This window comes from Engraulis encrasicolus, chromosome 7 (assembly GCF_034702125.1).
Source record: "Engraulis encrasicolus isolate BLACKSEA-1 chromosome 7, IST_EnEncr_1.0, whole genome shotgun sequence".
In the NCBI taxonomy this organism is placed as follows: Eukaryota; Metazoa; Chordata; class Actinopteri; order Clupeiformes; family Engraulidae; genus Engraulis; species Engraulis encrasicolus.
This window is the reverse complement of record NC_085863.1, coordinates 4,461,902-4,533,990: the sequence shown is the minus strand read 5'-3', so window position 1 is coordinate 4,533,990 and position 72,089 is coordinate 4,461,902. Positions and strand designations below refer to the sequence as shown.

The following is a 72,089-nucleotide window of genomic DNA, read 5'->3' as shown; positions in this document are numbered from 1 at the left end:
TGTATGCACCTATCGCTAACTCATCCGCAGATTGATTTACAGAGAAGGCCTACATGCACGCCAGGCCTTCAGAGAGGTAGTTTCATAATGTGCCTGATAAAGGGTCTGAGGGAGTGCCGTTGTTAGCCCCATTTTAGGGAGGCTTTAGACCCCCTTACATTAGTATTAGCCCCCCCCCCCCCCCCTTAACAATTTTGCAAAAACAAAAACATTTTTTTTTTTATTATTATTTTATTACATTTTTTTCCAAAAGCAAACGCAGTAATGCACTGAATAAGTTCCTGTTTGCTTATTTATTGTTTAATGACACTTATATCCTACTGCACAGCAATGAAAGCAGGGTGCACAGCAATATGGTATGCGGGGGGGAAACATATACTCATAACAAAGCATAGTAATATTTATCAGCTGAAACATTTTGAAATGTTTTGTTTAGCTTACATATCAGGAATGTTCATTAAAATGTGAATTTAAAAAAGTAACTAGTGTTTAAAAATCGGTATGGTGCTCTTAAAATAATTGTTCAAGAAGACGCTTTTGCACACCTCTGTAGGTGGGCAGGTGCGTAGGATATTATCCCAGTGGGGTTGTCATTCAAGTGTAAAGAAATCCTGCACACTCTCCATTCCACCAACAAACTTTAATACAACATGAAGAAGGTCGGATGACCGAAACAATGTATTAAAGTTTGTTGGTGGAATGGACAGTGTGCGGTATTTCTTTGCTCTTAAAATAACAAATTCATAGACAAAACCTTAGCAGGTGCGCTGAAAAAATGTAGCGCACATTTTCTTCCTCTAGGGCTAAGCCACCCCTGTCTCTCAAACCTAGTGACGGGCCTGTCTGACAGGGGAACGTCTTACCATTCATTGGAAATACTCAGCCCAGCTCAAGAGTTCTATTTTAACCCCAAATTAGTACCATAGTACTACCATAGTACTACACTACTACAGCATTACAACTGTACTGCTAAAACATAATTCTTTAGTAATACATTATGACTACATTATGACTAATGACGGTCATTACCACTCTGGTAAGAAAGTCATTACAGGCGTCGTCACAATAAATGATTGCACTTTATCTGATTGTAGGTCTATTACCATTATTTTGCTGGGGTATTGATCAAGTTAGATCACCAGTTTCAACTACCACCTGAGTTCACTTCAAGAGTCTTGTTTTCACAAGTAATGTCTAAGCAACTCCAAGAGTGTCTTTCGACTTACCTCAAGATAGGGGAGAATGACCTTGAGACTTTTAATTCAGAATTGACTCAATTTCATTCTGCATATCCACCTTGAAAACATCATGTAAACACTTCACAATTCAGAATTAAATTGAATATGTTAAGAAATATTAATTATTTAATTCTTAGTTATTAATTCGGAATAATAAATGTCATGTAAACGTAGCCACTGACCTCTTTATATGAGACATTTAATTCAGAATTCATTCAATTGAATTCTGAATAAAGCTTAATTCCGCTTTGAAAACATAATGTAAACACTTCAGAGTTCAAAATGAAATAAAATGCAATGTAAACTCTGTGGAACTATTCTGAATGATTAATTCTGAATTACAAACATGAACAAGTGCCAGCAGGAAGTATCATAGTGGTATGCAAACTGAACTTGAACTTTAGGCTTGAGATGGAACTCTGAATTGAGCCTGAACTTTGAATAGCCTACATACACATTTACATTACATTTACAAACATTTACATACAGAGAGAGAGAGAGAGAGAGAGAGAGAGAGAGAGAGAGAGAGAGAGAGAGAGAGAGAGAGAGAGAGAGAGAGAGAGAGAGAGAGAGAGAGAGCTCCTTCCTTACCTCTCTGCATGTGGGTCAGGCCTTTGTGGACTAGGTGAAAATCCTCCACCCTCTTTATAGCGTACCTCTCTCATGTCTGCTTTGACTGTCACCTGTATGACCCAGTAGGCCTATGGTTCTCTCCTAAAACCCCTCTCTCTTATCCCCTCTCTTTCCTTCCTTCTCTCTCTTTCTCTCTCTCTCTCTGTCACTCTGTCATTCCATTTCCCTCCCTCCCTCTTACGTTACTTAGCTTTCTGCTACTTTTACCTTCTCTCTATCCCCTCGTCTTGCTCTCTCTCTCTCTCTCTCTCTCTCTCTCTCTCTCTCTCTCTCTCTCTCTCTCTCTCTCTCTCTCGTTCTACTGCGTGCTCCATATGCTTCAACACCGCTTGTACTCACTCTGTTATATCAAAGGTGTTAAATATTAACCACGCAGGTGAGATGTCGCCCCTTTTTCAACTCCTTCTCCTTCGCCGTGTAAAAGCCTTCGGCCTCAACCCCAACCACCGCCCCCTCGCCTCCCCTAACCCAAACCAAACCCTGACCCAATTTCACTTCATTTCCATACCTCTGTCACCATTATCTGTCTGTTGGCACCTACCGCTTCAGTCATATATGACCATACGTATACATTGACATATTACATATTTCTTTTTTTTAAAAAGATTTGTCTTTTACGACTTTATTGATGACAGGACAGTTTGAGAGGTGGACAGGAAGCGTGTGGGGAGGGGTCAGCAGATGATCTAAGCCGGGAATCGAACCCGGGTCGGCCCGCATGGTAGACGAGTGCCCTACCAGTTGGCAGCAGCAGGGCCGACATATTACATATTTCATACATCTTATTACGTATATAACACGACTGCAACATTGATGTATATTAATGTGTCCAAATACGTGAGGGAACATGTCAGACGATATGAGAGATCTGTGCATATGGGAAAATACATGTTACTTGCATGAAGACAGAGAACATTTTTTCCTGTGTTTTCAAATATACTGTACTATACTGTTCAATATACAGCATGTGTGCATTTTACATAGCATATGGTATATAGAATTTGCATTAATATTCATATGTAGGAGACATATTCTACATGGGCACTGATATTATAGCCTAGGCTAATGCAATATGCAATACGCAGGTATGCTCATGCATGTATTACATTTCTGCATGTACAGTGTGTATGTGTGCGTGTGTATGTGTGTGTTTGTGCGTGCGTGTGTGTGTGCATGTTATATACAGTTATAACAGGGGCAGGCCCGTAGCCAGGGGAACCCCTCGAACCCCTGTTATAACTGTATTGTTACCAGAATGACAATGTAATGTATTATAAAGACTCTTCATTGTAATGTCATAATAGTGTACTAGTGTGGAAGTAATGGTTTAGCAACAGAAAAGTAAAGGTTTAGCAGTAAAAGAGAAGCCTCCATCATGTGTGTGTGCGTGTGTGTGTGTGCGTGCGTGCGTGCGTGCGCGCGCGCGTGTGTGTGTGTGTGTGTGTGTGTGTGTGTGTGTGTGTGTGTGTGTGTGTGTGTGTGTGTGTGTGTGTGTGTGTGTGTGCATATACGGCCTTTCACGTGTGTGTGTGTGTGTGTGTGTGTGTGTTTGTGAGTGTGTCGTGCGTGCATGTGTGTGTGAGGGTGTGTGTGTGTGTGTGTGCGTGTGTGTGTGTGCGCGCGCGTTGTGCGTGCATGCCCTGTGTGTGTGTGTGTGTGTGTGTGTGTGTGTGTGTGTGTGTGTGTGTGTGTGTGTGTGTGTGTGTGTGTGTGTGTGTGTGTGTGTGTGTGTGTGTGTGTGTGTCTGGCCTTGCCCTCATTCTTGCCCTATCAGGAGTGTGTGAAGTAGCCAGCTGCTGCTGCCTGCTGACCTTGCTGCACTTTAACAACAACACTGCAGACACACGGCCACTGCACACACGCTGTAGGCCACACTGCCACCACACACGCGTTAGGCCACACTGCCACACTGCCACCACACACGCTGTAGGCCACACTGCCACCACACTGCCACCACACACTCTGTAGGCCACACCACCACACTGCCACCACACACGCTGTAGGCCACACTGCCACTGCACACACGCTGTAGGCCACACTGCCACCACACACGCGTTAGGCCACACTGCCACCACACACGCTGTAGGCCACACAGACACCACACGCTTTAAGCCACACTGACACCACACGCTGTAGGCCACACTGCCACTGCACACACGCTGTAGGCCACACTGCCACCACACACGCTGTAGGCCACACTGCCACCACACACGCTGTAGGCCACACTGCCACACTGCCACCACACACGCTGTAGGCCACACTGCCACTGCACACACGCTGTAGGCCACACTGCCACCACACACGCTGTAGGCCACACTGCCACCACACGGTTTAAGCCACACTGACACCACACGGTTTAAGCCACACTGGCACCACACGGTTTAAGCCACACTGCCACCACACACGCGTTAGGCTGGGGGTCCGTATCTCGAAAGCGTCTTTAGGCCAGGTTCAGACTATTGCGTCGCTTTAGGCCAGGTTCAGACTATTGCGTGGCTTTAGGCCAGGTTCAGACTATTGCGTCGCTTTAGGCCAGGTTCAGACTATTGCGTGGCTTAGTTTCGGCCGGTGTGTTCTACTTGGCCTTTCACACCGACAGTGTCCACTTGCGCGGCCAGCCAGTCCTGATCAAAATCCCCCCACAGACAAAGCTAGTGTGCTACTTTGCCATTCATTTGAATAGGATGCCGCCGGTCACTGACGTCCAAAATCCGCTCGAGTTCTATTTTCCAAATTCAGTGCTCCCGCACCGCTACGGCCCGACTACCTCCGGGATGCTGTGGAGAGAGTGAGCAGCACCAAGTTCCTTGGAGTGCACATCAGCGACGACCTCTCTTGGACCACCAACACTACATCACTGGCGAAGAAGGCCCATCAGCGTCTCTACTTCCTGCGCAAACTAAAGAAGGCAAGTGCTACACCCTCCATCATGACAACATTCTACAGAGGAACCATAGAGAGCGTCGTGTCCAACTGCATCACAGTGTGGGGAGGAAGCTGCACGGAGAAAAACAGGAAGACACTCCAGCGTGTTGTGAACACAGCGAAGAAGATCATTGGAGTACCACTCCCCTCCCTGCAGGACATTTACACCACACGCCTCACCCGGAAAGCACTGATGATCATCAAAGACACAAGCCACCCTGCACACAAACTGTTCAGCCTCCTGCCCTCTGGAAAGAGGTACAGGCGCCTCCGTTCCCGTACCACCAGGCTGGCGAGCAGCACAATGCACCAAGCGATCAAGATGCTGAACACTCAACCCACTCTCCCTCCACTGTCAGCCTCTAGCCAGCAAGGCCACTGACAACCCCCCCCCCATCCCCCACCACCATATCTGCGACTGAACATTCCACCTGCACTACTATACTTGTGACTGAACTTTCAACCTGCACTAACTCAAAACATGCACACACACACACACACACACACACACACACACACACACACACACACACACACACACACACACACACACACACACACACACACACACACACACACACACACACACACACACACACACACACACAAGCACACTGCACTTTCTGCACTAAACCCAAACATACACACACTGACACACACACACACACACACACAGACACACGAACACACACACACAGACGCACACCGCACCTTCTACCTGCACTAAACACATACACACACATACACACACACACACACACACACACACACTGCTGCTGGTGTACTTGACAGACCTTTTTAATATTTATTTTTCCTCAAAATGCTACTATTACCATGTCAGAACGCTATAAAGGACTTTTTTTAGGAAAAGCACAAAAGCACAACAATACCTCTTAATGTATGTCCTCTACAAGTCTTCTGTTGTCCAGTCTTGCACTTTAAATGTCTGTATGAGCACTGTCTATGTCCATACTGTCTTAAGTCCATGTATAAGTACTGTCTATGTCTATACTGTCTATGTCCTTACCTAGATTAGTCTGTCTGTATGGGAAAGCAAGAAATGTAATTTCAAATTCTTTGTATGACCAGTGCATGTAAAGAAATTGACAATAAAACCTACTTGACTTGACTTTTGTTTCCATGTATTTTCGCCACCACCGGTAAAAATCGCTTCCGTCCCTCGACGCTTCACCGCTCTGGTGTGAACTGCAGTGGTGTAGTCTATGTAGAACGCAGGTATACGGAGTATACCCACTTCTAAATTTTAGGGGCTTCAGTATACCCACTTAAAATTGATTGATCAATTTTAGCATAAATATATACAGTATATATATATATACTTCATAAAATGCTCGAATATACAGTATACCCACTTCAAAAAAATAGACTACACTGCTGGTGAACTGGGCCTTATGCTCAAAACACAGGGGTGAAAAAAACTTCTCTGTGGGGCAGTGCTGCACCTCTACAGTAGCTCAAAATGTCAGAAGTATTTGGATCAGAAGAATTTCAACATTTTATTACATCAGAAGCAAATTGAAAACCGGGCTTTGATTACTGACACTGTACAATCATATTCCTAACCCTATGCTACACACTTTGTTAGGCCCTTTTTGTTAGGCACTCTGTAATGTGTATAGCTTGGCCCCATATTTATTATGCTTATGGTGAATGAATAGAGTAGAGATACGGTAGTAAAAATGCTTTATTGATACTGAGGGAAGAATTGAAGGAAGGGGTTTTTGGCGTGTCACAACAGGTTTCAAAATCCAGATGGTGTTTGGAAGTGATCATGTTTGAGATGGTGTTTGGAAGTGATCATGTCTGAGAGATCATGTTTGGAAGTGATCGTGTTTGAGATGGTGTTTGGAAGTGATCGTGTTTGAGATGGTGTTTGGAAGTGATCGTGTTTGAGATCGTGTTTGGAAGTGATCGTGTTTGAGATCGTGTTTGGAAGTGATCATGTTTGGAAGTGATCATGTTTGAGAGATCATGTTTGGAAGTGATCATACATGAGTTTTATATAGCGCTTTTCATGGCATTCAAAGACGCTTTACATATAACATAAAACAAAAAACAACATTACAAAGACATACTGAGACTCAACAGAGCAAAACAGACGGTAGTGGAAGGTTATGTCCATGGAAGTGGGAGCTGTACGTTGTGGTGAAGTTGGCAAATCCATGATGGGGGCGGCGGAAGTGATCATGTTTGAGATGGTGTTTGGAAGTGATCATGTTTGGAAGTGATCATGTTTGAGATGATGTTTGGAAGTGATCGTGTTCGAGATCGTGTTTGGGAGAAACCATGTTTGAGACTATGACCATGAACTGCCGGTCAGGGTTGTTTTGCACATTCAAAACACATCTACCTTCATACATACAGTTCTACAGGATAGTAAAAATAACACAAATCACAGTGGAGGAGCGGTAAGCAGTTACTGATTCAGAAATGACTGTACGTGTACATATTCAAAACTATGATTGTGGAAGCTTATGACATTTCCCTTGCTGTATAACAAAATTAAACATGCTATACATATGCCATGTAAAATGAAAACTGGAAGGTTAAAAAGTTATGCTGTGACTGTATAGTTAGGAGTGATCCTGAACTAGGCCAATGTATTTCAAAGCTACGTAGATCAGGATTGATACTCAGCATGACCTTTCAAAAATGTTGAAAAATGTCTTATTTTACACTGAAATGTGCCTGTAGCCCTTCCATACATATGGGATTGCCAGCGATCCCACTCACTGTTTGGTGAAAAAAGCCATAACATCATTACTATGGCATCAAAATCTCAGTACTATGGCATTACCAAGAGCCTTGGTAATTAACAGATTAAAGGGACACTGTGCAAGAAATGGTCAATAAAGGTACTGCAACTATGATGCTCATTGAAACTGGGCTGCTTATTGCAAAATTTTATCCTTACATGAAAGTTTACTAAGTAATAAACAAATATTTTCTAGTATGGTCCAAGTGCAGTCATTTTTGCAGCTAAAAATGGCTATTTCTGGAAATTCAAAATGGCGGCCCATGGAGAAGATCCCCCTTTTCATGTATGAAAAGTGCATTTTTTTCAGTCGTAATGAATACTTAGAATATGATGGTGGTGGTAAGTATTCATGAAAAAGGTAACATTAGTGAATGGGCAGCATGAATTCTGTAAATAAACAATTAAAAGTCTCACACAGTGTCCCTTTAAGACATGGTCATTACCATTTTTGTTGACAGTAAATTTATAACAGAGGCTCTGCGTCAGTAGAACATGAAGGATGTCCACATTCCAAAGGATTGCTTTTTATCAGTTTTGGGTAGAAAAACACTTGCAGGTGCCAGACAAAAAAGTCAGACAGTTGAAAAAGGTAGGTCTGCACACTGCCGATCAAAAATAAACTTTATTATTTAAAAAACAATGTTTCGATCACGCTGGATCTTCATCAGGCATGCCTTTTTAAATAATAAAGTTTATTTTTGGAGCTGATCGGCCCTACCTTTTTCAACTGCTTTTCTTATCAGCCAATAGTGTGAGCTGGACTGGACAGGAATAGCGAACATTTCACGGTGGGCCCCTCGTGGGCCCCTATTTTCAGAAATGTAAATTAAAATAAAAAATGTTTTTCTTTGAGTCAGTTCTGCGCCACTAATTATGAGGAGGGGGGGCTTTAAGCCAAGAGTGCCTGCCTGGGCCCTAGTTCTCCCCCAGTGCAGCTCTGGCCAATAGTGTGAGTGTGAGTGCGTTGCAATATGCGACCTTGCCTCCTCCACTTGCGCTTGTCTCCTCGTCCCGCCTCCTGGCCCCTCCTCCGTGGAGAAAACGATAAAGTTTCCCAGCTGTCAGCCTAGCCACAACAACTTTTGAGGGACTGTTTTTCATTCACCATCCCAATTGCAAATGAGAAAAAGACTCTACAATTGAGCTTTTGCAAGATATTGAAATATAATGCTGTTGTCAGTGATGTCATCGTGACATATTACTTCCTGGTACGAGGAGAGAAGCAAGTGGAGGAGGCAAGTGGAGGAGGCAAGTGGAAGAGGCAAGGTCGCATATTGCAACGCACTCTTTGTGTTCTGAATTCAGCTTCCTTTCCTGCAGATCCAGCCGTTTCCTTTGCCGCTCTTGGAGCCAGAGGGATACAGAGCACACGCCACATCTGCAGACCCACCAGTCTGTTCAAACCACACAGCAAAACACACACATTACACACATTACATTACATTACATTACATTACATTACATTTGGCAGACATTTTTTTTTAACCAAAGCAACTTACAATCGAGGACATAATCATAGCCAACAACACTAGCCGACACAAAGTGCACAGGAAATATACAGTGCAGACGGACACACACACACACACAATGCATGTCCTTTAGACAATACTAATTAATAAAACGACTTAATTGATGTCATGTAGGCCCATTTTGACAAATGTTCATAATATGTTTGTGGACATTTTTCATGTTATACACTTTCTTTTTCTAAACAGAGTAGGATTTATAGAGTTAATTCAACACAGACAGAGTTGAATCAGCACTTTGAGTGTTGAAGTCAACTCTCTCGCCATTATTACTGTACCTGCTCGTCAGATCCTGATCCTTCCAGGTCTTTAAGGATCCACAGCCGCTTGACTTTCGATGTTTTTTGTATCCATTGCTTTAAATACACGCACACAAGGGTGAAAGGTTAACGATAGACCTTTATAGTACTACATACTGTTTCTAGGTTTGTTTTTGATTGTACCATACAGTGGAATTGAAACAGAAAGGGCCGTACCACATTATTTTGATCTACCATGGCGAGCGTGGCGTGGCGTTTGGTACAGAACTTCTTAGCGGTCTCGCAGTCTGCCCCCTCGCTTTGCCAGAAGAGGTAGAAGTCATTATCAAACAGCTGCCAACTCTCCTGCTGATTACTCTTCATCTCTACAAAACACAATAGAATAGAATAGAATAGAATAGAATAGAATAGAATAGAACAGAATAGAATAGAATAGAATAGAATAGAATAGAATAGAATAGAATAGAATAGAATAGAGTAGAATAGAGTTGAATATAATAAAATAGAATAGAATAGAATAGAATAGAATAGAGTAGAATATAATAGAACAGAATAGAAAATAGAAATAAAATTGAATAGAAAGCCAAGGCGCACACACCACAGAGTATAAAAGTGTTGATACTTGAATTTGTCAAAGGTGATTATCATTCATGAACATGGACAGGTTAATGAATGGACAACAAAACTTTTTACTTTTATAGTAGGCACCTAAACATTTTAAGCAAGGGACCTTTAAATACAGTAAACAGCACCAGACGGAGGCCTGAATAAACTCACAGAGGAAATACATGAATTGTCTGCTTTACTCACTTGGTGTTGAGGGGGCTTTGGGAGCAGACCGTTCAACTTTACGCTGTGAGTCTGCAAGAGTGGCAAAATTCAAACAGAAAAAAATGAGTTGACAGATTCAAGTAAGCCACATGAAATGTACCAGTTTTTAAGACGACCTCTAATAGAGAGGTCATGCCAAAGAAGACTGAAGACAGTGAACTATGGTGTTGCTACCCGGATCATATGAGGACACCTCCCGTACTTACTGTGGTTATGGGTAACATTTTGAAGTGTCATGTATCAGTTTGCAACACAGCCCCGCCAATATATAACGTGATTACATTGTCTTATAGGATTGCTATTTGTGTCAGCTACGCACATTACATGTAAATGTGATACTACGTTAAGTGTTTGTGCTTCATTTTTTTTTATTAACGGCTTAAATTTCAGACTTCAAAATTTGCTGGCTTATTTTACTTAAAGACCCCTAGGTATAGACCCCTATATTAGGTCACTGCTTCATTTCGTCTTTAAACTATGCAAAATCTGTTCACTTGCAAACTGCCATTTTTGTAGAAACGTACATCATCCGATTGCACCTAATCCAGTGTCCTAAGTGCATCTGTTACTGTCATACACACAGGAGTGTAGTGGGCGCGGTACACGGATGTACGCAGTCCACCCACTTCTCCTGAAGTGAGATTTAAAAAAATCTTCTGCCCATGTAAGAATACAAAAAGGAATGATCACGTAGCAGTATTGCAGGTGATTGACCAAACAGATGAAAACGGAGAAGCAATGACGGTAGATTAAGGACAGTTGGGGGGCTTGACATGATAAGTTGCCTAATTATTTGATGACTTTAAAAATAGCGTAACCCTTCTTTAAAAATCCCCACTACACCACTGCATACACACCATCAACAACAACAACCACATGATGTCACTTTTCACCCAGAATGCATTGGGGGCTTACAAGCCCTGTAAATGGAGGTCATTTCTAAATAGGCTAGTTTTTCTGCTTTTGTAAAACAGCAGGCAATTCTGTTATAGCAAACTGCTGATGACAGCCTGCCTATGTCAGCCATGAAGCCAACGGGTGTCACCAGGGACGCTTTAAAACCTGTTAAAACACGTCCCCTGTTATAAATTTGCTAATAAAGTCGTAATGTCTCACTTAACGCCCTGTGTTATAACATAATAGTGTAGTACTATGGTAGTCTTTTCAAAAACTATTCCAGCGTTCCTCTGGTGGAACGGCATATGTTATGGGGCTACAAAATACTGCTATTTACTATTGCTAAACATCGCTTTTGACTTACGGATGCTGATGTTTCTTCAATCTCTAACTCACATCTTTGTAGCCTAAGGCCTGTGATTGATGTATGTGTGTCCCATACTCACAGTGCATGACCAAAGTCGTTACAGTGACAGCCAGCAGGACAGCTATGCCGAGGCCGACCGCTAGAACCCATCTGCTCCTCAGCCCTATGGAGATGGAGAGAGAGGGAGAGAGAGAGAGAGAGAGAGAGAGACAGACCGAGAGAGAGAGAGAGAGAGAGAGAGAGAGAGAGAGAGAGAGAGAGAGAGAGAGAGAGAGAGAGAGAGAGAGAGAGAGAGAGAGAGAGAGAGAGAGACAGAGAGACAAACAAATTAATGAAGGCATGTTCATTATATCTTCTTTTTGCACTTTGGCAATGGGTTGATGGGAAATGCAAAAGTAGGTCCCAAGAGACAACTGCCATTCATGTAGGATTTTATGGAAGTACACTAATGGCATTTGTCATATGGACGTAGGCCTACACTAATGGCATTTGTCATTAGTGTACTAATACTACCAATGTAAAAACAGGTTGATAGAATCATTCGATCAATAACAACACAGCAAAATGTGTCTGTGCTGTAATGGTTTCTAAATTCACGCATTGGGGCAACCTTTTTCTCTTATTTTTCGATTATATTTTTGGTCAGACAGCACCCTAAAGAAGAGAGGGGGGGGGGGGGTGAATCAATTTTGGGTGAAGCCTGCTCCAAGCCTTTATGAATCACCCGATCGATAACTCATCAAAATGCATGCGATACACCAATCCCACCAATCCTCTCAGTAGATAATTCCCCACAAAGTGGAAAACAAGTTTCTAGCGACTTCTTGTGGGTGCTGACTCTTGAAGCATGAGTAATGTAGGAGGTGTCGCCCCCTTGTGGGAGGACAATGAAAGTAAATGGAGAAAAATGTGAAGTGAAGTGAAAACCCAGCTGGGAAACTCCAACTCCCATTCTCATTGTGACACAGCACTCCACAGCACATAAGTGTTCACTGCACACTGCACACAAAGAAATTGCATTTATGCCTAAGCCGTGCAAGGGGGTAGCCCCCAATGGCGCCCCAAGGGAGAAGTGCGGTGGGACGGTACCATGCTCAGGGTACCTCAGTCATGGAGGAGGATGAGGGAGAGCACTGGTTAATTACTCCCCCCATCAACCTGGCGGGTCGGGAGTCGAACTGGCAACCTTTGAGCTACAAGTCTGACACCCTAACTGCTTAGCCCATATAGAGTACAGGGGTCATCTACGGGGGCTGCTCTGACAACCTTCCCATTGACAGGAAGTTGTGCATGATGGGACATCCTCACATTCTCCTGCGTCTGCCTCTGGGGACTGTGTGCCAGATGACCAGGCCGGCCGCGTACAGGGGACAATTTGGAATGGGGGTGGGGATGACACAGGGGACAATTTGGAATGGGGATGGGGATGGGAGGGTAGAGTGGGACAATTTGGAATGGGGGTGGGGGTGGGGGTGAGAGAGGGTAAAGGATACAATTTGGAATAGGGGTGTGGGGGTAAAGGATACAATTTGGAATGGGGGTGGGGGGGACACAGGGGACAATTTGGAATGGGGATGGGAGGGGTACAGGGGACAATTTGGAATGGGGATGGGAGGGGTACAGGGGACAATTTGGAATGGGGGTGGGGGAGGGTACAGGGGACAATTTGGAATGGGGGTGAGGATGGGGGTGGGGATGGGGGTGGGAGGGTACAATTTGGAATGGGGATGGGGATGGGAGGGTACAGGGTACAATTTAGAATGGGGGTGTGGATGAGGATGGGAGAGGGCACAAGGGCCACTTCAGAAGGGGGTGTGTCTTAGAGGGTACAGTTGGTCCTGGCCCCTTGAGACCTGTATCCCTCTGGACTAGGGAGGGAGCTGCTAGACACCAGGTTATTACATTACAGTACAGTACACTTAGCTGACGCTTCCATCCAAAGTGACTTACAGTTATTTACAGGGTATTGGTTACAGTCCCTGGAGCAGTGTGGGTTTAGCTGCCTTGCTCAAGGGCACTTCAGCCATGGATGGAGGTGTAAAAAGAGCTAAAGGTGGGATTTGAACCCACATCCCTCTGATCTTAAGACCACCTCCTCAACCACTTAACCATTAGCTAACCGCTGCTGATTGGCCAGAAAGCAAAAGGCAATGGTACCAGAGGTGCGTGTGTAAAAGTTAAATATTCAAGTTAGTGGAACCCCCCCTCGTGCAAACACGTGCAAAACTTTAAGTCCAGGAATACTTGAAATGTTATCGACTAATGATGACAATGAACACCTACCTATTTTGCCTAACCAAAATAATAAGTGATCTTAGGCTCAGCACTGCCGCAAACAAAGTTTCAGCACTTATCCTCCTCGACCTCAGTGCCGCCTTTGACATGATAGACCACAACATACTAATTGACCGCCTTGAATCTTGGGTAGGCTTGTCCGGTCACGTCTTAGAGTGGTTCAAAACATATATTACAGGAAGGCAGTTTTTTGTCACCATCGGAGAACACGTCTCCAACAAGTATGATGTGCCTTTTGGAGTTGCTCAGGGTAGTTGCTTGGGCCCTCTCCTCTTCTCTCTCTATATGTTGCCCCTGGGCTCCATCATCAGAGAGCACAATGTTGATTTTCATAGCTATGCCGATGACACTCAACTATATATCTCTGTCGAGCCTAGCCAAACCACTGCCATTCATGCCTTGACTAAATGCATGTCTGCCATCACAGATTGGATGAACAGTAACTTCCTAAAATTAAATGAGGATAAAACTTAAGTGTTGCTCATTGGGCCTAAGGAAAAACGTGCAAAACTCCACTCAAGCCTAGGTGACCTAAGCACACACATTAAAGATAAGGTTACTAGCCTAGGTGTGGTCATAGACTCGGATTTGAGCTTTGAGCCTCACATCAACAAGATAACAAAATCTGCTTTTTTCCATCTTAGAAATGTTAACAAAGTGCGCGGCTTGGCCCCCCAACAAGACGCTGAGAAACTTATTCATGCCTTTGTCACCAGTAGGATAGACTACTGCAATGCTCTCTTCTCTGGTCTCCCAAAAAAATTAATTGACAAATTGCAACTCATTCAAAATTCTGCGGCAAGAATCCTAACAAGAACCAGAATGAGAGAGCACATCTCTCCTGTCTTGGCAGACCTGCACTGGTTACCTGTCTCATACAGAATCGACTTTAAGATTCTGCTCACAGTATTTAAAGCATTAAATGGACTTGCCCCTAGCTATATCTCAGACATGCTCTCTTTTTATGCCCCTGCTCGAGCTCTCAGGTCCACTGATGCCAAGCTGCTAAGGACCCCCACCCCCCTGCAGAAGAAGATCGGCGACGCCGCGTTTGCCTGCTATGCGCCCAAGAGATGGAACGCCCTCCCCATCGAGATACGATCAGCCACCTCCGTCGACTCCTTTAAGAAGCAGCTGAAGACCCACCTCTTCATCCTTGCCAACTCCTAGCTGCCAAGGCGTCATAGTGTCCCAGCTGCCGCAGCGCCCTTACTACTCGCAACCAGCCCTGGCAGGGGGCTCCCCTAGGTGGCCGCTGGTCTCTGCCTGAGGTTTCTTCCTGACTATAGGGGGTCTTTTTTTCTCAGACTTCACTGAGCTTTTTTTCCCCCCTTACAAACTATGAATCAAGCGAAAGGGAGTTTTTCCTCACCCCTGATGCCACCAGGGGCCGCACCTGAGCGCCCAATCTCTGTGTGACTATCTATGACTTATGATAGGCCCAGCCACTATGGACCTTACACATCTAAGAATCCTGGTCCTATCCTACGTTGACCTTATGACTCTACATTCTCTGTCTATCTCTTCTTCCTCTGCCTTCCTGCTTTTTCTGCCTCTCCTCTATACCTCTCCTTTTAAATCTATCTCTAAAAATGTTTTTTTTTTTCCATTTGTTAAGCACTTTGAGTTACATGCCTTGTATGACACAGTGCTATACAAATACAATTATTAAAAATTATTATTATTACAGGTAATATGGTGCTAGCGTTGGACAAATCGGCAAATGCTGACAAATTGTTTATGCAGGAGTGTCAATTAGAGAAATGTGACAGCTGGGATAATGGACTAGATAAATCCACAATACAAACACCTTAGCGTCAAAACGGATTAAATGAAAATGACATGCAGAATTGTTTTGAAAATTCTATTTCTCTCAAATGCGTTTGAATCAGTCACAACACAATTGGTAGCAAAATGCAAATTAGGGTTAGGGCTGGGGTCATTTTTGTGTTCTCATTTCACTATTGCTTGACACTGCAGGCAATGCTGTCATGCTAATACATTTAAACTTTTGCAGCGTCAAAAATGCCATCTTGGGAAAAAAACAATGGATCAAGAAGAAGAAATCCGTTGATGAGATTTCAATTGATTCCTTCAATTGGCTGAAAATTGAAGAGCCATAAATAGCCTACGACAGAGGAGCCCCAGAGAATACAGGAAAGGCCTACAGTACACCAAAGACGAAAATGCACAAAAGCATATTAAAGTTCAGTGTAATTTCTATCATTTTTCATATCTTATACATTTCTTTCCTAACTGGCAGTTGTAATGACACATCTCAGCTTAAATGTGGGATGAGGAAGATTTAAACCAAACATAAGAGTGGAAAGGATTTAATTCATGAACAATTCCAATCATGTATAATAATGATAATTATATATATACCTATCATTCCAAATAGATGAACTAGCAAAAAAAACGTACCATACTCTCGGGTCCTAGATGGGAAATTAAGGATATTTGCAGATTCGCTGGCTTGCATGTTTGCTGCTCTGGTTCTGTTCTGGCGTGAGTCCTCAGTCACAACACAATACTCTACAGCCTGCTCCTCTTCTTCTTCTTCGGTGGTAGTGGGCCACTACAGCTACTGTACCTCAACACTGACGCCACTCCAGACTGACCGGCCACGTTCTGTCTTCTCGACTTAATCAACTCTACAGATGCTGCCGCTTCCTCCAATGATTCATTTCAGGACACTTCCTGTTTTTGTGCCCAGATTTCAATTTTAACCCAGTAGCCTTAAAGGACTTATTTCGTCAGCTCAACAAAAAAATAAAAACTAATTTACAATACAATATGATGTACTGTAATGCCCCTTTGCAGCAGAGCTGTAGGCAGACATACTGTATCTATGAGTCTCTGCATTCAGCTATATAGGCCTACGGCTATGGAGCACAGAGGATAGACAAGTCTCACAAAGAAAGTGTTCATCTTTGTCTTTATACAGTACAGTATATACCACTTCAATTGTGCTCAATGGTGTCCATGCCCTGATACAGGGCCGGCGCTAGGCATATAGGCAGACAAGGCTGTCGCCTAGGGCACCAAATGACCAAATGGGGGCGCCAGAAATACCAAAAACTACACATTAACAATGAATGTTCATGGTCACTCAGTATATTTGTAGGTACCCAGATGTGCTCGATCAGATGTACAGTACAGTACAATGTTATGTGTACAGATGCCAATTTCTAAATGCACAAAAAGGAAAGGAGGAAAGGGAGTGCTCCCCTAGGGCACCAAATCGACTAGAACTGGCCCTGCCCTGATAACACCTCAGAACACCTCTTGGGCTTCCTCTACTACAGTGGCAAACTGAAGAACCCCTAAAAGAACTTTGAGGAACTCTTCCTTTCTGTGGAACCTTGGGGTTCTTCCAAGAATGTTTAGGTTCTTAAGAGAACTTTTGGGGTTCCTAAGGGAGCTTTTGGGTTCCGCAAAAAACCTGCTGTGTTGTACGGTGTCGTCTGATATTGCAAATTGCGAGTCTTGCCATGATATTTTTCCTATGTTAAAACATTTTTTAAATGTAAACAAACCATGTGTGACGGAGGTCATCTTGCACCTTTTCACCCCCCTCAGGGATCGAACGTGTGACCTCGTCAACTACAACGGTCCGGCAATCGGATACACAGTATGATACCGCTGGGCCAAGAGACTGCATGAGGCTATCGGAGGGAGGTTTTACCAACGTTCCACGCCAACTCTGCTATTTATTTTAACCCATTAAGACATGGCGTTATAAACTTGCTACCAGAAATGCAATGACCAGGTTGTAGTGCATTCCCTACGGCCCTCCCAAGTAAAAAAAAAGTGTACTTAATATATACTTAATAAGTACGTTTTATTGTATTTAAAGTGTACTTCAAAAGTGTGTATTTAAAGAATGTTATTTTGGGACAACTTATAGTATACTTAAATGTACTTGAAATATAATTAAGTAGAGCTTAAACACATTTTAAGTTGACTTTTTTGTACTAAAATTAAACTTTGTATAAGTGTACTTAATATACTAAAAATATATTTAACTTTAAGTACATTATAAGTATACTAACCAAGTCACTTTAAAATGTGTTTAATGTTTACTTTAGCATGCGGATAAGTGCATTTTAAGTACATTAGAAATCTATTTTAACGTCATGAGAAAGTACTTTATAGTATACTGCAGAAGTACATACTTAAGTTGTGTTATTTTGGGACAACTTATAGTGTACTTAAATACACTTGAAATATAATTAAGTAGAGCTTAATCACATTTTAAGTTGACTTTTTTGTACTAAAATCAAACTTTGTACAAGTGTACTTAATATACTAAAAATATATTTAACTTTAAGTACATTATAAGTATACTAACCAAGTCACTTTAAAATGTGTTTAATGTGAACTTTAGCATGCGGATAAGCACATTTTAAGTACATTAGAAATCTATTTCAATGTCATGAGAAAGTACTTTATAGTATACTGCAGAAGTACATACTTAAGTTGTGTTATTTTGGGACAATTTATAGTATACTTAAATACACTTGAAATATAATTAAGTAGAGCTTAATCACATTTTAAGTTGACTTTTTTGTACTAAAATCAAACTTTGTACAAGTGTACTTAATATACTAAAAACATACTTACTTTAAGTACATTTCAAATATATTCACAAAAATCGCTTTAAGTACATTTTAAGTGTATTGACTCTAAATGTATTTTAAGTATACTACAAGTAGATTTTACTTTAAGCACATTTCAAATATATTTATTTTAAGTACACTTTAAATATATTTCAAAAGTATATGAAAAAAACATTAATGTAATCCCCAGTTATTCATTTCCATTGTACATTGTCTTGTTCACAACCATCAGCCATTCACATGAACCTTCCTTTCACCTTCACTTCAGACAACAACCACTGCCTCAACCAGGATTCGAATCCACAATTCACTGAACCACAGACCTGCACTCTAACCACTAGACCACAACTACCTGTTCATTGACAGGCACAATTACGTTCTTGAAGTAATAGTCTTGAGTAGTACACTTTAAGTATACTTTTATATACTTAATTATAATACTTAGAAATCATTGGTGGTGGTATGCTTTTATCGAATTAAAGACACTTTTACATGTTTAATTTGTGCACCAAAAAGTACACTTAAAGTGCACTTAATACACTAATAACACAACTTAAGTACAGACTTCAGTATTGTGCTTAAAAGTTTAATAGGTAAGGCCTTACATGCCTTTTTAAGATCTGTTTGTGCTCTTCAATATGGTGTTTTTACCATGAAAATACATGAACAAAATGGAAGGTGGAAGGTTATTTAATGTTACAAAGCATAATGAATAAATAAGCCTAGGTTAAAATACACTAAAATGATGGTTTAAAAAAGTACCCAGGTGAAAAAAGTGTACTTAATATACTTAATAAGTATGTATTTTTGTATTTAAAATATACTTCAAAAGTGTGTATTTAAAGAATGTTATTTTGGGACAACTTATAGTATACTTAAATACACTTGAAATATAATTAAGTAGAGCTTTAACACATTTTAAGTTGACTTTTTGGTACTAAAAATCAAACTTTGTACAAGTGTACTTAATATACTAAAATCATACTTAACTTTAAGTACGTTTCAAATATTCTTTCTAATACCAAACTTTAGCACATTACTTTTAAAATACAAATACACTTAAAATACACTTAAAATATACTACACTAACAGTATGTTTTCAAATACAACACTTAAGCACATTACTTTAAAAATACAAATACACTTAAAATACACTTGAAGTGGTTCAAGACAACAAGAAAAATAACATAAAATCTTTATAAGTGAGTACATTTCATTAAAGACAATTAATATTAGTGTCAAAAAGGCAATATAGTAAGTATGCAAAAAATATGCATATTTGTAAAGGTCGTAAAATAAAGTTTAGGTATATATAACTGATAATGTATATTTTCTAACACTATGTTTGAGTACATTTTTTAAGAACAAAGTTTAATACATTAAACTAGCAGTACATTTTCTAATACCATACATTACTATAATGGTGTACTGTGTATGATTTTTTGTAGTTTATTTCCAAAATTCATGCTGGAAAAAGGGGAGTCATTCATCATCATCATAAATTGAGGTTCTTGTCCATGTTCCAGATATAGACATTTTTTGCTAGGAAAATGACTGTACTTTGGCCAGTAATTAGTTTATTTATTTTGTAAATATAGTTACAATACATTTAAATACACAACACTAATAGTGAATTTTCTAAAAACAATCTTTAGCACATTACTTTAAAAATACAAATGTACTTAAAATACATTTAAATACAATACACTAATAGTGTATTTTATAACACTACACTTTAACACATTACTTTTAAAATATAAATGTACTTAAAATAGACTTAAAATAGAATATACTAATAGTATATTTAACAATACCACACTTAAGCACATTACTTTAAAAATACAAATGTATTTACAATACATTTAAATACAATACACTAATAGTGTATTTTTTAATAAAACACTTTAGCACATTACTTTTAAAATACAAATGTACTTAAAATAGACTTTAAATAGAATATACTAATAGTATATTTAACAACACCACACTTTAGCACATTACTTTAAAAATACAAATGTATTTACAATACATTTAAATACAATACACTAATAGTGTATTTTATAATACTACACTTTAACACATTACTTTTAAAATACAAATGTACTTAAAATAGACTTAAAATTGAATATACTAAAAGTATATTTAACAGTACCACACTTAAGCACATTACTTTAAAAATACAAATGTACTTACAATACATTTAAATACAATACACTAATAGTGTATTTTATAATACTACATTTAAGTACATAACTTTTAAAATACAAAGATACTTAAAATACACTTAAAATATAATACACTAATAGTATACTTTATAATGCTACACTTTAGCACATTACTTTTAAAATACAAATGTACTTAAAATACATTTAAATAAAATATACTAATAGTATATTTAACAATACCACACTTTAGCACATTACTTTAAAAATACAAATGTATTTACAATACATTTAAATACAATACACTAATAGTGTATTTTATAATACTACACGTTAACACATTACTTTTAAAATACAAATGTACTTTAAATAGACTTAAAATTGAATATACTACTAGTATAATTAACAATACCACACTTAAGCCCATTAATTTTAAAATACAAATGTACTTAAAATATATTTAAATACAATACAATAATAGTGTATTTCATAACACTACACTTAAGTACATGACTTTTAAAATACAATTGTACTAACAATACATTTAAATACAATACACTAATAGTGTATTTTATAATACTACACTTAAGTACATAACTTTTAAAATACAAAGATACTTAAAATACACTTAAAATATAATACACTAACAGTATACTGTATAATGCTACACTTTAGCACATTACTTTTAAAATACAAATGTACTTAAATTAGACTTAAAATACAATATACTAATAGTATATTTGACAATACTACACTTTAGCACATTACTTTTAAAATACAAATGTACTTACAATACATTTAAATACAATACATTAATAGTGTACTTTATAATACTACACTTAAGTACATAACTTTTAAAATGCAAAGATACTTAAAATACACTTAAAGTATAATACACTAATAGTATACTTTATAATGCTACACTTTAGCACATTACTTTTAAAATACAAATATACTTGAAATACATTTAAAATATAATAAACTAATAGTATATTTGACAATACTACACTTAGCACATTACTTTTAAAATACAAATATACTTAAAATACATTTAAAGTACAATACACTAACAGTATATTTTATAAAACTATATTTAAGTACATAACTTTAATAATACAAATTATTTTAAAATATATTTAAAATACACTTAACTATAAGTATATTTTTAAATACCATACTTAAGTACTGTACTTGATAAGTAGAGTGTACTTAAAATATACTTTCAGAAAATTAAATATATTTAAAGTACACTTAAGTACACATTTTTTTGACCTGGGCTGTGCTACATCATGGTAATGTAATGTACTACTATAGTATAGGTATAACTTTTTCAATGACTATTGCAGTGCTCCACGTGCGGTTTCATGTGCATTATGGGGCTACGAAGGTAGCATGAGGAATACTGCATGTTGACATGGGTAGGATTTATTCTCCTTTAAAGGTGCACTGTGTAGGATTGAGGCCAGAGTAGGTGTAGCAGCCATATGCCTATGCCTTGTCTCATGTGTGTATTTGTTTGTAATGGCTTTTAATTTGGCGATCACCGCAGGGTGTCATGTGAGTGCAGGGTAGCAATTCGTTTTCGTATTTAGGCACCTGTGCACCTGCTCACTAGGAGAGAGAGGGGTAGGCATGGGAGGGCACAATTTTTGTTGACCGCATGCTCGAGAAACATTTGCTCTTTAATTACACACTTGGCACTTTAACTCGCACCAGTAGCACACTCCATGGTGGAGGTTTTAGTAGGCGTTTTTAACTTTGTATTGAACTTTGGATGTCAAATAAAGACAACGAATGAAGAGAAGTGTTTGCGCGTCAGCTTTTAAACTCCCGAGCCAACCTCTCGGCGGCACCATTGGGTTTTAGCCGCCACAGTAGGTATTGCAACTATGCTGCTCATTGAAGCTGTGCTGTCTATGGCCATACTTGATCTTTTCATTAACATTTTCTAAATAATAAACTAATATTTACTAATATGACCAAAGTGCAGTACGTTTTTCAGCTAAAAATGTTTATTTCTAGAAATTCAAAATGGCGGACAATGGAGAAGATTACCTTTTTTCATGTATGAAAAATGCAATTTTCCCAGTCATAATGAATACTTATAATTTGATGTTGGTGGTAAGTATTCATGAAAAAGGTAACATTTGTGAGTGGGCATTATGAATTCTGGAAATAAACAACTAAAAATCTTCCACAGTGCACCTTGCCCCTGCTTCTAATAGAACAGAGTGCATTATGGGGGCTACAAGGCGGCCCTGCCACTGTGTCTCCTTTAACCCATTGTGTCCTGGAAGCACATATATGGATTTTTCAGGATTTTGAGATTTTAGCTGTTTTATTAAATATGTGGGTATGTTAGAGCTGAATGAACACATTACAATGCAGGGGGAGGGTCTTGACTTTTAAATGTAATCCACTTCATGTTTGTACGTGCTTCGGAGGCTGAGATATTTATGATTTAATAGGAAGGGGGCACCCTTTCCCAAAAAGGGCTTAGGACAAAATGGGTTAAGAAGCGTCCCTGCCACTGTGTCTGTGTCCTGTCCTCTGCGTCCCTGGGAAGGCAGCCTTTGCCCTTATTGGCCGCCAGTAGAAGTGGGTATGAGGTGACTTTCCCAGGGAGAGAGAGGACGCAAGAAGCAAACCCCAGGGGGCTAAGTGGCTATATCTGACAGTACGTGTCTTTTACAACCACATTCCTTTGGTGCACTCATCACACACACACACACACACACACACACACACACACACACACACACACACACACACACACACACACACACACACACACACACACACACACACACACACACACACACACGCACGCACGCACGCACGCACAACCACGATTTCACAAAGTTTTGCACCCTTCAACACAGATTCTCTGTCCTTGGGAAGAGGATGTAAACAACAATATAATCTCTGTATAAGAAATATGCATTGATATAAAAAGACTTCCTCAAGAAACTCCTACAATATTGAGCTACAAGTGAAACAGGGGAAAAATAGCCAATACAGTTGAAAGACTGCCTGAGCAAACCTGATGACGCACAAAGGCGAAACGCGTTGTTCGCTCTGAATAGACAAGCAAAAAGTCTAATAAGTGTGCGGTAAACTTCTTTCTTTTGAAGTATTGAACACTCCTGCCTTTGCCAGCACCTAAGCTGTGCATGGATCTTTGAACTGTAGCCAGTTACTTGAATGTGTTGATAAGTTGAAATATTATTTATTTATCCATAAGAACACTATGATTCATATTGGTAGCCCTTTACATTCAGAATTAGCTCTATTGGCCATACTTGCGTTTACAAGGAGTTTGTCTTTGGTCTTCAGCAGTCTTTAATAAAGTGCAAAATCATATTGGAAAACTAATGATGACAAAAAGTAATGCAAAGGGAAAGTTGGAGCAGATGATTGGAAAGTTTGTAGAGTAGAGTAATATTTATTAATTCCGAAGGAAATTGAGGCGTCTAGTAGCACATATACAAACTGATCTGTCAGTGCAGTAGTTGTTCCTGATTAACTACAATCATTAACAAACATTCAGTGGTTATGGTTTATGGTTATGGTTTATGTATGGCAAATATGGCATGGTCAAAGTGAACAGTGAGCCATGAGACATGACACATCCATCAAAGAAGCACTGAAAATAGGCTACAATGAAATCAAATCCAACGAAGATAATATCTATTTTTAATTAATTAATCGTTGTTTTCATCATCATCTTCATCTTCGCTTTGGTCGTCACTGTTTTCATCAGAGGTGCTGTCTGGGTCATCATCATCATCTTCACCATCGTTTTGGTATTGACTGGATTCACCATTTTGATATTGACTGTATTCACCATTTTGGTATTGACCGTATTCACCATTTTGGCATTGGCCGTATTCACCATTTTGATACTGACTGTATTCACCATTTTGATATTGACCGTATTCACCATTTTGGTATTGGCTGTATTCACCATTTTGGTATTGACTGTATTCACCATTGTTTTGGTACTGACCGTATTCACCATTTTGGTCTTCACCGTCTTGGCCATCATCATCATCATCATCATCATCATCCTCACCATCGCTCTGGTCTTCACCGCTTTCCTCAGAGTTGCTGGCTTGGAAGCCACCAAGATCCCCGTTCTTTTGATCACCATCAAGTTCACCGTCCTTTTGGTCACCACCAAGTTCACCGTCCTTTTGGTCGCCACCAAGTTCACCATCATTTTGGTCATCACCGCTTTCATCATAGCTACTGTCTTCATCATCCCCGTCATCACCATCACCACCGTCTCCACCATCGTCGTTGTGTTTGTCACTGCATGTCTCGAAGCTGTCGTGGCCATCCCTACCCTCTGCATAGTAGATGGTGGGTGGTCGGGTTTGACCAGTGACCTTGATACCCGCGAGGATGTCCACTAGTTCCGAGGCGTGTCTCTGGTCGGTGCGGATCTTGAAGCAGAATCGGTGCTGGGAAGGCCTATCTCCTCCACCCTGCGCCAATGGGTATATCTCAATCTCCGTCAGCGTCCTGTTGACACACAAACACCAACATTTGGTACTACAGTAAAAGGGAAAAAGTCCCAAACACACAGTGAGTAGCCAGGGGGCAGTCGTGGCTCAGTGGTTAGAGCACTGGGTTGGCAACCCAAGGGTTCCCGGTTCAATGCCCGACCGAGCCACGGCTGAAGTGCCCTTGAGCAAGGCACCTAACCCCCACACTGCTCCCCGGGCGCCGCTCAGCAGGCAGCCCACTGCTACGGACTAGTGTGTGTACTTCAATGTGATTCACTAGTCCAAATGGGATAAATGCAGAGAAAGAATTTCCCCTAGGGGACCAAAATTGGATCCAATCCAAAAATTATCTCCAATTGGCTTTAAAAAAAAAAAGATGGTCATTATTTTAACCAGGGGAAGGGGGGAAACTTTGCTTTCTTTACTGGGTCATCAAAGTGAAAGTGACAACGAAATGAATACATTTACTTAACAGTAGTGTACTGTAATATGTAGTAGGCCTATATTCAGGTCATTTATAAGGTAGCATAGTAGGTCTATATTGCAGAATGCAAGGCAATGCGCAGCACTGACAGCCAACTAAAGATGTCACTGCAGGTTGCAGATGTGTTGTGCGTTGTGCTAGAAACATACTGTAATCCTGCGTGCTGTCTGCGGTAACATACTGTAATCCTACATGAAGAGTTCAGATGCAAAATTCCCTAACCTGCACTTCTATATTTTTAGAGAACCCCGTTGTTGGTTTAGTTTACTTTCATGGTCTTGATAATGCATATAAATAGTTATATTGCATAAATAAAATAAAAAAATATGCAATTTTTATAGCGTTGTATTAAATAAAAATAAATTAAGATTATTTTCTGAAATGGCACTTAGGGGGTTTTGAATCTGAACTCTTCACATGCTGTCTGTGGTAACATACTGTAATCCTACATGCTGTCTGCGGTAACATACTGTAATCCTGCGTGTTGTCTGTGGTAACATACTGTAATCCTGCATGCTGTGTGCGGTAACATACTGTAATCCTGCATGTTGTCTGTGGTAACATACTGTAATCCTGTGTGTTGTCTGCGGTAACATACTGTAATCCTGCATGTTGTCTGTGGTATAAACATACTGTAATCCTGCATGTTGTCTGTGGTATAAACATACTGTAATCCTGCGTGCTGTAATCCTACATGCTGTGTCTGCGGTAACATACTGTAATCCTGCGTGCTGTCTGCAGTAACATACTGTAATCCTGCATGCTGTCTGTGGTAACATACTGTAATCCTACATGCTGTCTGCGGTAACATACTGTAATCCTACATGCTGTGTGCGGTAACATACTGTAATCCTGCGTGTTGTCTGTGGTATCTCCTCTGGCGCTTCAGGGCCCAGCAGACTGCCATGAGAACCAGGAGCAGCGCGGCCAGGACGGCCATGAAGACCACAAAGACGTCAGACCTCAACCAGTCAACTAGCGTGACGTACTGGGCACCTGCACTAGACATATCTGCAAGAGATATTAGATTAGATTAGATTAGATTAGATTGACTTTTTTTATAGGCCGGTGTGAGAGGAGACAGGACTTTTTTTTTGATAGGCCGGTGTGAGAGGAGACAGGACTTTTTTTTTGATAGGCCGGTGTGAGAGGAGACAGGACATGATAGGAGAGATAAGTACGACCTCAGGGGATTCACAAAAACTAGGGTGCTTCGTCCGGACGTGCCTACGTCACTAGTGATACGCGTCCTCGTTGCCGAACTGCAGTGGGCACTGCACTGGGACTCACTAGATTCAAACAAGCGATTTAGGGTTAGGTTTAGGGTTAAGGTTAGGGTTAGGCTTAGGTTTAGGGTTAAGGTTAGGTTTAGGGTTAAGGTTAGGGTTAGGTTTAGGGTTAAGATTAGGGACGGTATGGACGGTTCTCATGGCGATGAATCAAACGTTGTCGGCAACAAGTAGTCACGTAATACCGCCTCCGGATGAAACAACCTACAATTTGTTTGTCCCATGGCCTCAGCCAGTCAACCACGACTGGGCACCTCCACTACACATATCTGCAAGAGATATTAGCCTGTTGAGACACGTCATTATAAATGTACTGTTACCAGAATGGTAATGACCAAGTGGCAGTGCATTACTAAAGGCCTTGTGTTATGCCATAGTAGTGTAGTACTATGGTAGTTACATTTGATGACTATTGCAGTGTTCCACTGGTGGAAAAGCATGCATTATGGGTCTGTATTAGATTGACGTTTTAGATATTCTTTGGGCTCTTCTTGCCTTTCTTTGGATAGATTGAGAGGAGACAGGACGTGATGGGAGAGAGAGAGAAATGTAAGGAAGAAAAATCCGCACTCACAAACTGCGTCTCATTATTTATTTTAGAAATGCACCGGATCCTGATTTTAGGATCCTGCTGGATACCGGATCCACTGCTTAAGATCCTGCCGGATCCGGAACCGGATACCGGATCCTAGAAAAGGGTTGAAACACATAGTCTACTCGCACACGTGGGCCCATTTTATTACGCTGGCTCAAACTATTTTTTAGATTCATTGGCTTATATTTCCACACTGCCTGCACTGGCCGCTTCCAAAGGACTTTCACTCCATGCAGTGATTGGGGTTGTGAAAGACTGACTGAAAAGCCCAGGCTAGAGATGCACCAGACCCTGATTTTTAGGTAACATGGCGGATACCAGATCCACTGCTTAAGGTCCTGCCGGACCCAGATCCTGTGAAAAACCCTATTATCCTGCCGGATCCGGAACCGGCAATCTAATTTATTTATATTACCACCATGTCCAAAATGAAGGCTTGATAGCCGAAACGCGTTAAATAATGAGACGCAGCTTTTTCTTCTGTAGGTTGATACATTTTATCGTGCACCCAAAGACTTTTGTTTTTTCCAAGAAGTTGAGCGCGTCCAAAAAAAGAGAGAGAGAAATGACCTCAGGCCAGAATCGAACCCGGGTCCCCCAATGTGAATTACTGCTCAACAGCACTTCAGCCCCGGTCGGTGGTGTAGGGAGAGGTAAGGTTGGGACTTGAACCTGCAACCCTCTGATTCTAATACCAACTTCTTCACCATTAAGTCACAACTGCCAAACTGCCATAATAACTGGGTTGCAATTTGATAAATTACTTCAAAATCAAGCAAACATGCAAAGTGTTTATATCCATTGGTAAAGATCCAAATATCTAAATTGATGAAATAACATTTAATGGTCAGTTGACTCAACATGTAGGCCTACATGTAAAATCAACCACAAGTTTCTTCTGAGCATTAAAAAAAGATCTAATGAAGAATCTATAAATGTAAAGAAAAATCGAAAAAATACATAACAAAAAAACAAAATTGTTTGTGTAAATGCCTACATGTTTGTTTATGTACTTTCACACCTGTTCTATTGAATCCATGCAGTGGCTCTGCAAAGAGTTGGAGCAGGCGTCTGGAGGGGGTTGGAGGCTTGAGATGAACTTCCCAGCCTACACAGCAAGAGGGCGCCATTACACCACATTAGATGATAAACACTACAGTAGCCTGTATACTGCCAAAACTGATAAGAGAGGTGCAGCCCAACCTGAGTCATGCGTAGGCCTGACGTACCGTGGGACCTCTGAGGCATGAACTTCCATGAGCTACGGAGGAATCTACATTATTCACATTACGCAGAGTTGGCCGGTTTAAACAATGTCAGAAGAAGACAATAGCCGCACAATGGCTATTATGTATTACGTAGTAACTTGATGTTTAATCAAAGAACAGTCTAGGTAATTTTGGGCATAGACATGCCCATCACATAAACATACAATTGTTTTTCATCTACTTACTCCTGACTTTGAAAGGATGTTTTGGCTTAAACACCAATAATCTGAGAGGAGAATCACCATCCTCAAACCTCAGACCATCCTCTGCAGTCTATCAACAGGCAATATCTTGGATACAAATCTTGGAAACAAGTGTAGCTCATTCTAGCTACTTTATTGTGCAACTAAAGAAGCCACCACATTATGATGTCATAAACAGGCACTGAGTTCCATTGTCATGAAATAGCTGGGAAAATGCCCTTTTACAAATATCCCTCTGGCTCAGAGATACGGGGCCGGGTAGTTTTTTATGCAGAATTCTTTTGTGTTTTGTTTTGTCTGTCTATCTGTATGTACCTGTGGTATTATGAAAAAAGCCGTCTCTAAGAGACATTAACATTTCTTCACAACTCAATAATTGAAATTGAAATTGAAATTGAAACAACTCAACAAGAAATGGGATACTCCAGAGAAATATAACAATTTGTTAACTACTGCTTAAGTTCTGCGAATGAGGCACAGAGGCTCCAAGGAGAAGTGCACTTGCTTACAATTGATAACATTTTATTTTACATTGGATTTGTATGTAGCCTACATAGTATGATGCCATGACATCTGTATTGTTCTGTAGCAAGACTTATTGTGTTCATACATATGTTGAAGTAATTTTCATATGTTTGAGCATGGTAGTCCCTGAGTGACTGAAGGTGTTTAAGACATTTTAGACATTTCAATGCACCTGATTATACACATGCTCTACGAAAGGAATTGTTGCTTACTCTACACGGACAGTTTTGCCTGAAAGGAATAGATCTAACCCAATCGTCTGATCCGAATGCAATGTTCATATCAGATGCAAAAATGACAACTTGGAATAATACCATCCCTCCAATCAGATTAGAATTTTAATCAGACAAGACTGACTACAGAACATATAACTCACACCAGGAGAAAATACATTGATACAGAATTTAATAATCATTTCAGATATAGACAAAACAATATTGATACAAGCATTGATACAACATTTCATTCTACGGTGCAAAAATATTTATTTGTTAAACATTCTGTTTATAAAAACATGGCAAGACAATTGGCGTAATGAGTAACTTTGAATTAATGACAAAATGTAGGAATAACATTCAACTGTATTACAGTACATTCAACAGGCCTACTACATAAAAGGATCTTGAAAGATGAGACGACATGAGATGTGAGTGTGTGTAATAAGATCACAGAGATTCCCACGTCCTACAGGAAACTCAGACAACTTCAGTACATTATTAACCCCATGCAGTACCCTCCTGCACAGGTAGGGATTTGTGTGTGTGTGTGTGTGTGTGTGTGTGTGTGTGTGTGTGTGTGTGTGTGTGTGTGTGTGTGTGTGTGTGTGTGTGTGTGTGTGTGTGTGTGTGTGTGTGCGCGGCAAGACAAGGCATATGCAGTCTGTCATTTGTATAAAGGCAGTTGGTAGTCTATTTCAACAACCTGAACATCCACTTTCCTCCGAAGTAACAGCAGAAAACTTCAGGATAACATTATAACATAACAAATATCCTAACACATGAATCCAACATTGGTCCAGGAAGTACAAAAGACCCTGTAATTTAACTGTAAGAAACGTAAAGAAAACTCTAATGTAATCAACCCTCCTAACATACATACCGTAGTGTCATGGTCATTTTTTGTTTTTGTGGAGTGCAAAATGAATCCATAGACACTATTCAGCCCTTTAGTTCATTTCAATCCTTATCATAAGTTGTGTGGAGCTTTGAACACAACGCTGCAATTCAAAGCTTCACACAACTTACAAGGATTTAAATAAACTTGGAATTCTGAGGCAGCAGGTATTTTTTTACATAGTGGCTACTGTGGCTAGTAGCATCTAGTAGCATCTCCACTGTGGCTAGTGGCATCAAATATGGTTACGTGGCGCTATTCCGACATGTCGCTATTCCGACGTTAATGTCTATTGTCGGAATACCGACACGTTTTCCATCGTCCGCTGCTATTCCTACATGCCGCTATTCCTACATGCCGCTATTCCGACATCCCTAACCTTAACCCTAACCCTAACCCCTAAAAAGTGTCGGAATAGCGGCATGTCGGAATAGCGCTATGTCGGAATAGCGATTGCCCCCCATCAAATAATTGTCTAGTTGATTAAGATACTTCAGGCTCAGACTTTTCCTGGATCCATGTGATGTCAGGTGAAAGCCCCTTTAGGAGACCTGTGGAGTCTTAATGGTTGAGAATAAATGGAGTCCCCCGAGCGCTGTAGATAGGGTGACCATCTCCGACAGCAAAAATGAGGATTTTTTGGACAGGGGGTCTGGGGGTCCTGCCCCATAAAAATCTATGTTTCTTAGATACAATTTCACACATTTTAATGCATTTTAATCAAGTAGGCGTCCGGCTTAATGCTTAGTGCCGGACGCAGGACAAGGCACTGAAAAGACGGACGATCCGTCCTAAAGACGGACATCTGGCCACCCTATCTGTAGATTGTGGTGGTGCACATCTTGTGCAAGCCACCCCTAAAACATCACAAAACGAGAAGAAGAAGGAGGGGACAACGCCCCCTAAGGAGACCAAACTTGAGCACACTCCTTTGCATTGGGTGGGCGGAGTTTGAATTAACTTTCTCCACTAGACGATTCTTTGGTAGCATCTAGTAGCATCATTTGAAGAGCTCTTTTCCAAAATCAGATATATCCATTTTATAGAATGTTGGGAAATGGACATCTTTGTATTGGGCATTCCATTGAAATGCATTGCAACATGCATTTTTAAAGAGGTTTTAAAGTATGCTCTCAAAACATTTGAATGGCAAGAATTCACACATAGATGATAGGACCTCTTAACAGTCAGTTCCAATATTAAAATGCAAAAATCAAAAATGGTGGATATAGCGTTTTGGAAAAGAGCTCTTCATTTATTTTTTTACAGTGTGACTACTGTGGCTGGTGGCATCTTGTAGCATGTCCACTGGCTCCACTCGCTCCAGATGCTGCTATCGGAGCAGTACTCATGGACATGGGAGCGCACGCGAGCACACTTCTTCTTGTTGGCCGGAATCACCAGCGAGGTCTCCTCTGTTTTAGTCACCGTCTAAGCAAGAGGTAAAACAAAACGGAAAAAAGTGTTAAATGTTTTTAAAATCAAATGTAAAATATCCACGCCGTTAGTTATGAATTAGTTGGTTACTTGTTTACTTTGTATATTATTAGCAGAAATGTTATCTGTTGGTAGCCTGGAAAACCAGCGCCAACTGCTGGACGGCAAAATGTTTTGCCTGCACTTCCATTTAGGCTGGTTTATCAGGCTAATCTGTTGGTTCATCTCATTGCCACTAAAACTGACCACAAGAACAAGATGCCTTTGCTTTGTGATCACAAAATGAACCAAAGAAATGAATGGGTTACACGTTACTTGACGCCGGTGTCATAAGCATGTCATTACAGTGTCATAATAGTGTCCTGACAGTCACAGATAAGTCATAAACATTATGTCCATGTCATAAGGTTGTCTTTGCCATAACAATTACTTCTGTGGATATTTCCGGCGCACAAAGAAATTAATGTTTACTGCCTTCACCATCCCACTATGACTCATTTGTAGTACAAATATCCAATATCTACAGAAGTAATTGAAACTTGAAAAAATATGACGCATCGATAGTGGCACTTGTCGAATGGAATTGTCCTGCCCCGCATTGCGATGCATTGCCGAATCGATTATGGTGGACACCACTACTCATTTGTGACAACTAAATGGAAAACAATAGCCACGTTCGCATTTTTCTTGAGTGTCGGTTATTGTGTAGGCCTAATCACTTCACCTTCAAGTCCTTCCCGTCGTGGTGTATGTGTCTTCACGTGTCATGCTGTGTCGATTAGTTTCATTACCGAGCTTATCTGTATCTACTACCGTCAATTCCTTCCCATTGTGGCCCGTGTGTAATGACGTGCCACGCTATTCTTAGTTCATCATTCCTGAGTTTATTCTGTAGCTAGTTACCTTGTACTCCTTCCCGTTGTGGTCGGTGTAATGACGTGCCATGCTATTCTTAGTTTATTCTGTAGCTAGCTACCTTTGACTCCTTCCCGTTTTGGTCAGTGTGTCTTGTGCCATGCTATTCTTAATCTCAGTTCATCATTACCGAGGTTATTTATATCTACAGTAAAGGGGAGAGTCAGGCTCTCCTCTTATCCAAAAAATTATGATCAAAAATGAGTATAATTTTTGGATAAGAAGAGTGCCTTGGACTCCCCCTTTTTGACGACACTTTGTTTTCCCCCGCCCACCAAAGAGCACCTTCAAGATCCTTTTCCACAATTTCCAGAGCACTTTGGTGTTTTTCTTGACTTTATTTATAGCTACCTTGGACTCCTTCCCGTTGTGGTCAGTGTGTAATGACGTGCCATGCTATTCTTAGTTCATCATTCCTGAGTTTATTCTGTAGCTACCTTGGACTCCTTCCCGTTGTGGCCCGTGTGTAATGACGTGCCATGCTATTCTTTGTTCATCATTCCTGAGTTTATTCTGTATCTACCTTGGACTCCTTCCCGTTGTGGTCGGTGTGTCTGGTCGTGACCTCGTACTCCAGGCAGTGGGGTGGGATGCGACCTGCGGGGGGAAGCCACGTCAGCTCCAGCTCCTCCCCTACGCCCTCCAGCTCCTCCCCTCCGACCTCCGGGACCCGTTTCAGCTGCAGGGACATGGCCTCCACCTTCACTGGCCCAGGCTTCACTGGAACACACAGAAACAACAAATAAGAATGAAATCCATCAGGCCACCGGGCTTCACTGGAACACACAGAAACAAAACATATGAATGAAATCCATCAGGCCACCGGGCTTCACTGGAAACACACAAACAAAAAATCTGAATGAAATCCATCAGGCCACCGGGCTTCACTGGAACACACAGAAACAAAACATATAAATGACATCCATGCAGGCCATCTGGCATTAGTGGTGAGCATTGGCAATGCCCTCACAATTTGATTCGATAACAATTTGGGAGGTAAGGATTCGATTTGAATCGATTCACAGCCCGATTCTACCATGCATTGCAAACCACAGCAGTAATTGAAACTTGAAAAACTAGGCCGTCTCGATTATGGCACTTGCCGTAATGATTATTGAATTGTCATGCCCGGCAGTGCGTTGCACTCTATCTGGCATACAGGGCATTTCCCAATGCGCCAACAGTCCTAGCTCCAGACCACTGCTTATTGGTCAAATGTCATGATGTCACTATCTGTGTGAAAGCCTGATTTCTCCTGATTAATTTGTTACCCCCTAGGTTGTACACCCTCGTAAGAGGCATGGCAGGAGCATTTGTAATAGGTGTGGAAGTAATCAGAAGTGATTAAATATAGTCACTTGAGGCCCTGCAATGCGGCTGACCCGGGTTCGATTCCCAGCCAGGCCCCACTTCCTGTCCATCTCTCACACTGTCCTATCAAATTAAGTCGAAAAAGACCAAAAAAAAACCCTATAGTGGGTGTCACTAGGTCTTCCTCAGAGAGATTGTTTACTGGAAGCAGATGACGGGCCTCCACCTTCACGCAACGTTTTAGTCACTAGGGGTGGAAGTCAACTACGCAACGTTTTAGTCACTAGGGGTGGAAGTCAACTACGCAACGTTTTAGTCACTAGGGGTGGAAGTCAACTACGCAATGTTTTAGTCACTAGGGGTGGAAGTCAACTACGCAACGTTTTGGTCTCTAGGGGTGGAAGTGAACTGCACGTTTTAGTCACTAGGGGTGGAAGTGAAAAGTGAAACCCCATTGCGAAACTCCAACTCCCATTGTCATTGTGACACAATACTCCACAGCACACAAGTGAACACTGCACACTCCGAAATTGCATTCATGCCTCACCTGTCTAAACTCAATTTTGACAGCGTATGTAGTTACTGCACTTGACCACTGTACTACAATGGACCACGTTGGACGACAGCACAGCCTAGTGGTTAGAGAGTTGGTCTTTCAATCTAGGGGTTGCCGGTTCGAATCCCCCCCTTGACCCCTCCCTACACCTCTATCCATGGCTGTAGTGCCCTTGAGCAAGGCACCTAACCCCACATTGCTCCAGGGACTGTAAACAATACCCTGAAAAATAATAGTTGTAAGTCGCTTTGAACAAAATGAAAGCGTCAGCTAAGTGAAATGTAATGTAATGAAATTGAAAGCCCAACTGAGAAACTACAACTCACATTGACATTGTGACACAGCATTCCACAGCACACAAGTGCACTCTGCACACAACGAAATTGCATTCATGCCTCACCCATGCAAGAGGGCAGCCCCCAATGGCGCCCGAAAGGGAGCAGTGCGGCAGGACGGTACTATGCTCAGGGTACCTCAGTCATGGAGGAAGATGGGGGAGAGCACTGGTTAATTACTCCCCCCAACAACCTGGCAGGTTGGGGGCTGGACCAGCAACCTTTGGGCTACAAGTCTGACGCCCCTAACTGCTTACCCATGGCTGCCAATGTTTGACTATGGGTGCATCCCAATATGCGACCTTGCCTCCTCCACTTGCGCTTGTCTCCTCGCCCCGCCTCCTGGCCCCTCCTCCGTGGATAAAACGATAAAGTTTCCCAGCTGTCAGCCTCGCCACAACAACTTTTGAGGGACTGTTTTTCATTCACCATAACAATTGCAACCGAGAAAAAGACTCTACAATTGAGCTTTTGCAAGATATTGAAATATAATGCTGTTGTCAGTGATGTCATCATGACGAGAAGCGAGTGGAGGAGGCAAGTGGAGGAGGCAAGGTCACATATTGGGATGCACCCTATATTCATGGGAAATGAATCCAAAGATATGAAAGCCCTCATAGCCGCCACCATATCTGGTTTCCCTGGAAACAGACAAAGGGCTTGACTTGTCAGTGTTTCTCACAGAATACTCGTTAACCAGAGATTTGCATGTGACTATGTGTATATTCATTATGTGAAATGAAATGAATCCTATGATATGAAAGCCTCCGCCTTCCTAGTCCCTGACTTCACTGGAACCTACTTGTCAGTGTTTCTCACAGAATATTTGTTAAAGCGGCACTATGTAGGATTTACAGAGGCATGACATAAAATTTGCGCGCTGCCCGTGGCATGCCTGTCTCAAAATTTACACACGTAATGAAAAAAATGCTGTTCAAATAAACTCGCTGTGAGACCGTTTTTCATCCCGGAATGCCAGCAGTTGATACAAATCTGAATACGGTAAAGCGATGTTTTTAAAATGGTTAGTGTTTCCCACGACACTCCCTCGGGCCGCGCTGCCAAAACTTGCATGTGGGGTTTTCTGACAGCGGACCGTGGATGTGATCACGACATCCATCGTTCACTTACTAAAAACTTGCATAAGTGTCGGCTGACTCGGGACCGTGATTAACTAAACTTTTAATCCTACCTGGAGCCCCTTTAATCAGAAATCTGATGATATGAAAGCCCTCATAGCCCCAACCTTATCTGGAAGCAGATAAAGGGCTTGTCCTATCAGCGCTTCTCACAGAATACTCGTTCATCAGAATGGGGGTTAGGCATCGTCATAAATAAATCCTGTGATACGAAATCCTCACCCTTCCGTGTCTCTGGCTTCCTGGCTTCACTGGAACCCTAGAAAGGACTTGACCTGTCAGTGTTTCTCACTGAATATTTGTTTATCAGAACGGGGTTAGACGGCCTCATGTGAAATGAATCCTGTGATATGAAAGCCCCCATAGCATAACTTCCCCGTTCCTGCTTCCCTGGAAACAGACAAAGGGCCTGCTTGACTTGTCAGTGTTTCTCACAGAATATTCGTTCATCAGAAATGGGGGTTTGACGTCGTCATATGAAATGAATCCTGTGATGTGTAAGCCTCCACCGTCCGTGTCCCTACTTTCTGGCTTCACTGGAACTTGACAAAGGGGCCTTTCATGGTGTTTTGCAGAGTATTTGATAGTCAAGCTGGGTGGGGAGCTCTAATCTACCGTATCACAGACACGTGTGTTAAGGAAATTAATGACACTAATTGATTAATTAATTAATTAGTTAATGAGACCACAACAAGTTGATCAGAGTTTACAATTGACTTTCGCGAAAGGAGAGAGTGAGTAGCCCTGGAAAACATGTTCCTCGCTTGGCATCCTCGGTCTCTCTAGTCTCTCCTCCCACGAAGGCCCTTTTTTAATGGGCAGCACAGAAGGAATAGAAAAACACAGGGCTAACATTGTTTCTTATCAGAGGACCTTGAAAGTATCTTCCTAGTCACATAGTTTTCCCTGGGGAACATTTGGAAAGGAATAGAGCGCAACAGTATATGAAACAAGTACAGAAGTCAGGGCTTTTTCTGAACGGGGAAATAGGGGCGCTCCACCCTCATAGCTCAGCGGGTGTGCCCTCATACTTCTTTTTTTTAAAATATATAAATTACTTTTTTGAGCGCCCCTAGTAAATTTCTCAGTCACGGGGGCCCGCAACCTGCCATGATGCTCCCTCATGCCAAAAATTCCTAGAAAAAGCCCTGAGTGAATATGAAGCAAAGTCTTTGCTACAGATCATAATGATCTCTACACTTGCCATCAAGAAATACCATATGAAGCTCCTCATGGCCAGCATCATCAGGGCAGTCATGGGTAAGTGGTTACGGCAGCGGTTAGGGCAGTCATGGGTAAGCGGTTAGGGCAGGTCAGGAATTTCATGAGGGCCATGGGACTCGTGCCCTTCCACTTTGGCCTTGTGCCCTTGAAAGAAATACCTGCCACAGATGCCCTCTCTGACTAAGTTTTGTGGTTTAGCATTAAGCAGGACACCTAATTGATTAAAATGCATTAAAATGCATGAAATTGCATCTAAGAAACGCAAATTTTCTTGGGGGACGGCCCCCCAAACCCCCCATCCAAAAACATGTTTTTGCTGTCACGGACATGGTTACCCTACCCTTCACGCACAATTATTAGTGTTTTGTTTTAATGTATGGCCTTGGTTATCTCCCTTAAAAAAAGGACAACTCAAAAGGACAAGTGGCCTTGACCCTAAAATGACGAAATTCCAGGCCTGGGTTAGGGCGTCAGACTTGTAGCCCAAAGGTTGCCGGTTCGACTCCCGACCTGCGAGGTTCTGTCCAGGGAGTAATCAACCAGTGCTCTCCCCCACCCTCTTCCATGACTGAGGTACCCTGAGCATGGTGCCGTCCCGCCGCACTGCTCCCTTTCGGGCGCCATTGGGGGCTGCCCCCCCCCCCCTGCACAGGTGAGGCATAAATGCTATTTCGTTGTGTGCAGTGTGCAGTGAACACTTGTGTGCTGTGCCGTGCTGTGTCACAATGACATCGGGAGTTGGAGTTTCCCAGACTAAGTGCAGCTGGGCTTTCTTTCGTCATCCAGGCTTCACTGGAAGAACTCAAAGGACGACAAAAGACCAGCAAAGGTCTGCGCCTGCACCTGTACTTAACACCCGTGTATTGCTTGGTGCGTGCACTCCCAAAAAGTAGTAATCACTCAAGCTAATGGAAAAAAAGGAGGCGCACACAAGAGGTTTTTTTTACACTTTTTCACACAAGCCTTGTGCGCCTCCTTTTTTCCATGATCTTGAGTGAGATCTCCAAGGCTGGAGGGAGGGGTAATCCCTCTTCACTGCAGGCAGCTCAGCAGAGGGGGATGTGGGGAGGAGAGCAGGACTGGACTAGCCTGGGAACTCCCATACTGCCTTTAGTTCTACACAATCGTTTCAATCTGAAAGACAGTCTGGCGAGGATGACTCATAACGTCCAAGATCATGGGCCCCCGTGTGTCATAATGGCCAAGCATTCCGACCTTAACAGTTTCTCTGCCCAATCAGAGAGCAGGGCAGTGTATCATAATAGCCAAGTATTCTGCCCCCTACGGAATTTACAATAGGCAACTCCCCAGACCTAATCTCACTTGTGATTAGGTCTGGTGTTAACCAGGCTAGGACTGGACTGGCCTGGGCGGGGTTGGGACTGTGCTATTTTTTTCACACAAAAAACAAACAAACAAACAAACAAACAAACAATCTAAAACAAAAGCATGGGCCCCTGAGGACTGTCTGCCCACTAGGAATATGCCCTGTATGCCAGATTACTGCGAACATGCCCTGTATGCCAGACTACCACCGGGAATATGCCCTGTATGCCAGACTACCACTGGGAACATGCCCTGTATGGCAGATTACCACCGGGAATATGCCCTGTATGGCAGATTACTGGGAATATGCCCTGTATGCCAGACTAGCACTGGGAACATGCCCTGTATGACAGATTACCATCAGGAATATGCCCTGTATGCCAGACTACCACTGGGAATATGCCCTGTATGCCAGATTACCATCAGGAATATGCCCTGTATGGCAGATTACCACTGGGAACATGCCCTGTATGCCAGATTACCACCGGGATGCCCTGTATGCCAGATTACCATGGGCCCCTGAGGACTGGGCCCCGGGAACATGCCCTGTATGCCAGATTGTCAGTTTAGCCCGCATTTAATTAGGTCCTTTCCTTGTGCAGCGTTCCATGGAAGCAGACAAAGGCCTTTCAGTGTTTTCCACAGAACATTCAATCCACTCACTGGCATGTCAAAGGGGCAGATAAGCGCTTGTCTTGGCACTCTGGGTGTCTCGCTCTGGTCTTAAATATGATACGCGAAAACGTAATAATAAAGGGACTTGACAACCTACAAGGCCATGAATACTGAACTGACAGTTTTGTACGGTACGTTCATGAAGGTTGCCGGCAGGAAATACCATCACTTCCTCAAACTGGCAAGCAGTGTTGCCAGATTGGGAAGCTTCCCTCCCCATTGGGCGGCTAAGGAAGGCCGTTTGCGGGTAAAAATGGGCAAAAAGGGCATTTGGGCGAGTTTTTCTGCACATTTTTTGCCATAGAAATCAATATCATTTAGCTCAAATTGAGCGAGATTTAGTGCTTCCTGGTGGGGTTTGAGCACATTTTGGGCTGGAAATCGTCAGTCTCATCTGGCAACCCTGCTGGCAACCTTTGGCAACCCCTGGCAATCCTTGGTAACCCTTGGTAACCCCTGGCAATCCTTGGTGTACAATCCCAACTCACTCTTGCTCATGACTCACAACACAGCTAAACAAAAAAAACAAAAAAACAGGTGTGTCTTTTTTAAGAGAGAGAGAGAGAGAGAGAGAGAGAGAGAGAGAGAGAGAGAGAGAAAGAGTGTGTGAGAGAGACAGAGAGAAAGAGACACAGAGAGAGAGAGAGAGACTTTTCAGTTTTAACCACCCATTTATTGTATCATTTTCACCAGGTCAGATTACGAGAGAGAGAGAGAGAGAGAGAGAGAGAGAGAGAAAGAGACAGAGAGAGAGAGAGGTGGTTACCATGGTTTTGTAGTTGCAGGGAGACGTATGCTGGTGTGAGTGGCCCCTGTGCTGAGGTTCCGTTCACACACACGTTGAAGTCCGTGAACTCCTTCACCTTGTCCCTGGGGAACCGGCAGCCCGTGTGGTTCTGACCACCCTGCGACCCGGAGCTGATGTACTCGGGACACTCCGCCACGGCCTCCAGGCCATTGTACCTGTTGGAACACCATAACAGAGATGGGATTTATGGCTCTTTGACGGGATCCGGATCTTAGTGGCTCTTTCCTTTCAAAGAGCCGTTCAAAAAACGTGGCTCTTTTGACTCTTTTTAAATCATTTATTCAGTGTTTAGAGTGTAATATTTTGACTCCACCTCAAGGTGATTTTGTTCAAACAACAACTGATTTTGCCGTTTTTGACACTCTTTAAGGCAAACAATTGTGTTTTTTCCCTAAATTGGATTACTTTGGTCGAGGTCACGTGCTTAAAATGAATGAAAAATGAACAAAATAACAGTCGAGTGGCTCCCCCAGCTGTGATCCGGTTCCCACCGTTCACTTCAGGGAGTCGTTCAAAAGAACCGGCTCGTTCATGAACAACACACCTCTACACGATAATAATAATAATACATTTTATTTTGAGCGCCTTTCAAAATACCCAAGGACACTTCAAAACAAATACATAACAGTAGAGAAAGTATAACAAAGCTTCAGTGAATAGGAGAATAATTAAAATGCGAAAATAAAACAGAAATAAAAATAAAAGAAATTAGAGAGATGAAAAAAGGCCGCTTCAACCAGGATCTCTTTTTTTTACACCCGAAACGTTACTTAAACATAAAAAAACTGGGAGCAAAACAAATCCGATGTGAACACCCGTGACGTTACTTAAAAATAAAAAAAACTGGGAGCAACAAACTACGGGTGAACGCCCGCAACGTTACTTAAAAATAAAAAAAGTGGGAGCAAAAAAAAAAATTCAGGTTGAACTTTTTATTTCCATCACGTCATTTGGTTGTCCTGCTCCTAGTTCAGACGGTTTTTTTTATGAGCGATCTTTAAACTAGTCCAACAACCTGTTGGAACATGAGCATGCGAGCAGCAATGCATGCTGGTAGACTTGGTTGGGTGGCATAGTGAATGCAACAACATTAAACCTGGTTCTCAGCAGCGCCCTTTGTGTGACTGTGTGTTTGCATATGGTGATTCCTTATCCTCCCTTGGCCTTTGTCACAAGTCTGGGTGAAAGAGCATTGAGCATACAGGCAATTCCATGGAAATACAGACCACTTGTTGTCACCATAGTAAATGGTCTGCATCGCCTGGCAAGCACGTTTTCACAATTGCCAATGACGCAGACATGAAGATTAAGGAGGAGATAGCTCCAACTCGTAGGCCTGCACTACTGTATGTCTTCCTCTTGGCAGAAAGGCAGGATGTAGGCCCCGCCCCCTACAGTACATTTCAGGACTGGCTGGTAACAAATCGGGTTATTGTGACAGGCCAGGAAGCATGCGGGTCATTTCTCTGCTTTATGTTTGTGTAGAGTGCAGGACATGGGGGGCGTGGGAGTGCATCCTCTGTGTTTCTTAGAAAACACTTTTACTAGGAATCCCTTTTCAGTGCAGTGGCCAATAGCCTAGGGCAGTGTTTCCCAACCAGGGGTACGTGTACCACTAGGGGTACGCGAGCACACTGCAGGGGGTACTTGGAGAAATGTTATTATTATAAAACATGTATGGAGCAGTTCATGGGCACAACTAAGAGGCTTAGAGGGTACGCGAGACAAAAAAGGTTGGGAAACACTGGCCTCGGGCAGAGATTCATGGATAATATCCCCCTTTCCAAAATGTTGTAGTTTGTTTGTAGCAAATAGTAAAATTGTTTGTAACCAAAAAGAGAGAAGTGGATGCTTCACTGGGTGTCATGATTCCAAGTAGTAAAAAAGGTGCTCATAAAAAAAAACGTGGAAGTCCAAACTGCCATGGAAAGATAAAAACAACTTTTGAGGCACTCCTTACTAAAGTTAAGAAGCCTTTATACTTTGGCTGCACTCTGGCCATGTAGTCAGAGTATAATAAAGACTTTTTAGCTTTACACCTTTTTAAACTTTGCACCTACCAGGATCTATGTTGAATACTAAAAAAAAAAAAAAGAAAGCCCATTGGGAAACTCCAACTCCCATTGTCATTGTGACACAGCACTCCACAGCACACAAGTGAACACTGCACACAACGAAATTGCATTTATGCCTCATCGTGCAAGGGGGCAGCCCTCAGTGGCGCCCCATGGGAAGCAGTGCCGTGGGACGGTACCATGCTCAGGGTACCTCAGTCATGGAGGAGGATGGGGGAGAGCACTGGTTGATTACTCCCCCCACCAACCTGGCGGGTCGGGAGTCGAACCGGCAACCTCTGGGATGCAAGTCTGACGCCCTAACCGCTCACTCATGACTGCCCATAATCACCCATGCCTATTTATGTCTCATTTATCTAGGTTCTACACCACAGCACTATATCATAGATTTATCTGTCAACACTCATTTCTGGTCATGTTAATCTTGTCCACCTCAACTAACTAGAGTATGTTTCTGCACGTTTGCCTTTTTTTATTTTTTTTCTGTAGTCTTTATTTTCTTCCCTCCCTGACTACTCTCCCCCATCCTCCTCCATGACTGAGGTACCCTGAGCATGGTACCGTCCCACCGCACTGCTCCCCATGGGGCGCCACTGAGGGCTGCCCCCTTGCACGGGTGAGGCATGAATGCAATTTCGTTGTGTGCAGTGTGCAGTGTGCAGTGTTCACTTGTGTGCTGTGGAGTGCTGTGTCACAATGACAATGGGAGTTGGAGTTTCCCAATGGGCTTTCACTATTACCTGTATTACATGTGTCTTGAAATGTCCATGTGGGCATTAGGTATATTTATGTAAGCTACTTGACACCTTAATTTCCCCCATGGGGATCAATAAAGTTACTCTTCTCTACTCTACTGTACTTTAGTAATAAGCACCTCAAAAGTTGTTTTTGTCTTTTCATGGCAGTACATTTGTTTGTGCTAATTCAACACAGGGAGATGAGTGAGCACCTACAGAAATGTATTGGTCTTACCCTCCAAGTATCGAGCACGTTTCTCCGACGCCCCGATCATTTCCCATTGATCTACAGCCTATTAGTTTGACAGCTTTTTGTTCTGATGAAATGAAACCCATGCACTTTCTATAGCTCAATGTCCAGACCAAAGGCTGTTTCAGATCTCCTTCACCACTTGTAAAATCATGAGATGCTATCTTTTCAACCGCTTTTACACCGGACAAAAGAGCAAATATACGGCTCTTTGAAAGGAACGAGCCACTATGATCGGGATCCTATTATCCTATTCTAGTAGATCAGCGGTTGCCAAACTTTTTCCCTGCGCACCCCCTTGTACATTTCAATGTTGGTGTGCTGATGGCCACGCCAGCATGGATTCACTGAGCATTCACTGCACATTATGCATATTCAGTTTGGGGAATCCTCTTTTCCAGTAGTCTAGGAGGTAAACTACACTTTAGATGGACCCTTCCATCATTTTCTAAAATGACTAAATGTTCATCAATGCTGGATAAAAACTCACATATCCACCATTGCTCTATTCAGCTCACGCACCCCCTTATGCCAGGCCGCGCACCCCCAGGGGTGCTCGCACCCCAGTTTGGGATCCTATTAGAGACAAAAATCCCATCTCTACTGCTCACCTGCGGAGGAAGCACTGAGAGGGATGAGAGTGAAAATGAGAGTGGAGAGCTGAGAGTGCGACACTATACGAGTGCGAATGAGAGGTACTGACCAGTAGTAGAGCGCTAGGCTTGGAGACACTATACGAGTGTAGAGGTATTATTGACCAGTAGTAGAGGTGGCGCTGGGCTTGGAGACACTATAAGAGTACTAACCAGTAGAGCGCTGGGCTTGGAGACACTATACGAGTGTAGAGGTATTACTGACCAGTACTAGAGGTGGCGCTGGGCTTGGAGACACTATAAGAGTACTAACCAGTAGAGCGCTGGGCTTGGAGACACTATACGAGTACTAACCAGTAGAGCGCTGGGCTTGGAGACACTATACGAGTGTAGAGGTATTATTGACCAGTAGTAGAGCGCTGGGCTTGGAGACACTATACGAGTACTAACCAGTAGAGCGCTGGGCTTGGAGACACTATACGAGTACTAACCAGTAGAGCGCTGGGCTTGGAGACACTATACGAGTGAGAGCTACTGACCAGTAGTAGAGGTGACGCTGGGCTTGGTGCGGCTCCTCTGCTGCCTTCCCCCAGGTGCACTCGAGGTCCTCCTTCCTGTGGAACACACACCTGATGTTTCTCACCTTGCTGCCCGCCACACCTGCGCTCAGAAGTAGACAAGGAGAAGAAAGAAGGGAGGGGATACGACAAATATAAGACATCATGTGGCAAAGGATACTTAAAAATCTGTTATGGTTTTTTTCTTAGGAACTGCACAGTGTAATGTTTTTTTTTGGGAACTGCACAGTGTTAGCCAGTGTTAGCTCCTAGTGACGCAACACCTTCAGCATTGCTTCTAGTCAGGCCAAGAGCAATGCAATATCGTTCAATATCAATTCAATATCAGGAACTCCTCCCACTTTGTCTGGAAGCATAGAACTATTAGCAAACCAAGGGAGGCAGGTCGACCATGCCGTTTAGGAAATGTTAATTGTTATGCTCTTAGTCAGACCAAGTCTCAAGAAGAGATTTGAAGGTCGATGATAATCAGGCTAGCACAGTGTAATGGTTCTTGCAAACTGCACAGTGTAATGGTTCTGGGAAGCAAACAGCCATAGCTATCTCTGCTTCGCATCGCTAGTGTATCATCTTGAGATAGATGCCACATACAGTACAGTAATTTATAATGAGCCTTGACTGTAAATGCAAACAAGGCTAAATTCCTTCTCAAGGGATGAAGTAAATGTCAAACAAAAAAGGCTAAATTCGTTCTCAAGCGTTGAAGACATTAAAGGGGTATGCCACTATTTTGGGGCTTAATATAGTTAAAATTGTTGGCTGGGGTTTATAAAGGTGGCAAAGTGTCTTATTTTTCATGTTAAGCGTTGTCTTGCTTTAAGACAAGTTAAAAGAGGGAGTATGACGCTAAGCTAGTGAAAGTCAATGGATCTGTGCATGCTACCCGGATCCATTGACTTTCACTTTCACTAGCTTAGCGACATATTCCCTCTTTTAACTTGTGCTTAAAGGTGTGGTTGCAGGTTGGCCAAAATTCTTAGATAGAATGCGATTATGACATCACGTTGGGGACTCACCCTGGGTTTTACTAGATTCTGTATTGTCTCTGAATGGGGAAGGTTGCAAATAAATAATTAAATAAACCATATTTATTTAGCCTTTTATATTTATGCTGACCAAAATCATTGTAATTTTTAAGGGGTTAGCTAAGATACAGCCTAGGTAGATGTCGGGTAGGCTATTCTTTGAAGAGTCTTGCGTTGAGATGACAACCTCAACCTCAACCCCAACCGTCTCCGATGTAACGATTATAAAGAGAGTATAGACCTTATGAGCGGCGAATGTGAATAACGTGTTGTGTATTGGTAAAAAAAAAAAAATCTGTATCGCACTTTTTTGTTTTACTGTAGGCTATAGTTTGCAGTCAGATAGGCCAAGTCTACACTCAGATAACTGAATGTTTTGCGTGCGCATCACAGCGCGCACCATGGCTGTGACCAGACATTGTTAGTAGCCTATTCATCAGCCTTTAGTGGGCCTATCACGCCATTTCAGCGTCATGTGCATGTGGGAAAGAATGTAAACATCGACAAATAAAAAATATGCTAAAGAAAACCATTTGGGTGAATCATGCGCTCTGGTTCAATGCCAGCCGTCAAAGCAGTCAGCTTCATTGTAAGAGTGCCAGAGTTTACCTAATTTAAACGACTGCAAAGCAATCTCTCTGAGCGCAACGGCAAGCACATGTGCGGTCCACAGGGCCATCAGCAGAAAACGAAATGAAACTCCCTTGCAATATGTCCGAGAACAACATAGGCTAACACTAACACGCCGTAGGCTATGTCGAATGGCGCATTTGTCTACTTGTAGTTGGAGCACCGTCATTGCCGCGAGTTTCTGACAAACTAAATAGCCTAGTTGAGCACAACGTGACACTATCATAGACAAAAGCCCGTGAACATAGTGACACACACTTCACAGTGGTGTTGGTGAAAACGAAACGAAGTTGCCTCCCACGGCCCGAACGCAAAATAATGCCGAAAACTGAATGCCCCCTTCAGTTGTCCTGGCTACAGGCAACTGGTGCGTGCAGCCCCGCCGACAGGGGGGGACAAAAGGGCTTTTTGTCCCGGGCCCTGGGATAGGGGGGCCCAGAACTGGGCCCTCATTAAGTTTGTGATTAATGGTTCTAATTAATTTCAAAATAAGATGGTTTTTCAGAGAGGGAGATTGCGCTATATTTACATTAAATAAATGATGCAGATATTTTGCCTTTCCTGCCCTTAAAAAGGATCAAAACCCCCACCTCCCCCACCCCCAGTGCACAAATGGTTTGGTCGGTCATTACGAGAAAGAAAAAAACGGCTTCAACTTAACGCGGCTCGTGCCAATTTGCCAAGGTGTCTGAAGAAGCAGTCGTTCACCAGGAGGGCAGAAAATGAAGGATAGGAGAAAAATAGATGAAGACACCAGAAGCCCCAGGATTTCAGTAAAAAGTTATTCAGATGATGCAGGTACTAACAATACACTAACAGAGCAAAAGTTTCCCTTCATAAGCAGACACAGCCTGCACTGCAGCATTCATGTTTAAAACATGATCAGTCACACAGTCGCATCATTCTATAACCACAGCTTAGTAAAATTGTGTTTCAAATCTGACCATCTGTGACCTTAGCTAGGAATATGCGCATTAGCCCCAATCGTAACATGATGAGAAGTTGCGTCGCGCGCAAGGAGAGGGCAAGGGAGAACTTTTAAAACTGCGCTATTATGCAACGCTATTTCGCTTAGCGCGTATAAATCCCGCTTAGCGCAAATGCTAACACTTTATCAACCTGTTAACTTTGTGGGGAGAAACAGTGTACATCCGTTTTGCATAATACATTTCTGCAACTTGACTTGTTCCTGTGTTTGGCTATTCCTGGTGTGGGAAGGCTGACGTCTTGGTGTGCTGGTGGTGACAGTGACAGTGAACTAGAGCTGATTCAGTCAGGCACGTTCTGATGTGCAAGCTCTCAAATTGCTAAAGTAAATTACACGTACACTTGTGTTATTAATGATGTGAATCCTATTTATTTTGTTTCATTTCTAAATAAATGTTGGCAAAAATGCATGGATAATTGGATGGATAGATCATTTACTATGGAATTATTGTATGCGTCATTGATTTGTGAGGCTACTTTGATAATGTCGTTTCTTTTATAATGGGTAGGCCTTATAATATATAGCATATCACGTGAGAGTGGTGCTTCAGGCTGAAAGTGTAGTCTGGCCACCTGGTCTCTCTTGGGAAAAAATTGTCGTTCGGTGGTTGGGTTTTTTTTTTGTGATCGGGGTTGGGGGGGGGGGGGGGGGTAGGAGGAAGGGGGGCCCATTGATATTTTTTTGTCCCGGGCCCAGCCAAACCTGTCAGCGGCCCTGGGTGCGTTATCACTGTTTCTTCTTCAATGTACGAGCACTTGCATTGCACTCGCTCTGCACTTGTCTCACAATGCAATCAACTGCGTAATCCGGGCCAAATGGGCAACTGGCGCGTTATATCACGGCTTCTTCTTCAATGTACGAGCACTTGCATTGCACTGGCTTGTCTCACAATCCAATCAGGTGCATAATCCGGGCCAAATAGTCCACCTTGTGAACACAGGCGGGAACAATTCGAAGAACGCGTTTCAGACGGACGGACGGACAGACTGCTGCTGGGACGCATCTAAAATGCGCTTTGCTCTTCAACAAGTGACTAGCCAGCGATACGGTTGTATTTCCCCAATACACAAAAAAAGTTATTCACAGACGGCGCCTCCTAGTTACCCTACGGTACAATGGCTTTGTAACCATCACATCGGATGCGCAACCAACACATCAGTCGCGATGGCCAAGGCAGGTCAAGGAAATGTGCCTGAACAGATACATTTCATGCTTGCATGACAAATAAAGTATATTCTATTCTATTCTAACTGTCTTACAGTTGCAGCACTTCCTTGCTGTCTAAAATGTAAATCTTAAATGCAGCAGCAGCTCATAACATGAGCTCCAGACGCAGCCCATCCGGGGCAAGTGGCAACACAGCGCGATCGATTATCACTGCAAATAAATGAAAATCAACGCAGTAAAATGTAAGTTAATATGATTCATAGGCCATGTGTTTAACTCCTCATAGCATACAATTAATACATTTATGTATTTTGAAATATAGGCCTACATGGCTGTTTGCACCAGCAGGTGTGTGTGATTCAATGCGCGAGGCTCAACTCGCTTTAATCCCCACCCAACGGCCCTGGCCGTTTCACGTTACATGTGTGTCGTAACAGAAGTGCTTTGAAACAACAGACCGACTAAAATTTACTGCACATAGTTTTCATTTTAAGTGATAATGGAAACACTTCGAAGTGTTCTTGTTTCAGTTGCAACTCACCAGATGGGGCGCTCTACCCTGGGACAGGCTACACCACATCTTCGTTGTAGCATTTGATCTACTATCTACCACTTGTTTTTAGTAGGCTATATCGCCAAGGGTGAGTATTTGTATTCGAGTTAGAAATACAAAGAAGCCTATCACTTGTGTCAGACGAGAAACGACACTGCAGATTGACCTAGGCCTATATATTTTGAATGAAGTAGGGGCAGCATATCGGCAACGGTGAGGTTGAGGTTGTCATCTCAACGCAAGACTCTTCAAATAATAGCCTACCCGACATCTAGCCTACATAGGCCCTATCTTAGCTACCCCCTTCAAAATTACAATGATTTTGGTCAGCATAAATATAAAAGGCTAAATAAATATGGTTTATTTAATTATTTATTTGCAACCTTCCCCATTCAGAGACAATACAGAATCTAGTAAAACCCAGGGGGAGTCCCCAACGTGATGTCATAATCGCATTCTATCTAAGAATTTTGGCCAACCTGCAACCCCACCTTTAAAGCAAGACAACGGCTTATATGAAAAATAAGACAATTTACCACCTTTATAAACCCTGGCCAACGATTTTAACTGTATTAAGCCCCAAAATAGTGGCATACCCCTTTAAATGTCAGATACCTGCAGCACCGCTGTAATGGGATAGAGATTAGAGATTTATTTCCTTTTTGACATCCTGCGTTCTTTGTCTCTACAAGTCTGGGGCTGGATCAAAGAAGCTGGCAGGCCTAATCCAGCCCCAGGGGCCTTACAGTATGGCCAGGTGCAATACAGCTGTTATGCAGACATGTTATGCTTTAGTCCTCGCTCGTAATTATGACACTGTCTATGTAATTCCGTCATGAAATACACGTATGCCTTCCTACAGCAACCTGTAGCCTCGGGGCCCTGTGTCATCTTAATATGGCCCTGCACGTACGATATGATAGGATACGATTATGAAACGATGACACTTTATTGTCAGTATACGTAGTACAGTATAGTACAGTATATTGTGGACCTTGGACTAGTAGCTCAGAGGACACAGGTCTAATATACAGACATACAGCCAGAGATACCGTACTGTACAGTACATGCCTATGCATACCTGTCAGGTGAGGAGGCCAGGTGAGGTACCGTATATGCATACCTGTCAGGAGAGGAGGCCAGGTGATATACTGTACTCTACATGCATATGCATACCTGTCAGGTGAGGAGGCCAGGTGATATACTGTACTGTGTACCTGTCAGGTGAGATACTGTACATGTGTACCTGTCAGGTGAGATACTGTACCATACATGATGCATACCTGTCAGGTGAGGTGGCCAGGTGAGGCACTATTATGCATACCTGTTAGGTGAGGAGGCCATGTGAGATACTATTATGCATACCTGTCAGCTGTGGAGGCCAGGTGAGACACTATTATGCATACCTGTCAGCTGTGGAGGCCAGGTGAGATACTATACATGATGCATAGCTGTCAGGTGAGATACTGTACATGATGCATACCTGTCAGGTGAGGAGGCCAGGTGAGACACTATACTGTACATGTGTACCTGTCAGGAGTGGAGGCCAGGTGAGATACTATACTATACATGATGCATAGCTGTCAGGTGAGGAGGCCAGGTGATATACTGTACTGTACATGATGCATACCTGTCAGGTGAGGTGGCCAGGTGAGGCACTATTATGCATACCTGTTAGGTGAGGAGGCCAGGTGAGGTACTATACTGTATATGCATACCTGTCAGGTGTGGAGACCAGGTGAGACACTGTATATGCATACCTGTCAGGTGAGGAGGCCAGGTGAGGTACTGTACTGTACATGTGTACCTGTCAGGTGAGGAGGCCATGTGAGGTACTGTACTGTACATGTGTACCTGTCAGGTGAGGAGGCCATGTGAGATACTATTATGCATACCTGTCAGGTGAGGAGGCCAGGTGAGGCACTATACTGTACCGTACATGCATACCTGTCAGGTGAGGAGGCCAGGTGAGACACTGTACATGTGTACCTTTCAGGTGAGGAGGCCAGGTGAGGTACCGTATATGCATACCTGTCAGATGAGGAGGCCAGGTGAGATAGTGTACTCTACATGATGCATACCTGTCAGGAGTGGTGGCCAGGTGAGATACTGTACATGATGCATACCTGACAGGTGTGTTGGCCAGGTGAGGTACTATACTGTATACCTGTCAGGTAAGGAGGCCAGGTGAGACACTATACATGATGCATACCTGTAAGCTGTGGAGGCCAGGTGAGATACTATACATGATGCATAGCTGTCAGTTGAGATACTGTACATGATGCATACCTGTCAGGTGAGGAGGCCAGGTGAGGCACTATACTGTGCATGTGTACCTGTCAGGTGAGGAGGCCAGGTGAGATACTATTATGCATACCTGTCAGGAGAGGAGGCCAGGTGAGATACTATACATGATGCATAGCTGTCAGGTGAGATACTGTACATGTGTACCTGTCATGTGTGTTGGCCAGGTGAGGTACTATACTATACATGCATACCTGTAAGCTGTGGAGGCCAGGTGAGGTACTGTATATGCATACCTGTCAGGTGAGGAGGCCAGGTGCGCTCCAGGGTCTCACTGCTGCGCTCCACCCCCTTGGTGCATTTCCCCCTCAGCATGGTGCGCAGCTTCACGCGGACGTCCTGCCCCAGGTCAAACTGGGCTATGAACGATGTGCGGGGAGTTCTGTAGGCCTGCCGGACCATTATTACATTATTACATTGCATTTGGCAGACACTTTATAACCAAAGCGACTTTCAAAAGGGGACATAATCATAGCCAACATCACTAGCAAATATACAGAACAACAAGTGCAAATGCAAAGAAGGGTTAGGTTTTTTTGTTTTTAAGTAGAGTACGCACACACACACACATATATACACATAATGTCAAGGGTCTGGCTTGGGGCTAGGTCAGCTCAAACATTAGTCTAGTAGACTCACGAAAGAGGAGAGTCTTGACTTCCGACCGAGACCAGAAGCAGAAGCGAAAGACTAGAGAGACTGGTAACACTTTACTTGACATGTTCCTGCATAATACATCCATAGCAGCTGTTATAAAGTCTGCACGAACCATTCATGAGTGTTTCATGACCCAATTCATACCAAGCCTTTCATGAACCTAGCGGGCGGGAGGACTACTACTTGTCAAAATAAAAGTTAAACAAAGCAGCATTGCAAATTTTGTCCTTGTCCTTGTGCCCTCCATGTCTATGAAAGGCTTGGTATGAATGGCATTAGAAACAGTCTAGAATCCTTCATGCAAAGAATATAACAGTTGCTATGAATGTGTTATGCAGCGAAACGTCAAGTAAAGTGAAACCGAGAAACTTCGTAGCCTCGTACTGCCGATGGGCCCTTCAACGGGCCAGTTCACTCAGTTACATCATAACAACATTGGTATGACAATGCAGAGAGTCGTAGCCTCTTACTGCAGATGGGGTCGCCAGCGGGCCTATTCACTACTTACTCAACTACATCCAGAGTCAGGTTCAGGTGGGGCCCCAAGCGAAATACTCAACTACATCCAGAGTCAGGTCAGGTGGGGCCCCAAGCGAAATACTCAACTACATCCAGAGTCAGGTTAGGTGGGGCCCCAAGCGAAATACTCAACTACATCCAGAGTCAGGTTAGGTGGGGCCCCAAGCGAAATACTCAACTACATCCAGAGTCAGGTTCAGGTGGGGCCCCAAGCGAAATGTCAAAGGAGTGAAAGGAAAAGGGAAGAGATTGCCTGATGAAGGTCTAGTACCGAAACGTCGTTTACTAAAGAAAGAACAGCGACATGGTCAGTGTGCGGGAGTGAACATTTGAAAGAAATTTGCCACTACTGTATCAAAGTGTGAGCTGTTATTCACCATCCAGGGCCTCGGGGGCCCCAAGCAGCTGCCTGCCTAGCCTGGTGACAAGATGCGCCTCTGACTACATCATAACAACATTGCTGTAACATTACTGAGAGCCTAAAGTAACAGATTAAGACTTGGTCATTACCATTTTGGTGACAGTGAGGTTATAACAGAGGTTTTTCGCTAAGGGGTTAAAATCCCACCCATTGTGACACATTTCCTGTGCGCTTACTAATAGCTACCGGATGTGGTGTGTCTGTTTACGATGTGGCGGATGTCTTGCAAACAGTTTACAGCGTCGTAAAATCAATCACAGAGCCTGGGAATCATGCTCTGCTAATGTGGGCATCACGATTACTCACAGACATACTACTTATCCCATACAGTACACAGGAAATATCTACCTGACTGCTCATTCTCCAATTCTGTGATTTCCCCCCTTTGCCAAATATCATGGTTGAAAAGGTTTGACATAATACTGACGTACGCTGCGACATAAATGGATGTGCACCTCCTCCTAGTCCTCTTCCTCCTTGTCATTGAGATCAATCATCATAGTACGTACATCTCGAAATTCTATCAGTATTTGTTATAACTGAAGAATAGCCTTTACAATTAGGCCTACGTGCACTAGATTAGATTAGATTAGATTAGATTAGATAATTTTAATTTGAAACAGAAGTAGTCCCTACAGGATATTTGGCGTGTGCAGTCTAATGAGAACTTTCCTCCACAAGTAGAGTGCAAAAAACATTTTAAAAACGTGCAAAACACACCAACAACGTTAAAATAAGCAAGCCTACATTTCAAACACACATGACATACATGTGGCCCCATAATGCACGCTGTACCTCCTGTGGCACGCTGTAATCGTCATTGAAAAGTGAACTACCATAGCACTACAATACTATGACTCATAGCCTTTAGTTATGCACTATGACTCGATCATTGCCATTCTGGTAAGAGCAAATGTATAACGGCGTGTCTTAAAGTGATACTGTCCCATTTTTGGAAATAAGCTTATTTTACACATCCCCTTGAGTTAAATAATAGGGTTTTACCGTTCTCCTATACTTTCAACTGTTCTCTGGGTATGGCAGTGCAAATTCCACTTCCAAGCTAGCAGTTAACATTGAGTCCTATGAGACCAGCTGGCGGCTAACTGGTCTCATCGAACTCAATGTTAACTGTTAGCTTGGAGGTAAAATTTGCACTGTCATAACTAGAAAACGGTTGAAAGTACAGGAGAACGGTAAAACCCTATTATTTAACTCAAGGGTAGGTGTAAAATAACCTTATTTCTAAAAATGGGACAGTATCACTTTAATGGCATAAACCATTTAAAATCCTGCTCGGTTTGTCTCTTACCCTCCATTCGTTCTTGTATGTGTTGAAGTACTCCAGCTGGTAACGGATGGAGCAGCCAGTCACGTTCTGGAGACTCGGCGGCGGTGACCAGTGAATGGACAGCTGGCCGAGCAACCCCAGGTCCTTCACCGACACCCTGACCGGAGGCTCCACTGAGATGTCTAAGAACGACAGGATTAATTCAAGTTAGACCACAGGCCGAACGCTACACAGTGGCTTTTCATAGCCTCTTACAGCAAATGGGGTCGCCCTGGCGGGCCTATTCACTATAGGCTGAAAATACTTAACTACATCATAACAACATTGCTATGACAGTACCGAGAGCCTTAAGTAACAGGTTAAGACATAGCCATTACAACTTTGGTGACAGTAAGTTTATAACATAGGCTCTGCGCTAAGGGGTTAAAGGTGCGCTGTGTAACAGCTTTAGTAGTTCATTTGCAGAATTCATGCTGCCCATTCATAAGTTACTTTTTTAAGCAAATACTTACCACCACCATCAAATTCTAAGTAGCCTATTCATCATGAAACTTGTGTTTTTACATTTAATGTTTTACAGTGCAAAGCTATTTTGACAATAGACAGATCATGATAAAGATTATCTGCAACTAAATGATGGCTTTGGCTTTGGCCTTTTGAGCATTTGGCTCTGCAAAAAAGTATGCAGATGTGTTCAAATGAGGTGAAACTATAGGCCAAGAGATCTACGGTGCATGCAAACTCTCAAAAAAGCCCGTTGTCCACCCGACATAGTGGTCTATCAGTTGCATGTATGCTGCTAGCAAAGATGTCTTGAACCAGAGTTAGGCCAACTGTATGCAGTCAGAATCAAACTGTAGACACCTTAAACAGGGCTCGAGCAAATGTCTACATTTCAATTGCAGATATCAATCATACATCAATTCATCAGTTATCACATCTTAACAAATTAGATGCAAATGCAAATGAATGGAAAATGCAAGCATTAATTCCATCATAAATAGCATTTTTCATCTGTGAGAAATGTGGCTACTAATGACAGCTACTAACGGTAATACATTACAACACATTGCAAGTGCAAGTACGTAAGTTGCCCTGCACCCTTAAGTTTGTAAGTTAACTCCACTCAAGACTTAACTCAACTTGAGGCTTTCTCAAGTTAAAGGGACACTGTGTGAGATTTTTAGTTGTTTATTTACAGAATTCATGCTGCCCATTCACTAATGTTACCTCTTTCATGAATACTTACCACCAGCATAAAATTCTAAGTATTCATTATGACTGGAAAAATTGCACTTTTCATACATGACCACTCCATGGTCCGCCATTTTGAATTTCCAAAAATAGCTATTTTTAGCTGCAAAAATGACTGTACTTGGACCATACTAGAAAATATTTGTTTATTACTTAGTAAACTTTCATGTAAAGATGAAATTTGGCAATAGGCAGCCCAGTTCAATGCGCAGTATACAGTAGTTACAGTACCTTTTTGACCATTTCCTGCAGTGTCCCTTTAAGTTAACTCCCAACCTTCAAACAGCATGGCAACCTGCTTTTTTAACATTTAACTGGCTGCAGTCTCACAGTGTAGGCAAGTACAAAAAAAAGTAGTCTCATTGTACCTGTTAAAGAGCTTGGACTGAAACTGGAGAGTGGCAAATAAACGATGATGTCATGTAATATAACAGCCCTGACAAAATGAAACGTTTTTCTGCAGACTTGGCACCCAGCACCTGCAGTGAACAGGGTTGCCAGGTGAGGCTGATGATTTCCAGCCCAAAAAAATCAAAACCCGTCTGGAAGCACTAAATCCCGCCCAATTCAATTGATTTCTATGGCCAAAAATCGTGAACTATCGAAAAACTTTTCAACAAATTTTCTCCAAGATTTTTTTTTTCACCGCAGACAGCAAATCCTAAGTAACCCAAAGAAACCGCCCAATCTGGCAACACCTGCAGTGAAACATGTTTACCTTGCTGTCTAAAAGGGCACCAGGTGTTTCCTCCTGGCCACATGACAAATAATTCCCACACCAATTACCAAGGAAGTCTACCTGTGTATGTGTGTGTGTGTGTGTGTGTGTGTGTGTGTGTGTGTGTGTGTGTGTGTGTGTGTGTGTGTGCCTGTGTGTGCCTGTGTGTGTGTGTGTGTGTGTGTGTGTGTGTGTGTGTGTGTGTGAAAGAGAGAAAGAGAGAGAGAGAGAGAGAGAGAGAGAGAGAGAGAGAGAGAGAGAGAGAGAGAGAGAGAGAGAGAGAGTGCGTGCATGTGCCTGCGTGTGTGCATGTGTGCATGTGTGTGTGCTGTGTGCACCTTTGATTAAGTACATCTAAATGTCAACATACTTTTCCTGCTGGGATTGGAACAAAGACATCATGACATTTACCTTCTGAGAAGCAGCTTGGAGAAAAGACCGTTATCACTGCCAAGATCACTGAGAACATCTCCATGGTCCTATGCATGTTTTCTGCAAAATACAATGTGTAATATTTCTGCATAAATAAACATCATTAAAATACCATCTTGGATTAACTTAAATACGCTATGTCAAGATCAATTTAATATCAGTAATATTTAATATCAAACCATTTCATTTTAAAGACATACAATAGACTTACTTTTTATGCTATTTATGCACACTGTTGATAACATGCTACTAAATGTCACCCTGTCTGAAGATATAACACATTAGCCATATTTCATTATACACAATCTTGAAATTAATTTAACATTTGACATAGGTGCTTGTTATTAGAAAATGTAAAACTTTACTCACATTTAAAAGATTACCAATACAAATTCCAATAGAGGAGTGCTTATCTTTGCAGAATATAACACCATAAGATTAACAAAAATAAAAACAAAAGATCTTAATTTCAATTCTGGAAAAAACAGACTCATATGCAGAAACAAATTGACAAGAAAGCAACAGCAGCCAACCAGCCAGTCAGCCTGATGAAGATGAATGTGTTTACCTTGAGTGTGGGCAGCGGATTCCTCAAGGCTCTTGTCTTGTGTTGTGGTGACCGTTCCTAAGGAAGAGCTCCCTCTGTGTTCCACTGAGGCCCTGAGCAGCATAATGAGCCGAGGTCTGCCTGACACGCTTTTGTCACTACACTCCTCTCCTCTGGTGATTCAACTCCAGCTCCTCCCTCCCGCCCCCTTCTCTACTGTTCACTTGAACTCAGCGGTGTAGTCTACTATTTTCAAGTGGGTATACTGTATATTTGAGCATTTTTTGAAGTGGGTATACTGTATATATCTGAGCATTTTTTGAAGTGGGTATACTGTGTATTTGAGCATTTTTTGAAGTGGGTATACTGTATATATTTGAGCATTTTTGAAGTGGGTATACTGTATATATTTGAAAATTTTTTGAAGTGGGTATACTGTGTATTTGAGCATTTTTTTTAAGTGGGTATACTGTATATTTGAGCATTTTTTGAAGTGGGTATACTGTATATATTTATGCTATTCTAAATAATGGATCAATCAATGTTAAGTGGGTATACTGAAGCCCCTAAAATTAAGAAGTGGGTATACTCCGTATACCTGCGTTCTACGTAGACTACTGCACTGCTTGAACTTGAACTAGAATTTCAGCTCTTAGTTTTAACACAGCACTTCATTTTACACTGCTCTCCTCTGCTCTGAGAAAAATTAGATTAAAAAAAAACCTCCCTGTGCTTGACCCTAGTGTCTTATTCAGAGTGCGAACCTGCTCCTACCTTGAACAGTTCACTTGAACTTGAACTTGAATTTCAGTTCTTAGTTTTAACACAATACTTAATTTTACACTGCTCTACTCTGCTCTGAGAAAAATTAAATAAATAAAAAATAAAAAAACTCCCTGTGCTTGACCTTAGTGTCTTATTCAGAGTGCGAACCTGCTCCCACCTTGAACAGCATTTAACTTTATGCTGAGTAGAAAGAGAAATGTCTGCACACTTGAATCCTCTGAGTTCATATTAATACGCGACCTTGCCTCCTCCACTTGCCTCCTCCACTTGCTTCTCGTCATGATGGCATCACTGACAACAGCATTATATTTCAATATCTTGCAAAAGCTCAATTGTAGAGTCTTTTTCTCTTTTGCAATTGGGATGGTGAATGAAAAACAGTCCCTCAAAAGTTGTTGTGGCTAGGCTGACAGCTGGGAAACTTTATCGTTTTCTCCATGGAGGAGGGGCCAGGAGGCGGGACGAGGAGACAAGCGCAAGTGGAGGAGACAAGGTCGCATATTACTGTAAGACGCATTCTCTATGTGTTGTTTTTAATCAGCTAAGCTCTCTGTTTGCTGGCCCTCCTTCCTCAGGGCTGGAGTGCTGATTAAAGAACACATAGATGATTTAAGTGTGCAGATATTTTTCTTTCCATTTTGCACAGTTTTTGTTTATGTTTGGCACCTTTTAATCGAGAGTGTGGTGGGGTCCAGATAAATACAACTTTATGCAGAGTAAAAGTAGAAGTGAATAAAAATCTAACACTGTGCGGTCTGGTTTTCGATTGTGATGGGCAGATGGCCGTTGTAAATTGCTGCTTGCCGTCGTGCCCCACTCCCCTTACACCTTACATACCCGTTATAAATCGAGCACAACCCACAGCCTCTCGTGGCTTATTGCTTAAATCAAATCCTTCCAATAGCAGTAACTTCACTGAGTAACTGGTCCACAGTCACTATGAACCCCTTAAGACACAGCTTTATACATTTGTTGCTACCAGTATGGTAATGACCAAGTCGTGGTGCATTACTAAAGGGCCTGTGTTGTGTCATAGTATTGTAGTGCTGTGGTAGTCACATTTCAATGACTATTACAGCGTGCCACTTGAGGTACGGCGCGCATTAAGGGGCTACGCGATGCACCTGAATCTGCCCCGATTGGATTCATTTGTAGATTTACCTTTTAGGTTTTTTTTTCAGTAATAAGGCCTAATTCACACCAGAGCGGTGAAGCGTTACGGGGCGGAAGTGTCCTTCCACACCAACCGGCGGTAGTCGGGCAGTAGCGGCCGCTCCGCTCCACGCTGCATTTGGAAAATAGAACTCGAGCGGATTTTGGACTGCAGCAAACCGGCGGTGTCCCATTCAGAAGAATGGCAAAGTGGCACACTAGCTTTGGCGATGGGGGGATTTTGAACAGGAGTGGCCGTGCACGCCGATGCTGTTGGTGTGAAAGACCGAATAGAACACACCGGGCAGAAATACCTCAGTCGTCTCGCTGCTGTTCCACCTGCTTTGGTATGAATTAGGCCTAACAATGGGTCTTTCTTAAAACCTAGGACAGTGTCCTTCCAAGTGCATCAGCCTAATTAGTCACGCCCAGTGATTGGATACTCTGTGTTGAACTCTACAAAATATCCCATCACAGGGTGAGACTAATAATGAGTATCCAATCACTGGACGTGACTGATTAGGCTGATACACTTGGAAGGATACTGTCCTAGGTTTTGAGAAAGACTCAATGTCTAGCCTCCTCATTATATACAATGGAGTAATAGGTGAAATGTAATATCATTTGCTAGTGTTATAGTTACATACAGTGGTGTAGTCTACTTTTGTATGGTGGGTATACTGTATATTTGAGCATTTTTTGAAGTGGGTATACTGTATATATTTGTGCTATTCAAAACAATGGATCAATCAATTTTAAGTGGGTATACTGAAATCCCTGAAATGTAGAAGTGGGTATACTCTGTATACCCGCGTTCTACGTAGACTACACCACTGGTTACATCGTAAATTTACTTTTACTTCGGCCACCTCTGATTTTATGACACTATTTGGGCCTAATACCATGGAAGCACGATTTCAGACTGAAGTAGGGTGTAAGCCCGAAACGTCTGTGATGTGAGGCGATTAAAAAAGAAAAAAGAAATCTGATGAGTGCTTCTTTATTCACTTACTTTTGAGATTTGAGTTCATTCATTGACGAAGTTAAGCACCCAGTGTAAAGTATAAGAAGACAAGGTGTTGAGCGTGCGTGTTCCTGATCCTCCTAATACCATGGAAACAGCAGAGGAGGCTGTGTCGCCAATGTTGCCAGATTGGGCGGTTTCCAGGGTTGCCAGATTGGGCGGGTGACCGCAATTGGGCTACTTGGGATGAGCGTCGGCGGGCAAAAATGGGAAAAATTGGCCATTTGGCGTTTTTTTTAAGCCATTTTGGGCCCATAGAAGTCAATGTAATTTGTTGAATTTGGGCGGAATTTAGCGCATTTTGGCGGTTTTTGAGAACCTTTTGGGCGGGATTTGGTCAGACACATCTGGCAACACTGGCGGTTTCCTAATCGGGCTACTTAGGTTGGCCATCTGTGGATAAAAAAGGGCAAAGGGTTTTTTTCTGCTCATTTAAGGCCATTGAAATCAATAGAATTGAGTTCAAATTGGATGGGATTTAGTGCTTCCAGGTGGGGTTTGAGCATTTTTTGGGGGGCTGGAAGTCTCATCTGGCAACCCTGTCTGTAGCCTCTCAGAGCAAAGGCACTGATTTTATGACACTTTTCGGTCCTAATAACAGTTAAGGAGGGTGTGTAGCCAGTGTTGCCAGATTTGGGCAGTTTCCCGCCCAATTGAGCTACTTAGGATGGCCATCTGCAGGTAAAAACAAAAAAGTTTTTTTTTTAAAAAAACCTGAATCTTCTGATTTAAGGTCATAGAAATCAATAGAATTGAGAATTTGAGCATTGTTTGGGCTGTAAACAGGGCCGCCACTAGGCATAGGCAGAGTAAGCAGAGTACTTAGGGCCTGTGCATGTGGGAAAGAAACTAAACATCGCCAAATAGCCTAATAAATAAATAAAACCGTTTGGGTGAATCATGCGCTATGGGTTCACCCTTTGGATGCATTGTGCGCTTAATTTTCAATGCCAGCTTTTTACCGTCAAGGCACAAAGCAGTGAGCTTCAGTGGCAGAGTTTACCAAATTCATACGACTGCAAACCAATTACGAAGCAAAAGACGCGTTCTGTCCGGTGCTCTCTCTGAGCGCAAGGGAAAGCACCTGTGGGGTTCACGCGCCCGCCAGCAGAAAACGACTCTCCCTTGCAATATGCCCGAGAACATCAGTAACACAGCGTATGTGAAATGCAAATGGCCCATCTGTCTACTAGTTCGAGAACACTGACTACTCACTGAAACGTAGTGGCAGAATGTTTGCAAACTCACGTTTAGAGGAAGAGCTGTAGCGCTGCTGGTCGCCTGTCAACTTATTACGGTTCCATGTCGTGGAGCGTTATGCAATGCTAACGCCCCTCTATCCGAGCACAAACATCTGTGTGAAATACTGCCTGCCGACTTCTAAATCGTTCATTTCCATTCTGATGAACCAAAATAGCTGCACAACGCGACACTATCAGCCGAAGTGTAGGCCTATCACAAGACCGTGAACATTAAGTGACACTCACAGTGGTGTTGGTGTGCTGTGGAGAAGGAACGAAGTTGACTACCACTGTCCAAACGCAAAACAATGCCGAAAATTGAATGCACCCCTCAGTTGCAGTGTTGCCAGATGTGTCTGACCAAATCCCGCCCAAAAGGTTCTCAAAAACCGCCAAAATAAGCTAAATTCCGCCCAAATTCAACAAATTACATTGACTTCTATGGGCCCAAAACGGCTTAAAAAACGCCAAAGAGCCAATTTTTCCCATTTTTCCCCGCCGACGCTCATCCCAAGTAGCCCAATTGGGCGGGCACCCGCCCAATCTGGCAACACTGCTCAGTTGTCTCTCAGTGCTATCAGCTTAGCCTTGCCGGTTTGGTTTTGACACGCATTCGCTCCAGGCCAAATTGCCTCTCTGCCTCCGCCTTGTGGACACAGGAGGAACAATTGAAGGAATGCGTTTCAGACAGCGTTTCAGACAAGGAATGCGTTTCAGACGGACAGACCCTCTTATAGAGATGCTGGGACGCATCTAAAAACTTTATTAATGCCTTGTGTGTAAATGTGTGTAAATACACGAAGCTACAAGCTAAGTAACAAACAATGCATCAGTTGAACACTCGTGGCACAATGCCTGCGGTTTTACTACCGTTCCTCCACCAAATGTAAACACACATCGGCAGAATCAACTGTCTTTACATGCTTGCATTTTCTGCTCGTGAAAACAGACTGGGTATGTCAAATAATGATACCAGTGCATTGCCTTTGCAATTTGTGTGAAAATACCTAGCTAACCGGGATAGAATGCAACATTGCTTACAATGTAGTGAAAGTAGCCTAATCGCGCAATTTCAAATGTGGCTCGCGACGAGACCTCGGACCTCGCAGAACTCGCAGATGCATGAATACAATGTTGGTTCGTGGCCACTCCCACGCAAGTTTTGACGAGCGCAGTTGCAGAAGTCTAATCTGACCTTAAGACCCCTAAGGGGGATGTTAAAAAATCGGAGCGGGGGAGGGGATTAGTTGCCATGGGGGGCATTAGTCCCTTTAAAGTGATACTGTCCCATTTTTGGAAATAAGCCTATTTTACACCTTCCCTTGAGTTAAATAATAGGGTTTTACCGTTCTCCTGTACTTTCAACTGTTTTCTAGTTATGACAGTGCAAATTTTACCTCCAAGCTAACAGTTAACATTGAGTCCTATGAGACCAGTTAGCCGCCAGCTGGTCTCATAGGACTCAATGTTAACTGCTAGCTTGGAGGAAAAATTTGTAATACCATACCCAGAGAACGATTGAAAGTATAGGAGAACGGTAAAATCCTATTATTTAACTCAAGGGGAGGTGTAAAATAAGCTTATTTCCAAAAATGGGACAGTATCACTTTAAGGTGCCGTTTACACCTAACTGGATATTTTTAAAATTAGGATTTTTTTATCCTGTGTAGGTGTAATAGGAGCGTTTTAAAGCTGCTTTAAAGATGTCCCGTAAATGGGATACTTTTAAAGCCAGATTTTGTGCGGATTTTAAAAGTCTGTTTACGTGTAAACCGAAGGTCAAAACCAATGTGTTTACAAAAAGATCCATATACCGTACATCATGTAAACAGCTCCTTATTTTTAGATGCGTCCCAGCATCTCTATAAGAGGGTCTGTCCGTCCGCTGTCCGTCCGTCCGTCCGTCCGTCCGAAACGCATTCCTTGTCTGAAACGCTGTCTTGTCTGAAACGCTGTCTGAAACGCATTCCTTCAATTGTTCCTTCCTGTGTCCACAAGGCGGAGGCAGAGAGGCATTTTGGCCTGGAGCGAATGCGTGTCAAAACGTATACGATATGTTACCAAACCGGCAAGGCTAAGCTGATTGCATTGTGAGACAACTGAGGGGTGCATTCAATTTTCGGCATTGTTTTGCGTTTGGACAGTGGTAGGCAACTTCGTTCCTTCTCCACAGCACACCAACACCACTGTGAGTGTCACTTAATGTTCACGGTCTTGTGATAGGCCTACACTTCGGCTGATAGTGTCGCGTTGTGCAGCTATTTTGGTTCATCAGAATGGAAATGAACGATTTAGAAGTCGGCAGGCAGTATTTCACACAGATGTTTGTGCTAGGATAGAGGGGCGTTTGCATTGCATAACGCTCCACGACATGGAACCGTAATAAGTTGACAGGCGACCAGCAGCGCTACAGCTCCAGGGACGCAGGAAGTGGGGTGCTCCGGGTGCTGCAGCACCCCCCATACTGGACAACAGACACAGCTGCACTTGTGTATTACCCTAAATTCAGACATACTTTTAGTGAGTCTTAAATATGGCCTACGTCAAATGCAAACTAAAGGTGGCTTTCACACTCTCCCTGTATCAATAGCCAGCAATGGCACGAGCTGCTTTGGCGCTTAGCCTAGGCCTACTTCTCTCGCCGATCACAGCACAAACTCTTTGGCCGTCAGAGTGTAATCACATTCGGGAGCAGTATGCCTGTCTGTGTGTGCGTGCGTGCTTTTGTGCGCGGGCGGGGAGACAGTGCAGGGGTCCTGATCGTATGCATCTTGATACACAGTCGTAATTGCAAGAAAATCAAAATTGTTTGAAAGCCCGGTCACCTCTCACAAGTGCATCGCATAGCCTAGTCATGCATTTAAATTTCACACATTGTAGACTGCCCATGGAGAAGAGAGAAACTGTCACGGCAGCGCGATTTGCTCTTGAACACGCCCTCACCTCCACATTAGGTGCGTGTTTCCCTTCCTCAAGAAGAACTTAGTCTAATAATTTTGAAGTGAAATGTTAAACAAAAAAAGGTAAAATCTAGTCATCCTTGGTTAGGCTACATAAAACATGAAGAAGTTGGTCAGCTGGGATTCGCCATTCTTCATCCTAAAATTGATTAGAATGCAGGAAATTGCATCTAAAAAACACGTTTTTTTCTGAGAGAGGACTCCCAAACCCTTCGCCAACCACAGCACCCCCTGGTCAAAATGAGTTCCTGCGTCCCTGTACAGCTCTTCCTCTAAACGTGAGTTTGCAAACATTCTGCCACTACGTTTCAGTGAGTAGGCCTAGTCAGTGTTCTCGAACTAGTAGACAGATGGGCCATTTGCATTTCACATACGCTGTGTTACTGATGTTCTCGGGCATATTGCAAGGGAGAGTCGTTTTCTGCTGGCGGGCGCGTGGACCCCACAGGTGCTTTCCCTTGCGCTCAGAGAGAGCACGGGACAGAACGCGTCTTTTGCTTCGTAATTGGTTTGCAGTCGTATGAATTTGGTAAACTCTGCCACTGAAGCTCACTGCTTTGTGCCTTGACGGTAAAAAGCTGGCATTGAAAATTAAGCGCACAATGCATCCAAAGGGTGAACCCATAGCGCATGATTCACCCAAACGGTTTTATTTATTTATTAGGCTATTTGGCGATGTTTAGTTTTTTTCCCACATGCACATGACGCTGAAATGGCGTGATAGCCTACTAAAGGTTGATAAATAACCTAGTACTAATAATATCTGGTAATTTGTAATGTAGCCACTTGATCTATGTGAAATTTGAAATGAGATGCTTCTTTTCCAAATCCAAGCATGATGACCTTATTATAGTCTAAACTGCAAAATATAAAGCTTTGTCTCGTCATTTCACTGCCTGCCACATTATTTGGAGTTTCCATGGGCACTAGGCTATGACCAATAAACAAAAAGCACATCCTCAGAGGGGGGTGGGCGTTGACAGGTTAGGAGGAGGCCAGCGGGGCGTTTTGGGGGGAAAAAAGGTTGGAACTGGCATAGAGGGACGCATCTGTTGTCCGCCTGTCGGCCTTGTTGAATACTAAGAGGGAGTTGGCAGGCTTATAATGAGGTCGAGGGGGCTTTGAGAAGCTTATAATGAGGGAGAAAACCCCCCCCCCAAAAAAACCCACACACATCCGTCTCAAAAAGATTGGGTGCAGGACCAGCAAAAATACCACGAAAAAACTGAAAGAAAAGTCCGCGACACCAAGCTCCCGTTGCTCTTTTTAATGTGTGTGACAAGTGTCTGATGAAGGGTATGCTGCCCGAAACGTCACATTAAAAAGAGCAACGGGAGCTTGGTGTCACAGACTTTTCTTTCAGTTTATTAAAGGCTTATAATGAGGTACAGGGGGCATCTATTAAAAAAAAAGGTTGAGAACCAGTGAGGTAGAGGATATATAGGGGTTATATAAGGGTTAGGAAAGACGTAACAGTGCTGGGAAACACACCGCTAAAGACACAGATGCCAGTCACGCCACACAAGTGACGATCATGTCTGTGTGACTAGCGGCGAACTCCTGGCGAACTCTTGGCGGACTCATACCAGGGCACAGCATATCAATACCCAGGCAGGCACGTGCCCCTGTAAAATAGGTTTGGCGACACCCCTGACCTTCAAAATAAACTGGCTGGGGGGCGCTGTAGTGCAGTGCGCTAAGTCCCCCACATTTGGGCTTGCATGCCCACCCACGGGGACCCCGGTTCGAGTCCGGCCAGGGTCATTTCCCGATCCTCCCCTGTCTCTCTGTCCCATTTGCTTCCTGTCACCATCTTCAACTGTCCTGTCAAATAAAGGCATAAAAGCCCATAAAAAAAAAACTGGCTGGCAGATGCTGAAGTGCGGAGGCGGTGGCTGAGCAAGTTTTGTGTTTTTCCTTGAGTTGCTTGCCGCTGGGGAGTTGTAAAAAGAGACGCCTGAGGTCATCATGACGACTGCCGTTGTGCTACAATATTATTAAAGAAGTTGCCAATGGGAAATTGCATTGCAAACAACAAAGTAGCTAACATAGTTAGCAACTATGGTTTCGAGAAATGCACCCCACATTAAGATCTCAGGACTGCAGGGTGACGTGACATTTCCCCCGCTGAAAATAGCTACACATACCACCTGTCCTCACATCGATACATTACATTACATTGCATTACACTTACTTGACACTTTAATTTAAAAAATCCAAAGCGACTTCATTATTTTCAGTACAGGGTATTGGTTACAGTCCATGTAGTGTGAGGTTAAGTGCCTTGCTCAACGGCACCTCAGCCATGAACTGAGGTAAGGATGGGATTCGAACCTTCTCGATAGCCAGACTAAAATAAAATTTAAGGTCATAGAAATCAATAGAATTTAGTTCAAATTGGGCGGAATTTGTGCTTCCAGGTGAGTTTTGAGCATTGTTTGGGCTGTAAATCATCAGTGTCATCTGTCCCAGAGGCCACTGTGTGAACTGCAAAACAGAGGCTTCCTGAGGAAACAGTCATTTGATGATCTCGTTTGTTTTACTTTTCTGTCATATCCTTAGTATAGTAAGTGTCGGCTTTACTTTGGAATATTCCCCTGTCTTCCATCTTAATCTACTATAAGTGTTGAAAGTCGTGTGGTTGAGTCAGTAATTTGTGGCGTTATCTGTCTCATATTCAGCAGAAATTGTTACTAAACCACAATAAACCCGCAGCAAACACAGCATGCTGACATACATCCGCCTGTGGCTGTGATAAATTGACACAACAACCATTTTCCCAGGAAATTAAAAATCAGCACCAGAGTGACTAAGAGACTAAAAAAAGGAGTTCCAAGTATTTACAAGGCCCCTTGAAAATGCCTTACAGCTTTGTAAAGCTAATCTTTCCTCCTGTCCCCTCGCTGCAGGTGCCAAACCAACACTAATTGCCACACTGCATAACGCTTTGCCTCTAATTTAGTCCGGATTTAGTCTAGCCTCTAATTTAGTCTAATTTAGTACTGTGAGTGCAGTAGTGCTGAATAGAAAGGAAGGTGGCATTGCTTTCTTTTCCGTATTTTTAGATGCGTCCCAGCATCTCTATAAGAGGGTCTGTCCCTCCGTCCGTCCGTCCGTCTGAAACGCATTCCTTGTCTGAAACGCATTCCTTCAATTGTTCCTTCCTGTGGCCACAAGGCGGCAGAGTTGCCATTTTGGACCGGAGCGAATGCGTGCAAGCCAGAACGTATATGATATGTTACCAAACAGGCAAGACTAAGCTGATTGCATTGTGAGACAACTAAGGGGGGCATTCAATTTTCGGCATTGTTTCGCGTTTGGACAATGGGAGGCAATTTATTTTGGTTCGTCAGAAACTCGCGGAAATTAACCATTTAGAAGTCGGCAGGCAGTTTTTGACACAGATGTTTGTGCTCGGATAGAGGGGCGTTTGCATTGCATAACGCTCCACGACATGGAACCGTAATTAGTTGACAGGCGACCCGCAGCGCATACAGCTCTTCCTCTAAACGTGGACCTGTGTAACATTTGGTTAGCTTTTCTCCTTTCATAACATTCACATTTTCCTTTGTGCTTGGATAGAGGGGCATTTGCATTGCATAACGCTCCACGACATGGAACTGTAATTAGTTGACAGGCGACCCGCAGCGCAGCTCTTCCTCTAAACGTGAACCTGTAACATTTGGTTAGCTTTTTTTTTTCTTTCATAACATTCACATTTTCCTCCGCTTTTCTCCAGTCCACAAACTCGGGTTCAGACGTCTGTGTGTAGCCTACGAGCCTCCCTTTTAATATTCCCAGTTTACTTCTGCCTTTTCAGTGTGTATTCAGTGTGCGCTGCGCACTGGAACATGGTGCTCGAACTACAAGTAGACAGCTGGGCCATTTGACATACGGTGTGTTACTCGTAGCCTACTACATATTCATTCGTTGGCGGGGTCGTACCCCACAGGTGCTTTTCGTTGCGCTCAGAGAGAGAACGCGTCTTTCGTAATTGCTTTGCAGTCGTGTGAATTTGGTAAACTCTGGCACGGAAGCTCACTGCTTTGTGCCTTGGCGGTGAAGCTGGTACTGTATTGAAAAATAAGCGCATAATTCACCTAAAGGGTGAACCCATAAGCGCATGATTCACCCAAACGGTTTTATTTATTTATTATTTGTCGATGTTTAGATTCTTTCCCACATGCGCATGATGCTGAAATGGCGTGATAGCCTACTAAAGGTTGATACTAATACATGTCTGGTAATTTGTAATGTAGCCTACTTCATCTATGTGAAATTTTAAATCATATGGTTGTTTTCCAAATCCAAGAATGATAAGCTTATTATAGCCTATACTGTAAGAAATACAGCCATGTCTCGCCATTTTGCTGCCTACATTATTTGGAGTGTCCATGATGACCAATAAACAAAAAGTACATCCTCAGGGGGGCGTTGACAGGTTAGGAGGAGGCCAGGGGGGCGTTTGGGGGGGGAAATTGCATAGTTGGAACTGGCATAAAGGGACGCATCTGTTGTCCGCCTGTCGGCCTTGTTTTGTATGCCCTTCACATGTTTTTGCGTCCCATTCGCTTCCTGTCACCATCTTCAACTGTCCTGTCAAATAAAGGCATAAAAGCCCCAAAAATATATATGCATAAATAAATAAATAAACTGGCTGGCAGATGCTGAAGTGCAGAGGTGGTGGCTGAGCAAGTTTAGTGTTTTTCCTTGAGTTGCTTGCTGCTGGGGAGTTGTGAAAAGAGACGCCTGAGGTCATCATGACGACTGCCTTTGTGCTACAATATATATATATGTACTTTGTCAGACTCAGCTGAGGTCATCATGACCACTGCCTTTGTGCTACAATATATATATTTATATATATGTACTTTGTCAGACTCAGCTGAGGTCATCATGACGACTGCCTTTGTGCTACAATATACAGTATATATATATAATTTGTCAGACTCAGCTGAGGTCATCATGACGACTGCCTTTGTGCTACAATATATATATTTATATATATGTACTTTGTCAGACTCAGCAGGGCCAGAAAAGTACAGTGTGAAGTAAGAGTTTATAGGTAACTTGGGCTCGGTCAGTATGCTGCTACGCCTACAAGGGGTGCATTTATCAAAAAATGTAGTTGTTAGCCAGTTAGCAACTTTGGTAGTTGCCAATGGGAAATTGCATTGCAAACAACAAAGTAGCTAACATAGTTAACAACTATGGTTTCGAGAAATGCACCCCAGATTAAGATCTCAGGACTGCAGGGTGACGTGACATTTCCCCCTCTGAAAACAGCTACACATACCTGTCCTCACATCGATACATTACATTATATTATATTACACTTACTTGACACTTAAATTAAAAAAATCCAAAGCGACTTCATTATTTTCAGTACAGGGTATTGGTTACAGTCCCTGAAGTGTGAGGTTAAGTGCCTTGCTCAACAGCACCTCAGCCATGAACTGTGGAACCGTAAGGATGGGATTCGAACCCTCACGATAGCTAGGCTAAAATAAAAGTGCATTGGTGTGCATTCTTGTTGGTGAGACTGAAAGAAGCATGGAGATGACAAAAGCCATAGAGAGATGTGGAAAACCGTTTTTTATTATTATTATCATTATTTTCATTTTCTTTCCAATTTGAAACTTTTAAAAAGAACGTCCTTGTATTTTATACAGAGAATATATACACAAAAAGGGGTGGAGTCACATGCAGGCCATTGGTTTAATACAAAACAGGTATATACACGTCACATTTGAATGCACTCAGTCATATAGTGTAGTAGTAAGTAAACAGCTTTCAACAACTAAACTGAATAAATATATATACACATGGAAAATTCCACAGAGAGAGAATGCATAGCCATACAGAGCATATAGCTACGTAGTCATAGAAACGGCGAAGAGGAGGTAAAACAGACTGCAGGGCAGTATTTGAAATCTTTGCAGAGACTCTTCTCCTAGATCTCCTGGGTTTGAAATCTTTCCAGAGACTCTTCTCCTAGATCTCCTGGGTTTGAAATCTTTGCAGAGACTCTTCTCCTAGATCTCCTGGGTTTGCAAAGGACCAGGACTGGACTGGCCATCTGGCAATTTTCCAGTGGGCCCCTCACCCTCGTGGGCCACTATTTTCAGAAAATGTTATTATTTCTAATAATAATTAACATTTTTCAAACATTTCTGAAAATAGGGGCCCATGAGGGTGCGGGGCCCACCGAGAGTCAGTTCTGTGCCTCTAATTATGAGGGGGCACCTTTAAGCCAAAAGTGCCCGGGCCCTATTTCTCCCCCAGGGGGGTCCCCTTGAAGCCAAAAGTGCCCGGGCCCTATTTCTCCCCCAGGGGGGTCCCCTTTAAGCCAAAAGCGCCCGGGCCCTATTTCTCCCCCAGTCCAGCCCTGCAAGAGTTCATCATCATCATCATCATCATCATCATCACAACTCATTGGTCTCAATGGAATGCTATGGCACGGTGAAGACGCAGCTTGGTTACGGCCCTGACAACATTTGAAGACAGAACACTGATGCGTAGGTGACACGCACGCACAGGGATTAAAGCAAAAAAAAGTCATCTGACTGAACTTTTTTTACCGGTTAGGCACCCGATCGAGTATCACTCCGTAACCCAACGAAAACCAATGTAGCCAGGCTCTGCCCTCATAACGAAACATACACTGGTTTTATGCAAGGAACGGTGCCAGAGCCAACACTAGGCATAGGCAGATAGGGCAGTCGCCTAGAGCAGAATAGGCCTATGTCTTGAGGGCGCCAGTAAAACCAAAAAGTGCCACAAAATCAGAACTTCAACCAACATAAAACTTTACACTTCACATTAACAATGAATATTCATTATACACTCAGTAGGCCTATATACACACTCAGTATGAATGTACCTGTAGGTACTAGATCAGATGTGCTCAATCAAATGTAGGCCTACAATGCTATGTTTACAGATGCCAATTTCTAAATACAAGAAAAAGGAAAGAGGGAAAGGGGCAGGCCTAGGCCACCAGATTGACTAGAAATGGCCGAGAATGGAGGGATAATGGATACTATATCAGACTGCAAACATTGAACTGCAATTTGGTTCATGTTTTGGTTATTTCCTCTTATATCTACCCATTATTTATGAATTGTTCACAACATTATGCAGAATGGATTCACAATGAGTGTTGCTTCAAAATGGTCTAGCTGATATCATAGAATTATTGAGTTGGAATTGCAATGCGTTGATACAGTGATCCCATTATGGGTTTTTTTTAGTAGTAGGCTATATTTTTCTTTCCCATCAGAATGGGCAAACACTGTTCTGGTGAAAGCACTGGTGCGCATTGCTTGCAGTATTTCTGACATTTAAAAAAATAATGCACTGGTCATAGCAATCAGAGGGAGAAAACTAGTTGTTGGTTATTTTGTATGTTTTTTCACTATTCGTCCTGTAGTCTACCTCTTGTGTTCTACCGTTTTGAAAACCTATGGCTACCGGTACTTTTTTGCTTCTCGATGTGCGGTGCCAGGCACACGCTTACCATTGATTTAAAAAAACGTCCCCGATTCCTACACGCACTCGCTCGTGTTCTCTCCTACAAGCTGACACGACGCAGTCCACAGACATACGTTCTATCGTTTAACAAAAGTAACACACTTTCCCAAGCTTGTCGCGCAACTTTCCACTCGAATCAAGACAAACCACCCACCCATCAGTCCTGAGTGCGCAGTGCGCAAATAACTGAACTGAAACGAAGCGTATAGTCCGAGAAGATGGGCACAGACGTTTAGCCACTCAAAAACAAGCACACACACAACTGTTGCTGCACACTACTCCAGTTAGCAAAAATAGCATCACACAGTAGCCTACAACAAGCCTTGAAAGTGAAAGAAACACCGAAACGGCATTTATTGACCATGAGTCCACCCATCAGAACACTGTTTCCCAGAGCAAGACGTG

At 42.6% G+C, this 72,089-nt stretch overlaps 3 protein-coding genes across 8 annotated transcripts; all 3 read right to left on the bottom strand.

Moving 5' to 3' along the window:
- Positions 1-8,485: 8,485 nt before the first annotated feature.
- On the bottom strand, positions 8,486-16,370 carry LOC134451916 (uncharacterized). Its single transcript, XM_063202315.1, has 6 exons — positions 16,176-16,370; positions 11,536-11,619; positions 10,172-10,222; positions 9,578-9,726; positions 9,380-9,457; positions 8,486-8,969 (listed from the first exon to the last, which is right to left on the bottom strand). Exons 1-6 carry the CDS (start codon positions 16,231-16,233, stop codon positions 8,877-8,879), a joined length of 513 nt encoding a protein of 170 aa, XP_063058385.1. The 5' UTR covers positions 16,234-16,370; the 3' UTR covers positions 8,486-8,876.
- Positions 16,371-24,203: 7,833 nt separating this feature from the next.
- LOC134451915 (uncharacterized protein DDB_G0290685-like) lies at positions 24,204-28,997 on the bottom strand. Of its 4 annotated transcripts, none has more exons than XM_063202311.1 (5): positions 28,868-28,997; positions 28,618-28,675; positions 28,436-28,522; positions 26,376-26,541; positions 24,204-25,062 (listed from the first exon to the last, which is right to left on the bottom strand). In XM_063202311.1, exons 1-5 carry the CDS (start codon positions 28,925-28,927, stop codon positions 24,240-24,242), a joined length of 1,194 nt encoding a protein of 397 aa, XP_063058381.1. In that variant the 5' UTR covers positions 28,928-28,997; the 3' UTR covers positions 24,204-24,239. The 4 variants fall into 4 exon arrangements, with proteins under 4 accessions (XP_063058381.1, XP_063058383.1, XP_063058384.1 ...); XM_063202313.1 differs by having other exon boundaries at positions 28,644-28,687; positions 28,868-28,967; XM_063202314.1 differs by having other exon boundaries at positions 28,644-28,675; positions 28,868-28,961.
- A 1,954-nt stretch (positions 28,998-30,951) lies between these two features.
- il13ra2 (interleukin 13 receptor, alpha 2) lies at positions 30,952-57,092 on the bottom strand. 3 transcript variants are annotated; one of them, XM_063202309.1, is made up of 8 exons: positions 57,010-57,092; positions 56,421-56,501; positions 54,059-54,219; positions 51,386-51,539; positions 44,444-44,564; positions 40,208-40,404; positions 33,399-33,595; positions 30,952-31,954 (listed from the first exon to the last, which is right to left on the bottom strand). In XM_063202309.1, exons 2-8 carry the CDS (start codon positions 56,494-56,496, stop codon positions 31,787-31,789), a joined length of 1,074 nt encoding a protein of 357 aa, XP_063058379.1. In that variant the 5' UTR covers positions 56,497-56,501; positions 57,010-57,092; the 3' UTR covers positions 30,952-31,786. The 3 variants fall into 3 exon arrangements, with proteins under 3 accessions (XP_063058379.1, XP_063058380.1, XP_063058378.1); XM_063202310.1 differs by lacking the exon at positions 57,010-57,092 and adding an exon at positions 56,811-56,860; XM_063202308.1 differs by lacking the exon at positions 57,010-57,092 and having other exon boundaries at positions 56,421-56,546.
- Positions 57,093-72,089: the final 14,997 nt, after the last annotated feature.

Excerpts from the sequence above, each read along its gene's own strand:
- LOC134451916 (XM_063202315.1), bottom strand. The coding sequence starts at position 16,233 with ATGCAAGCCAGCGAATCTGCAAATATCCTTAATTTCCCATCTAGGACC. Across the intron at positions 11,620-16,175 it reads ATCTAGGACCCGAGAGTATG|GGCTGAGGAGCAGATGGGTT; the intron begins GTACGTTTTTTT and ends CCATCTCCATAG. Across the intron at positions 9,727-10,171 it reads CAAAGCCCCCTCAACACCAA|AGATGAAGAGTAATCAGCAG; the intron begins GTGAGTAAAGCA and ends TGTGTTTTGTAG.
- LOC134451915 (XM_063202311.1), bottom strand. The coding sequence starts at position 28,927 with ATGGTGATTCTCCTCTCAGATTATTGGTGTTTAAGCCAAAACATCCTT. Across the intron at positions 26,542-28,435 it reads GCATGGATTCAATAGAACAG|ATATGTCTAGTGCAGGTGCC; the intron begins GTGTGAAAGTAC and ends TATCTCTTGCAG. Across the intron at positions 25,063-26,375 it reads AGACAACACGCAGGATTACA|GACGCTGACGGAGATTGAGA; the intron begins GTATGTTACCGC and ends GTGTGTCAACAG.
- il13ra2 (XM_063202308.1), bottom strand. The coding sequence starts at position 56,532 with ATGCAGAAATATTACACATTGTATTTTGCAGAAAACATGCATAGGACC. Across the intron at positions 54,220-56,420 it reads TCCAAGCTGCTTCTCAGAAG|ACATCTCAGTGGAGCCTCCG; the intron begins GTAAATGTCATG and ends TGTCGTTCTTAG. Across the intron at positions 44,565-51,385 it reads CTGGCCTCCTCACCTGACAG|GTGTGGCGGGCAGCAAGGTG; the intron begins GTATGCATATAC and ends TTCTGAGCGCAG.